A 72,089-nucleotide genomic window follows, 5' to 3' on the forward strand; every position below is an offset into this window, starting at 1 on the left:
AAAATTAGTCAAGTCGATCAAAATCTATAAAAATAAGTGTGTGGAAAATTATGTTATTTTGAAAAATAATAACATATTCTGACAGTACACGTCACCCCAATCCCATAAATATAAATGTTGTAAAAATCTGAATATATATGAAGGAGATATGAATTTTATAAAATGTAGAAATCAATTACGCACAAGGAATGTGTATCGTAAAAAGTTAAAGGAAAATTGGTTCAGTTTTATCCAAAACTGGATAAAAATATATAAGGAGAATCGAAGTACCCCTCGATATAAGACCGATGAGACAAAGAATATCAAAAACGGAGTCCTTTACGAGAGAGATGATTTTTGCAAAATCATTTAGGATTATAAAAATAAAGGCGAATAATAAAGTCAGAATTATACAATGCAACCTAAAAGAAAGTTGTAGTACACGTTGATAGATACACGTGGATATAAAGAACATCGAAAACATAGCCCGTATGAGGAAGATATGGATTTTACAAAATCAACATTTTGCGCTTAGCATACAGCGTGTGCGGCGAACACATCTTGTAGAAGGGCGATGTGAACCTACTAGAATCGGACATGTAGTAGACATACTCTGGAGAGACGTAGCATGCATGTCGCGCACACTAACTCTTTTTGTCCTATAAATTCAGCCTGATGCTCCGCTCATTTGGACTCAAGAACTCAACACTCTCGCTGACTTCTTCCTTCTTATTTCTTTAAGAAACTTTACTTTAAAATTTTATTTAATTATTTTCTCTCAAGCCTGATTAACCTGAGCACCGTCACCACTAGTCGCAGTCCCAAGTTCTAGTAAAGCACGCTACAAGGGTGAGTTCACGACCCCACTTTTAGGATTTTCAAAAGTTTTACCCGTGGGGGGGGGGATACATGTTAAATCAATATATTATTGATTTTGTAAAATATTATTATTTACATTATATTAGTAATTTATAAAATGCATGAGATGTTAGGAATAATATTATGCGTAGTCATTATACTGCACAAAGCCTTTGGATAATATTATACCTGGTAGACTATCTACCTAAACTTTATGATAATATTATACATAGTCGTTTTTCTGTCTTGTTCTCTAGGGTAACATACTACTTAGCCGTTATTCTTGCCAAATCTAAATGATAGCATTGTACCTAGTCGTTACTCTGTCAAATTCTCATAGATAATATTAGTATATTATGTCGTCGCTCTGCTTGTTTCCAATGGATAACTGTAATATATTATGTCATCACTCCACTCGAATAATGATTATGTATTATTTCACCACTCCACCAGATTTGGCTTTGCTAAAGATATCTATTTACTATAACTTTAAATTAGTTATAATTATACAATGAAACATTGAAACGCTTTTTACGTTAAGACTAGTCAAGGAATTTGTTAAAAGAGGAAATCACTCATCTTACCTAATTAATTTTTAGCTAAGACCCCGATATATAATCTTTAATATTAAATGAGTAGGAGAGTTATATATAGATCTATACGGGGTTGACATCCCTACCTACGGTTGCTAGCTATAACCTTGGCAGACATAACTCTCTAAACTTACGATGTACAGTGAAGCATCGTGCGGGGAAAATCTCAAGTAAAAAGCTCAATTATGGGAACTCATTTTAACCTTGATATTCACATCTTAAGTAAACATATTTATAGGTTAAGATTGGACGGTATCCAGGTAACCTACATTCAGTATGGGAGTTCGCTACCGATCATTATGTTCTTAAGAATATAAGTACTATTTCGCACCAGCATACTCCTGATATAAGAATACACTAATATTTCAGTAGTATATGAGATGAACAATGAGAGAAATATGAACGCTATAGTACCTATGAATAGTAGCATACTATTTTTAAATTAAATGTACCCTATCAATATAAATCAAAATAATTATACAACTTAACTAAGTTATGTACAAAAAGTATTTTCAAAGTATAATATACAAAACCTGTGAACTCACCAACATTATGTTTACATTTTCAAAACCACATGTATTCTTAGGAAACTGGGAGATGGAAGCTCACACTCCTTAAGCAGAAGTTTATTGATGGAACTACTGAAAGTTTGTTATCTTTTATAGTTATGCCTAACTGTAAAGGCACATTTTCTATTAGAAATTCTAGTGTATAAAACCATAATGGAAGTGATATTTATGCTATATATTGTTTTGTATTGTTCAATGCATGTTCAATATCTATGATCTAACATTCTAACGTCGCACAGCCCGACATTTTCACTTCCGTCCGGGGGTGTGACGCTATGTATGATAATTAAGGGGGGAAACCAAAATCAAATCTTGGATAAACATTATTAAATTAAAATATTACAAGAATAGTGAAAGAAAAGATAAGAAGGCTTATAGTTGAAAATGGAAAATGCTTTAAACAAAAGGATTAAGTAAGGGAAAAGTTTAAAATGTGGAAACATACTTGATAAAGTAGAAAGTATGGAAGTGGAAACATTCTTGAACTTAAACATATATGATATATCTGAAAATAAAACGAAAGACTAAGTGTCTTTTGATTTGATTATGAGGACATAATCGTTTTTAAGGGGTGGGTATTTGCAAAATCCAAAAAAATCAATTTCAAAATGTTATCATAATATGGGAAATGGTTTAGACTTGGTTAAGTAGTTATAAAAATCAAAGTCCTTAAAAAGTATCGAAATAAGGACACGTTGTGAATTATGCTACAAAATGTCCCAATAATACTTATGATTTAGTGAAGACGTGTTAGGAAAATTCATAAAGTGTTTATACATGAAACTTATATGATTATATACTAGCTTATGTAAGTGATAATGAGATATACATAGTACATTACTATCTTGCCTTGAAATGGGACAAAAAGAAAAACAAAGTAAAAGTAATGGCATTAGCCATGATTAGTATGATAGAAATATGAGAATGTTTTCTTTACATATCAAATATATATTTTAGTGTAATTGGTACAAGAATAAATATGGTAACAGAAAGATTTAACATATAACACTGGCACCGTTATGTTCAAAAGTATGACAAAAATGCAAAATTCACATAATTGATAGTAGGAGAAAAAGAACAATTTAGGTAATGTTCAATTAACCTTATGCAAGTATATCAAGTGCATTTGAAGTTTGAAGTTCCATAAGATATGATCAAAATATAGATATATGCATGAATCTTTAAAATAAAGCAAAATGATACAAAATATAAGAAATGGTGTCAACCATGTCCAATGTGCTATTATGGTAGAAATTGTATTTGAACATTTTATGATATTTATTATAATTAATATGGTAAAAAATATTATGTGTTTATACATAAGTACGAAGAAATAAAAAAATAGATTGTTATAATAAAAAACAAAAGATAAAGTAGGTTGTTGTTGTGTAAAATAGTTGCTCAAAAAATTGTATGAATGTAACACATCTGGGGGTGATATTTATTACATGAAAATAATTAGGAAACGTTTCCCAAGTATGATGTAATGCATGAGAAATCATGGAAAACCTAAAGAAAAAGTACTAGTTCCTACGTGTGGTTTCAAAGTATACTATTTGGTCTTTATGTAAATATCATGACTCGGTTCAGGTTATCAGTAATTTTGTTGATTACAAGGTATGACCAAGGTAAAAAAGAGAATATAGAAAACGGGATAAAATAATTTGGAGATTTAATGATAAGGTTATAGACAAAGCAAGTTTAAACATGTGTATGTTCAGTTCACACAAGTTTAGCCTAGCTAAGAGCTCGATCCAAGCATGAAGTTGGTAGGTTCTAGACTAAAACACATGGCATGCACATCATAATGACTGAGGGATATTTGGTATATAAAAATATATTTGACCAATATTGACTGGGGTTTAAGACCCCATTAATCTCTTTTTAGTTTCTAAACTCCTAAACTTGCGTGTATATGTCAAGGTGCAATTAGTGTGTATTCCTACTACATGAGTGCTCAAATCTCGCTCCTTAGATAAGCTATAGCTCCCTATTTCTCGGTCAACCAAAAGATAAATAAAAAGGATTAACAAGACATATACATTAGATTAAAGGCATTCATTCCCGGTCTTCCATTTTGTTCTTTATTGAAGTGATTTGAAAAATGCTCTCAAAATGTGACTTGGATTATAGGTTTGCATGGTAAGTTAAACTTAGATAACGGAAGTTTAAATAAAAATAACATGTTACTATGTTGACTTAGTATGTTTTGAAAACTTTGATTATTAAATTCTCACATAATGGGATTATGAACCCTAATTGATGTTTCAATGGACGAACATTAAAACTTATGACAAGTAGTTACGAAATGAGTCGTATCAATGCTTTGAGTTAATATTGAGTGAATATAAATTGTTATTATTGGATGGTATCTTTGTTTAGCTAATGAGAGTTTGACTAAAGAAAATCAAACTAGAAGTAATTATGTATATAAATAATACTCAATGCGGTAAACTGAATGTGTGAATCACATTAATCACAAGTAAATTGTAGGTTTACAATAAAAGGGTAAAAACTTGGAAAAGTATTGAACTAAATTAGCATATTAATATAAATATATGTTAATATATTTTGTTTGACATTGAATGTGAACCAAAGAATAAGATCAGAGAAGATTATGGGGCAAGAGCAAAGTCAAGAATAAGGCCAAATGTAGAAGTTAGTTAACCTAATTTCCAAGGTGTGTACATAAGGACTTTTCCAACTATTAGGTATATGGAAAATTAAATTACTTATGTCTATGAACTCTTGGTAATGTATAAAAGTATGTATCAACTAAATTAAATGGCTATTAATTATGGTAAAATATTTTTTCAAATAGTTAAAATGTTTATTGATTATAAGCTCTTTCAAGAGTAGCAATTTATGTTTTCAAATGAGTTAAATGATTGTTGATTATGAACTTTTTCTAGAGTAGTAATTCATGTTTTCACATAAGTTTAATGATTATTAACTATGAGCTCTTTTTAGAGTAGTAAAGTATATGAGGTTTTATATATTTTGTTAGAATTATGGAAGATATTTTTGTCACACCTCCCCCGGTCGTTGGCAGAAATGCCGAGTGGTGACGGTATGTACATAGATTACCCAAATCAAAAAGCGCAAACCATAACTATCTATTAAACAAAAAATCATCTATCTTCGAGTTGATAGCCCTTCCTTGTCTTGATCCTTACTTCATCCTAGGAGCACATGTGATTTTTGGAAATGTCAACTTGATGTTGGTGAGTTCACAGGTTTTGAGATAAACATATGATAAACTTTCTTTGAAAACTTTCTAGAAATTTTTTTATAATGATTATAATCATTTTTCTTAAATTCCTGATTTCCTATGCTTTGTTATCTTATCTCTTATCTTATTATCTTTTTTAGGACATTCTGCTAATCCTATCTTATTATCTTTATAGGATGCTTTACCAGTCCTATCTTACTATCTTTGTAGGATTTTTACCGATCCTATCTTATTATCTTTTAGGATATTTTATTAATCCTAACGTGTTTTATCTACCACTCTAAAGCGTCCCTTTTGGTAGTTGGATCTCTAAGGTGTATGTAATGTATTACCATGAGCCCCCAAAATCGACGTTGTTTGACTAGTGATTTCCCCGCACGACGCTTCATCGGACGTCGAATAGTGAGAAATAAGAAATTGATCATGTCGGGATTGTAGCTAGCAATCACATGTGGGGGTGTCAAACCCCGTATTGATCTATACATATCTTTCTGGATCTTGCAAGATATTCGACTACAGGTTCGCGGTAGCCAAATTTAATCAGGCTAAGGATGAATAATAACAGCTTAATAACACATTAACCTTAGGTATTTTATATTTTATCTTTCTTTCTTAGTCATTTCCAATAACTATCACAATATAAACCCTTTTACTTTTATATTTGATAAGTATACCTTTTAGCTCTCATAATTATCTGGTATATATATATATATATATATATATATATATATATATTATTTTCCATACATATATACCCGAATTTTGGTTAATTTGAAAACTAAATATTTGGGCAGAGTAACGATTGGGTACATTGGATATCCTTATATTTGACCAACGCTACTTCTAGGTACTATGTTATCCTAGGAAATTGGTCATTATAACATCTAGGTAATATATATTCCTAGCCTATTGGACATCACAACTCTTAGGCATTGTATCATAACTTACAACTAGGTATGGTATCTATAGCTACATTATTCTAAGGTTCATGCTTTATATAACGATTGATATTTATAGATATAAATATATTTTAGTAAAGTAGTTTGATAATAATGTATCCCCCCTCCCCCCTTAAAACTTTTAAAATAGTAAAATGGGGCTGTGAACTCACTCCAGTAGCGTAATCTAAAGCATCCATGCTACTGCACCCGAATCTTTGCGCCATTCGGAGGACTTCCAAAATAGTTCGAGAGATAGAGAGAAAGAGTTTTGGGTGTGAAGAAATCAGAAAGTGAGCACCTCTATTTCTAGTGCTTGTGCATGCGGCGCACTTGTAACGATCGTTTCAGGTATCAATTTCTTTTCAAAATTTTAGGGTTTTAGACTAGAACTCGACGAGTTGGGGAACTCCAACTCGTCGAGTAGAGATCATTTGTGGGACACGGGATTTAGGACCTACTCGACGAGTTGGAAGGCCCAACTCGACGAGTAGGCGTTGTAAAGGAAAACCCTAAATTTTAGGGTTTGCACCCTATATACTCTCCTTAAAACCTTAAGGCTGACCTTTCATCAGCCACCAAACCCTAAAAACGCAAGTGATAAACCCTAATCTCCATTTTCTCTCATATTGTGAGCTAGATTGACTTTTGGAGGTTAAGAAGAAGAAGATAGTGAGAAGAAGGAGAAGATCCAACAAACAAAGCCCTTACTCTTGAGCTTGACCATCTTTTGGATTATTGTAAGCATTCAAGATTCAATTTTTATCTTAGAGTATGACTAGATCTTGATTTTACTCTTCATTTCCTATCATTCTTGTCGATTGCATGCATGGGATTCATAAAGTTTGCAACTTTATGAATCTCCAGGGCAAAATGGTCCCATGGTAGGCAAGATCTAGCTTTTGGTCAAGAATGGATGCCATGCATGGATTTTAGGGTATATTTTCCCTCTTTGGCCATTTTGACTTCAAGACATGCATCGGACATGCATGTCCATAAAGCCTCCATCTTTGGAACTTTTTGAGGATTAGGATCTCTTCTGGAAAAGAGGGATTCCAGATCCCTAGAGTCTTGAACCACATGGATAAGCTTTTGAGCTTTCCAACCTTTATTAAGGGCTTTAGAGCATTCGGAGTAGTTCTAGAGGATAAAGTTGGAAATTTTATCCTTCTAGACACCTTTAGGTTTCAGATGTATGACCTGGAGTCCCTGCAATCAACATATCATTGGAATAAGCAAACAGGGGGAAACGTTGACGAGTTAGATCGGGTTTCCCCGTCCACTGGATATTGAGTGAACTCATCGAGTTGATGAGACAACTCGGCGAGTTGGCTAGGGTTTGTCTCGGTTTTCTGGACTCTGAATGAACTCGACGAGTTGCTAGATGCACTCGACGAGTTTGGGTCAACATGGACTGTTGACCTTGACCGTTGACTTGGACTTTGACCAGGGTTGACCAAGTTTGACTTTTAGAGCATTTATGGTATTTCAGGATTTTGACAAGTTAATCACATGATGGTTATAGGAAGTTGAGTTGGAGCTGCGCGTTGGGACTTATCTGATCCTATCTTATCAGTCCAACAATCTTGAGAGGTGAGTCTCCTCACCATACCAATGGGTCGAAGGCACCAAGGCCGACCCATTTTATGATATGTGGTACACTAGTTGAAGTAGTTGTTGGGTTTTTGAGCATTCTAACACTCCTAAGTGTACATGCAACCCTAAATACCTTGGATCTATGTTTTCTCTATTATATATGCAAATATGAATATTCCAAGGTATTACCCTATCTAGCATACAATCCTTGATACTTGGGTAATATAACAAGTTAGAATACATACCTTTTAATGAAGCTTGAAGTCTTGAACTTTAAGAGCTTAGCCCCAATAATGTGGAAGCCTCAAGTGGAATCACAAATCACCAAAACACCTTGGAAGAACTTGAGAGAATATGTATGCACATTAAAATCGGCCCACTCTTATTTTCACACACTTGTGTCAATTTTGTGAGCCAAAGACCCCTTTATATATTATGGAGGATTAGGGTTACATCCATGTAAACCCTAATACCCATGACCTTTCATTTACATAGGATCAATGGGTTAAAATCTCCATGGACCATCCATGAAAGCTTAGCCCAACCTAAATGAACTTGGCCCATTCCATATATATAAGAGTCCATATTTAATTAGTTCTTTTTGATCACTTAATTAATTCTAAATTAATTCTTGATCAATACTAATTAAATAATATGATTCCATATTAATATATTAGAACTTATAATATATTAATATAAATCATAAATATACTATTCTCAAAAGACTATCCATATAAATTGTGTCGGTGAAGTGCAACCCAAATGGACCATGCCGGGTCGGGTCAAGTACATACCAAATATAGTTATGGACTTAGACATTAATCCAACAGTAGTGTTATGTGGAATGCTAGTTGGTTATGTGCTTGGAGGTACGCTAGTTGTATATGTGGTATGCTTTTATGGAAGACCATGGGAGAGCCCATGACACTTGGATGTAAGACCATGTGGAGAGCCCATGGCTTTCCTATTAAAGACCATGGGAGAGCCCATGTCACTTGGATGTAAGACCATGTGGAGAGCCAATGGTTTTCCTATTAAAGACCATGGGGCAGCCCATAGAACCTAGGTGTAAGACCATGTGGGGAGCCCATGGCATCCTGGAGTAAGACCCTAGGGGGAGCCCACGACATCCCTATATGTTGTATGCATGGCTTATATGGTTTATGTAGCTTTTATAGCTAATATGGATTATGTGATTATGTGGATTGTGTGGGGTATGCTCTGGGGAACTCACTAAGCATTAGCTTACAGTTTGTTGATTTGTTTCAGGTACTTTTGAGCCCAAGGGCAAGGGCAAGGCTTGATGGCGCATCATGCACTCTCCGGCATTTGATTTGATGGGTCACTCTGATGTTTGAAATAAAATGTTAACGTTATGAATTTTGAAAACAATGGTCAATTTTACTTCATATTTTATGGGAATGTTTGGTTAATTAAAAATGAAAATTTCATTTGAAAATTTGGGTCATTATAAGTTGGTATCATAGCTTTGGTTTGAGGGATTCGGGCACACGCTCGGGTGTGTCAGGACTCAAACAAAGGAAATGGTAAAATTGTTTTCAAAAATAAAAGTTAAAAACTTCTTAAAATGGAAAAGAGGAGAGTGCAAATGCGCGTGATGGGCCGAGCCAAGTAACTAGTTCCCCAATATGTTAGCCATGTTATATTGATATTTGAGTTGTGATAATCGCATGAATCTTGCTATGTGTATGCTTTCAAAATTGTATACGGTTAGGGTCTTATAGCCTCAGAATGATTGATTTGGCCTCACTTCCTGTTCCTTGTCTGGTTGTGGTCTTAGGGTAGAGTTTGTTATTCGAAAGTCTATTTGATCATGTACTGTGTATAATTTGCATGCATAAGGCAACCTGTTATGATTGAGTTCTAGTTTGTTATGGATGAGGCAAATCTTAGGATAGCATAAGATTTGAGCTATATGGTAGCCTGCAAGATATGTTTTGTTCTACGATGAATTAGGGTCATCAGGTAGAGCCTTGGGGAAGGTATAGGTAGGGGTGGAAGATAGTATTGGGCCCGTACTACTAAAAACACAGGACCTGTACCCAAACCAATGTTAGATCTGGAGGCTCTAAGGAGAACCGGTGTGGGAGGATCCCCTTTTTGGACATCCTGATCATTATGTTTTATGATATTGCAGTTCAGTATGGTGGTGACACGATTTGGAGCAGGGGGATCAGGATCAGGATTTGGATCTGGGTCGGGTGACGGCAACGAGCCCATTGATGAGAGGCTGCGCGAGCTCATTGCAGCCGAGGTTACTAGGGGCATCCTTGACGCTACCCCAATGATTTTTGAAACGGTCAAGGAAGGGATGATGGAGATTTTAGAGGAGAGGCTCAGGTCATTCAGGGGATGAGATTTTTGCGGGCCAGTTCGGGGCCCGAACTCCCTCGTTCTGGGAGTTCAAGGCGTGCGGGGCGCCGGAGTTCTTTGAGGTCAGGGATCCCATAGTTAGCTGACATTGGTTGGCGGACATAGAAAACGCCCAGCGCACGAATTCTTTCCCTGATACGGCAAATGTGGGGTTTACTTCATGTATGATGAGGGATCGAGCCCGGGATTGGTGGGGAGAGGTGACTAGCCATGTGGGAGCAGCCGGTGTGGCTGAGATGACGTGGGCAGAGTTTGTCAGGAGATACGATTTGGAGTTTGCACCACCTATCGAGGTGCAACGGCTAGTGAGGGAGTTTCATGAGCTCCAACAGACCACCGAGACTATCGCGGAGATCACCGCCAAGTTTCGGGAATGAGCACTGTTGATCCCATAGTATGCTACTGACAAGGATATGAGGAGGACGAGGTATCATTCCATGCTGAGGGATGATATCTGAGAGTTTGTAAGCTTTACAGGGTTCAAAACCATGAATGAGATAGTGGAGAAGGCCCGTGAGCGGGAGATGGTGTTGGACTTGTTGGGTTTTGAGCATTCTAACACTCCTAAGGTGTACATGCAACCCTAAATACCTTGGATCTATGTTTTCTCTATTATACATGCAAATATCAATTTTCAAGGTATTACCCTAACTAGCATACAATCATATGTAATACGATCACCAAACTAGATAGAATACATACCTCTTTGTTGTAGCTTGATTCCATGAAGCTTAAGAGCCTAGTGCCCCAAGTGTGACACCTCAAATGGTTCACACAACATCATGAACATCTTGGAATAACCATGAGAGAGGATACTTGACTCATAAAAATCAACTTGCCCTCTTGTGTATTCACTAGTGCCAATTTCACCAACTAATGGGGTCTTTATATAGTGTGCACATTAGGGTTACACCATGTAACCCATGACTTTACCCATTCCTTATGCTCCATGGGTTTTAAACTCCATGGAGTATCCATGAGTCACCACATGGGTTAAATCCAACATAAGGAATCATGGATCGTAAGCCCACATATATAAGAATGAATGATTTACACAATCAATGCTCATATATTTAATTAGTCTCTTTCGATCACTAAATTAATTCCAAATTAATTCTTGATTAATACTAATTAAATAATATGATTTCATATTAATATATTAGAACTTATAATATATTAATATGTCACAAATATCCTCTTCTCACAAAAGGTCTATCCAAATGTCCCGATGCCATGCAACCCAAATAGACCATGCCGGTTCGGGTCAAGTATATACCAATTATAGTTATGGGCTTAGACACTAATCCAACAGTTTCCCACTTGGATAAGTCAAATAACTATTATTGCAAGTATGATTCCAACCTGACCAGCAATCGTAGCTCTTAAAAGCTGTTGTCGAACTCTGAACAAATCACTGACGCGTCCATTAGATAAGTGATCATATATTCCTCCATTCTAGATATCATATGGACTGAGACATGGATTATAATCATTCTCTCTGTCCATTTGTTGTTTCCCAATTTCTGATTTATGACGACCGACTAATTGAACAAATCAAATCAGTCCAGGCTTGGCCAAGCACTTTGGGTGTCATCACTAAATCATCGAGGGGCCCACATATATCGCTTTCATCCCTTTAAGGGTAAAAGGAATGGATAAACTTTGACTCATATGCTTGTACTAACTACTTGTTGAATCATACACAAAGGCACGTTTTATAACATCGAGTTACCAATGCGTTTTTGTGCAATCAATGTATAACCAACTCATAGTCAACAACTCATATCTCTAGGTTTGATGAATATAAGATATTATCATCTTATGATTCACTCGTGATAAAATCCATGAAGTGATTCAAATGAGCATGGGTTTAATCTAATACTCAGAACTTATGAGCACTCATGAATGTTGCAGCAACTCTTGCTATGCCCACTACCTTGGACATCTACAAACCAGCTTCATGACAATCTTGATTCATATCTACTTCCAACATATGACCGACTGTGGATGGTTTGAATAACTTAGTCATTCGGGAAGAATGAACTAGTTATTCTGGAAGTCAAAACATGCAAAGTGAAATACAAGAATAATACTAATCCTATATGGCCCCAACACTTTAAGTGTAAATAAAAACACATTTTATCTAAGCACCATATTGATTACTCATTATTCATTGTATAATGTTTCGATTTATCAACTTAATACTTGAATAAAAACAATAGTCATGCCATGCTCCAAGCATGCACACTATGTTTGTCTAAACAATAGCTATGCCATACTCCAAGTATGCACACTATGTTTGTCTTGTGATCCTTGCTTTGTGAAACAGGTCAATTGACAATATTTCAATGATGCTCATTTCACAATCCCAATCCTTATTGTAAATGTAAGAATACCAAACTCTTGCCATTTACTATAATCTATTAGATTCTAAACTTATATGCAATGATCCCCTTGCAATGAATATGCACACAAGTCACAAAGACTTGGCAACAGACATTACAAAGTATTCCAATGGAGAGCAATTCCATGGAAACGAAATCTCACATTCAAAGTACATTCCTTTGAACACCCTTCTTGCATTAAGTTCTCTAATCTTACACAGATTCAAGGAATAACTTCCACCTATGGAGACAATTCCATATTCTCATTTTGACTATGACTTCTGAACAAGAGTTGCGTCCTTTCAGAATATGTCAATATGGTCCTATCTATATACTTCCAATTGTCCATGAGCAACCAATCTTTCGCAAACCTCAGATTGTCCTCGACAATTGCTTAATCATTTTAGTCAAATCCAGTTCTATTCCTTTTTCCCTCTTAATGTCCTAGGCATTTGGAAAATTTAGAATGGATAAATATTATAGCACATGTAATCGATCCTATACCCGAAGCATATGGGACCTGATTCATGCTATAATTTTTTTTTATTTTCCATGTTCTCAAAATTCGAACTATGAAGAGGGATTCCGTAATCATAATCGAATTTTGAGAATGCAACATATATAGAATTTCCTTATGTTGAACCATTCCAACTATTATTTTTATTATTATTATTATTATTATTTATTATTATTATTATTATTATTATTATTATTTTTATTTAATTTTAATTTTATTTTATAATTGTCAAAAATTTTAATTTTTAATTATTTTAATTTTTAAATTTTAGAAATTAGTTAATTTTATTTTTATTTTAATTTTAATTTTAATTTTAAATCCTCAAAAGATGTGGTTTTTAAAATTTTTGACAAATATTGGACTGTGTTGGATCTTGCCTTATACTGTGTGGTTATCAGGTAAATGAAAAGTAGGTATAAAAGGAGCTTACAGCCGGAATCCCCTTCATTTTTCTTATTCCGGCCGCAAACTCTCATCCTCTCTCTCCTCCGAAAAAAATTTCTTCGATTTTTGCGAAATTAATCTGATAGCTTTGAAGGTACTGCGTTTTCGACCAGGAATATGCATCTCATTCTGTGATTAACCGTGTTTTTGAGCCTGAAATCGACGAAAATGTGACCGACAGAGTTTTTAAAAGTCAAACGAGAAAGTCAAAGTTTAAAGTCAAAGGTCAAACTTTAAGGTCAAAGTCAAAATTTTAAGGAAAAAAAGTCAAAAATAAAAGTCAAAAATTAAAAACTATTATTTTTATTATTATTATTATTATTATTATTTTATTATTATTATTATTATTATTTTTATTTATTTATTTATTTATTTATTTTATTTTTTTATTTATAATTTTTTTATATTTTGGATGAAAAAGGAATTTAAAACTAAAAGAAATTTAATTTTGGGGTTAAAAGTGTCAAATTTCGAAATTAGGTGCGACAGGGAGTGTTTATCAATTAATATCGAAAGGCTTGTATCTAAAGGAAGCCTAGCTGAGTTGGAAGAAGCGTTGGTTTACTAGGGAAGAGACCTGGGTTCGAATCCCGGCACCTCTCAATTCCGTTTAAAGTTTTTTGAAGATGCGAAGGCAAGGCTTGTGAAGACAGCTACGAAGCGAGGACGAGGCTGCGAGGCGAGGCTGCTGCGAGGTGCGAACCGGAAACGAGCTAGACCGAGCCGCAAACTAAGTACCGCAAACCGAGGCCGTAAACTCCGAGCCGTAATCTCGGACCGTGAACTCCTGGGCCGTGAACTCCGAAACCCTAGCCGCCGCCGCCGAGAAACCCTAGCCGCAAACTGTTTGCGGCCGTAAACTCCGGCCGTAAACCCTTCAAAGGCCGTAAACCTTCAACAGATTCGCAAAAAAAACGACGTTTTTCACCCTATTTTGCTCCAAAACTCGATCAAAAACTCGTTTTTATGAAAAATGCAAAGAAGAAACCCCCTTTAATTTTCAGAGATCTATCCAAAAGCGCGAAAATATTTCGAAAATAAGATAAAATAAGCTCCAAATCTTACAAAATTGACTGATACAATCCTTGCTCTGATACCAATTGTAAGTCCCTAATCTGCTTGTGTATCAATCAGATCTGTTTGATGGTGCGGAATCCCAATCAAACGGATGATGTCAGATCAAATAGAAGAGAAGGAGAAGAATAATAATATGAATCTTGAATGATATGATTAGAATTAAGTTCCTTACACAAGATTCACACACACAAAATGCTCTCTTCTCTCTAGAATCTCTCTTCTCACGTTCATCAAATCTCTACTCCTCACCCCTAACACCTATATATATACAAGGGAATATGGGCTTGGTAATATGGGCCGTAAATGGGTTTACGGCCGTAAACCTGTTTACGGCCGTAAACACGTATACGGCCGTAAACATCAAACTGTTTACGGTCCAAGACACAAAAATACATTTTCCTAGAAAAGTAAAGTATAAATCATATTTTTGACCCAACACGCTCCACTAACGACATGAGAATGCAAATATCACAATTGATATCTACTTAAAATCTACTTAGTGAAAGCGTTTCCTCACCATCATTTTCATAAATCAGAGAGAAACCTTATGACACTTAGATTTTTTTATGGTGTATGTATTCCTATCCATGTGAATTTGTCAAAAACATAATCACAAGACAGGGTTAGTGACAAACCCAAACTCATATGGACTGAACTTGTTCAATCTTGATTTCTTGCCCCTTGGCAGCTCAAGGGCCTACCATTGCTTCCACATTGTTATGCAAACAATTGAGAACACATAGAACTCACAAGCATAGTCAACTTTAACCACAGAAATAAGAATATGTCAACACGATAGGTTACAAACCTCAAGTCGTGGGCTAGTGATTAACAATACTCTTGATTAGTTCTTGAAACCATCTCAAGATTTTTAAAGACTCCCACTGACCTCTTGACATATAAGATTCTCTTTTGTCAAGAATCATTTCTTGACAAAATAAATATTCAAGAGTTAGTGCGGATTCTTATCAAGTTAAACACTTCTCACAATTGGTCTTAGTTGGTCTTTGTCTTATCCAAAACATCACAACTTACCAATCTCGAATGTACAAGAGTAGAAAACATTTTACTCTACATTTGACAAGTGTTTTACAACTTTTTTAAGATTATGTCACTCAAGGCTCAATCTTGGAGTATGACTCTAAGATTTGATTTTGGAACGAAGTATGATTTATCTTTTGATTTAACCATTTCAATAAGTCACGATTCCTCTCCTTAGCCAAACAAATGCACTAAGGTGTCCTTAGAGGATCAATTGTGATATGGCTTCATAATCACCAAGATAACCATAAACCAAGATACTTAAGCACTCTCCCACCTTTTTCAGATTGGAGAAACTTTTATCTTTCTGCCTAATTTGATTCTTCTCATTCGTCCTGCCATACATTGAAACTTTTCCATTGTTTCAGAATTACTCTTAAACTTGTAAGTATAACCATATTTACTAAACTTTAGTAAATCATGACGAATAATCTTATCGACCTTTATGGTGTACCTGACCAACGCACAACCTAGTGTACCCAATCCTTCAGTCCTTCACTTGACTCACACATACATGTGAACAAGGAATTAGTCTTAATTTCCCAAAAATGAAAATTCTCACTCATCATACAATACAACTTGCATGATTCCAAGTTTCTATCCAACTGAAACTTGAGTGATGAGAATCTTTCCTTATTTGGTAAATTATGACACTACCACAAATGAAAGAATCAAATCCATTTTCCAATATTGTTTATCAATGGAAACACATAAACAACAATTTTTTCACAAATTCCATTGTAAGGATACTTAAAATAAATAAAATCAAAACCTTTTCTTTTATTTTAAACTTGCAAAAAATTCTTATCGTTACAATGCAAATACATATGAAAAACATGTTGTTGTCTATTCCTAAGCAATATATCATAACTCTTAAGTAGCAGCTCAAAATTCTGATCACCGAACCTTGCGATCGAAATCCATCTTCGCGATCAGAATCAACATACTCTTTCTTTAGGTTTCCTTTGATTCTTCAAAACATCAAAATGTAATTACATTACATCATGTATTAAGAATCTTCAAAACAGACTTCATAGAGTTATATAATGGACTTTAACCTGAAGCAAAGTCAAACCTTTTTTGACTTTTACCATCCTTATGAACTTTCAGGTAAATTCGGCAGCTTCGCAACCAATGCCCATTCCTTTGGAAAAAGAGACATATGGACCTTTTGGAAATGGTACACTTGATTGTCTCAGACTTAGCCTTTCTCTTTACCATTGGTCAAATGACTTGACCATGGTCAATCCCTTTCTATTGGGAAGAGAAAGCTTTTCTGAACTTCTAATGTTACCATTGTCAATGTCCATGGAAGTTTTCGGAAGCAGATCAATCAAATTTTCTTTACCAATGCTCCAAATCATTGCTGATTTAGCAGCATCAAGCAAATAGGTAAGATCACTAAGGGTTATGTCGTGATCTGTCATCAGGGAGTGACTGAAGAACCAAGTCAACAGCCAGCTACCTCGAGACTTCGACACCCGACTCTCCCGGCTTGCCAATATGTGACTTAACCTCGAAGATCTAAGCACATGTAGTCTTTGCTTTCCAATAGGGATTAAGTGACTTAGAACTTTTCAAGTCTTGAAACTTGTGGGATAGGAAGAATTATTGGAGGAGGTGGAGGAAGTGAAGCATGATTTCCAGTCCCATTAATGCACAACAAAGGGATTAATCTTCCACCTTGATTTCCATGTGGGATATCATCTTCATTAGGAAGGCTTGTTCCTAAAGATTTGGGAAGACCATAGTTGTCTGAAAATAGACATTTATGAGGGAGAAATTCAAGTTTAGTTGATTTAAGTCCTTAATATAACACCGAATATGAGATATTAAGGCTAGGACCCAACAAACTATTTATAACTGGAAGAGGGATGCCGTAATCCAAGTTATAAAATATTTGAAGGTAGGTAAATGACGATTTACCAATTTCCACCATGAAAAACAAAATAAATTATTAAGTTTTAATTGGATTGAAACTCCTAGATCTTTTGAGATTCATTGAACTTTCAATGGCATGTTTAAATCTCGATTGTGCCCTCTCAAGTTTGTGACTGGGATGCCGAGGATCACAAACAAGGTGTGAATAACCATGCAAATTTACTTGGTACCCTTAACTTAATCACCTAATTGATGTGCCGGTTAACCACACGCGCTCCACCAATCTATGATAAACATTAAGTTACCATTTGCCACACATTGTCAGTCCTACGTTAGTGTGCCGGTTAACCAAACACGCTCCACTAACGACCTAACAAAGGTGCAAAGTGCAATTTCATGGGTTAGCACCTTTTCACATTTTCCTAAGTAACTAAGATTAGGAATTTATAAGTGTTTAGTTACTTAGTATTTATCATTATACTTTTAATGAAGGGAGAATTATAGTCCTTATCCTACCCGTTCGGCTAATGACCCTCCACCAGTCAAGGAAGCGGTGGGTGAGAGTGGACACCCATTAAACTGCCATTTTATAGGCAGTAACCTTATACCCCTCTTATAGATCGGCTTCGTAAATGAGGCCTACTAACAGTAAGATTGACTTTATCTTATACATATCTATATAATTAAAATTATAATAATAGTATAAGGGTTGAATTTTAAACTTTTAAAATTCTAGGGTTTGATTTGGAATTAAAGTATACATAAGGGGTAAACTTTACAAATTCCAAAACTTGAGGGCAGGTATTGAAACTATTCAAAACTCTTGGATTTTCATAACTTATGAGTTTAATTAAAGTTTTTAAAAACTTTAATGAAGAGACTCTTGAACATTCATAACTTGAGGACAAGTTATGAAGTCCATAAAACTATTTATGAGAAAAAGACTCTTCATTCTGTAGCCTATGACACTTTTATGAGTTTTAAGATTCATAAATGTGACTTTTCATATAACTTGAGGACAAGTTACAAAAACACATTTTATGAACTACTTTTAGATCAATTTGGATTGAAAACAACTAACACATAATTTTTCCATTAATCTAAATTAACTCATAAAACAATGTGACACAAAAAACTTGGTAATCCATAACTTGAGGACACGTTATGGAGTCCATACAATGTCATTAAGATCAAGAATTACACTAACAAACAATTTGCACATAATTCCTATGATCTACCAAAACTCATAAGCATGAACAATCCATACCAACAATTTTCATGAATCATATAAACATATATAAAACTTGAAACTTTGATAACAACTTTGAAATTGGTTTACCATAATCATTACCACATAAAAATAGGTTTTATAAGTCCAAAACAGTTTAAGGTAATGATTCTAGACTAATTCCAGCCTTAAAAGTCGAAAATATGTTGTCAGGGGCTTCTACTCGTCGAGTGTATGAACCTACTCGACGAGTAGGATGAATTTCTTCATGGACTCGACGAGTCCATCAGTGGACTCGGTGAGTCCAGTGCCCAGGAAGCCAAAATTTTCGATTTTTAAGCTATTTCAACATGTATAACTTGAAAACAAGCCTAGACTCTCATACCACTGTTGGGTTTTGAGCATTCTAACACTCCTAAGGTGTACATGCAACCCTAAATACCTTGGATCTATGTTTCCTCTATTATACATGAAAATATCAATTTTCAAGGTATTACCCTAACTAGCATACAATCATATGTAATAGGATAACCAAACTAGATAGAATACATACCTCTTTGTGGTAGCTTGATTCCATGAAGCTTAAGAGCCTAGTGCCCCAAGTGTGACACCTCAAATGGTTCACACAACATCATGAACATCTTGGAATAACCATGAAAGAGGATACTTGACTCATAGAAATCGACTTGCCCTCTTGTGTATTCACTAGTGCCAATTTCACCAACTAATGGGGTCTTTATATAGTGTCCACATTAGTGTTACACCATGTAACCCGCGGCTTTAACCATTCCTTATGCTCCATGGGTTTTAAACTCCATGGAGTATCCATGAGTCACCACATGGGTTAAACCCAACATAAGGAATCATGGATCATAAGCCCACATATATAAGAATGAACGATTTACACAATCAATCCCCATATATTTAATTAGTCTCTTTTGATCACTAAATTAATTCCAAATTAATTCCTAATCAATACTAATTAAATAATATGATTTCATCTTAATATATTAGAACTTATAATATATTAATATGTCACAAATATCCTCTTCTCACAAAAGGTCTATCCAAATGTCCTGATGCCATGCAACTCAAATGGACCATGACGGGTCGGGTCAAGTATATATCGATTATAGTTATGGGCTTACACACTAATCCAACAGGAATTGCGCACCAAGCGGAAGCTTGAGCAGGCACATACAGCAGTAGGTCAGGCTAGAAAGCCTAAGACCTCGGATTCTTCCAGTAGTGGCCAGCAGGGCCATGGCCGGTGTGCCAAGTGCGGTAAACCGCATAGTGGGGCTTGTCGGACGGTAGGCTCGCGATGCTACGCATGTGGCCAGTCGGGCAACGTGATCAGGGATTGCCCTAAGAAGAGCTTAATTTGTTTTCACTGCAACCAAACCAGCCACAAACGGGTCGACTGTCCGAGGTTGCAGGGAGGGGGAGGAGCAGTGGCGGTGCCTGCACCCGCCACACTGAGGATCACTGATGGCCGCCCTGCTAAGGTGGATTCTACAGCGGTGAAGAGCCGTGCATTTCAGTTGATTACCGAGGAGGCTTGGGCAGTGCCAAAGGTCGTGGCTGGAACGTGTTTTATCTTTCCTGCTTGATATTGATTTGTATAGCTTATGTGTATATATTTTGCTCATGTATAGGGAACTTTTTTTTCAATGTTATGTCAGCTCATGTTCTGTTTGATTCAGGTGCTACCCGATCGTTTGTATCTCTTGCACTTAGCAAGAAGTTCTGGGATGCACCAGGGATTTTAGATTCCCCACTTGAGGTTGAGATTGCGGATGACCGCACTATGAGTGTTGCGAGGGTATATCGGGACTGTGTTCTGAATGTGCTTGGGGAGAGGTTTCTTGGTTATCTAGTCCTGATAACGTTACGAGGACTGAAGGTGATCGTCGGGATGGACTGGCTGGGGGCCAATTGGGCCATGATCGATTGCGAGCGCCAGTTGGTTAGAGTTCGAACCCCAAGTGGGGGAGAAGTAGTTATTCATGGAGAGAGGGCCTCGCAGGGGCCAACCCTCTGTTCAGCTACGAGGGCTAGGAGACTTCTTCAGTAGGGTTGTTCGGGATTTCTGGCATATATCTCGGATATGAGGGTTGAGACCACGACAGATTTGGGCAGCGTACCGGTTGTACAAGAGTTCCGGGATGTCTTTCCCGAGGAGTTACCTCGAGTGCCTCCGGAGAGGAAGGTGGAGTTTCGCATTGATGTAGTGTCGGGTGCCGCTCCGATAGCCAAGACACCGTACCAGCTAGCTCCTCCCGAGATGCAGGAGCTATCTACCCAGCTTCAGGAGCTGCTAGACCGAGGGTTTATCCGTCCGAGCAGTTCCTCGTGGGGAGCACCGATCCTGTTCGTGAAAAAGAAGGACGGGTCACACAGGATGTGTATTGATTATCGAGAGCTGAACAAAGTAACGGTGAAAAACCGTTATCCGCTACCGAGGATCGATGATTTATTCGATCAGCTGCAGGGTGCGTCTTGGTTTACCAAGATTGATCTTCGGTCGGGGTACCATCAGATGAGGATTCGGGATGAGGATATACCGACGACATCTTTCAGGACTCGGTACAGCCAGTATGAGTTTGTGGTGATGCCATTTGGGCTCACCAATGCCCCAGAAGCGTTCATGGATCTCATGAACAGGGTGTGTAGACCGATGCTGGATGTGACATCCCCAAATTCACGGCCAGAAAAGACCGGTTTAATTTATGCTTTTAAAATGATCTCAGAGTAATCTTTTCATTAAAAGAATTGCGGAATTTGTTCCCAAAACGAAATATGATAAAATAAGATTTACCAAGGCATTTCTTAAAGAAATGTTTTTTTATTATATATAAAAAAACTCGGGATGTCATGTTCCGATACAGACCAAAAGCATAAACGACACATTATAAGCCTTACAACAGTTATATACACTACATGCCTATAATCAAAATATCTTGATAAGTCATTCAAGTTATGCTCTCGCGCCACTACCTGTAATACAAAGAAAACTGAGTGGGTCAAGCTTGGGAGCCTGGTGAGCATATAGGGTTTTCAACCCACAATAAATAAATTTATTAATTTCATCAAACAACAATAACCCGATTACTCATTCCCGTTATCCTCACTTTACATCCCTAAAACAACTATCACAAGGGACCTAGTCTAAGGATTTTCATCGGGGCGACAACACTGCTTTGGGGGTTTCCCAGGAATTTATGTCAAATAAGGCAACCATGTGGGGGATGGAGTATAGCAAATGAGCACCCAAGCTCATTAACACCTACAGGTTGCGAGCCTGCCAGCGTTCCACTGGACTGTCTAGAAAAGTCTGTGGTCGTCATCCATACTCCGCTAGATGACTGGATCACAATAACATCGAGGCCTCTCATCATTTTATTTCATCACACATCAACTATCTACCCATGTTTTACCCAACATATTTGTAGATAAAAAAAATACATATACAGTTTAATTTATTTAAAAATCTGTATAATCATTCATTCATCATCCATCTCAAATAAATAAACAATATATAATCACATAGCATGTATTTTATATAACATACTTCATATCTATGTGTAAGATGAAAGTGACTATACACTCACTTGATTTAACGATAATCGGGCAGCACTTCGTTTCCTAAAACAATTGTTTCTAATAAAACCAGGAGTTTTATTAAGAAACCGGGCTCTGCGAGGGTTGGGCTTCAAAACCGAAAAGATAAAATTTTCCGGGTCTTCGGGTACTTCGGGGCGTGTGTTCGGGTGTTGGAAATGATCTCGGGGCTTCGGGGGAAGTCAAAATAGTGAAAATATGAGTTTAGGGGTAGAAAGTGGCAAAAATCCAAACATACCCGGAAAGTCTCGTAGCCCTCCCTTTTATAGGGTGCGAGCTTCGGATCTGAGGGCTGAGAAGCGAGCACGTGGCAGCAGATGCGAGGGGCTCCAGATGGCTCGCATGCGAGGGGGGCAGGTGGCGGGTGCGAGGCTCGGATGACAGGTGGCTCGGTTCGGATGGAGGCACGCGTCCGAGTTCGGAGGCTACAACGCATCGGTGACTAAGGTGCTTCGGACACGAGGCGACATGCGGCCTACTTTGGTTGGTCCTCCCTTCGGTCGAATCAAAATCCGACACGGGGTATGCATGCGAGAATCCGGGTGACGTGGCCGATCCAGATAAGGCTTATCCATGCGAGATTCCTCGGAATTTGTGCAAAAATCTTATAAAATCCATAACTTTCGCATATGAGCTCCGTTTTGACGTTCTTTATATGCACGCATAGGGAAAATTATGCTCTACAACTTTCGTTTAGACTTCGTCAGCTAATTTTGACTTTATTTTTAATATTATTATTTTTAACAGACCGGGATAGGAAAATCCGTTAAAAATTCATAACTTCTTCATCCGACGTCCGTTTTCGTCTGTATTTTTACCGTTGAACTACTATTGACGAGACCTTCGATTCTCGTTTAGATTGTGTCGGCTAAATATCACTCGATCTAAAATTCGAGTTTTTAGTTGTCTACTGCTAAGCTGAAACTTAGAAAAATCATAACTTCCTCACACGAAGTCAGATTTGGGCGTTCTTTTTATGCATATTCTCAATTTAATGAACACTACGACTTTGATTTAGATCACCAATGCTAAAAAGTAGTTTATCAAAAACTCACTTTTTACGTCATTCGGCGCCGTATCGGTTTTGTCGCGAAACTTCGACAGGTCATAACTTCTTCGTTATAACTCGGAATTCGATGACGTTCTCGCCTAAATGTTTCTAACGAGATTCTTTACAACTTTATCCTAAGATATCGGCTTTATCTAGTATTTATTTTCGACGCTTATTTTTATTCTTAATTCATTAATCATAATAATTAAGCAGATAAGCACATAATATTCACATAATTCCTCTTTATTACTTCAAAATGAGTTACAAAGGTTAACCTAGATTATTACGTCAATATTAATGTCTAGCCTAGAAACACGGGCGTTACACTGGATCGGTCGGTGATCGTTTTTATTGATGATATCCTGGTCTATTCCAAGACCAAGGAGCAGCATGAGCAGCATCTGAGGGAGGTATTGGAGACATTGAGAACGGAAAGGCTTTATGCCAAGTTCTCAAAGTGTGACTTCTGGCTGCGAGAGGTGCAGTTTTTGGGGCATATCATCAACCAGGAGGGTATTTCGGTGGATCCAACCAAGGTTGAGGCAGTGATGCGGTGGGAAGTACCAAAGAACGCATCTGAGATCCGTAGCTTCTTGGGTTTAGCGGGCTATTATCGGAGATTCATCCAGGATTTCTCCAAGATCGATGTGCCTTTGACCCTTTTGACCAAGAAAAATGTGACTTTCCAGTGGGGCCCAGACCAGCAGTCGACTTTCGAGACCCTGAGGCAGAAGTTATGTGAGGCCCCGATTCTAGTGCTACCGGAGGGGCTGGATGATTTGGTAGTGTATTGTGATGCATCGATCTTAGGGTTAGGGGCGATACTGATGTAAAGGGGGCATGTGATTGCTTACGCCTCGAGGAAGTTGAAGCCTCATGAGGCAAATTACACCACTCACGACCTAGAATTGGGGGCAGTGGTGTTTGCCCTCAAAATCTGGAGGCATTACTTGTATGGAGTACGGTGCACTATTTATACTGATCACAAGAGTTTGAAGTATTTTATGGATCAGCAGAACCTCAACATGCGATAGAGGAGGTGGGTGGATGTGCTGAATCATTATGACTATGAGATCTTATACCATCCAGGGAAGGCTAATGTGGTGGCCGATGATTTGAGCCACAAGACGGTGGGTTCCCCGATTGGGAACGTTTGCTTGAGGATGACAGTGATCTCTCCACTATTGGATATGATCAAGCAAGCTCAGGTCGAGGGTGTGAAGAAAGAGAATTAGAAGATAGAGAGGATTCAGGGTCAGTATCCCTTGTTTGTTAGGGATAGTCGATGTCTTCTGACATAGTGTAGTCGGGTGTGGGTACCGGTAACTGGGGGTGTGAGGCAGAAGATTTTGGAGGAGGCACACAAATTCAAGTTCTCTATTCACTCGGGGCCCACGAAGATGTATAGGGATCTGAGGTTGAGTTACTAGTGGCCATGCATGAAGCGGGAGATTACATGGTTCGTGGAGCGGTGCTTGACCTGCAGGAAGGTCAAGGCCAAGCATCAGAGACCTCACGGCAAGGTTCAGCCGTTAGCCATTCCTATGTGGAAATGGGAAGAGATCACTATGGACTTCATCACAAAGTTACCGAGGACAACGAGGGGTGTGGATGCCATATGGGTGACTGTGGATAGATTGACAAAGAGTGCCCACTTTATTCCGATTTCCGAGAGCAACTCCGCTGAGAAATTAGCGGATATTTATGTGCGAGAGGTGGTGATTAGGCATGGGGTGCCAGTTTCAGTAGTCTCCAACCGGTATGTTCGATTCACCTCTAGGTTCTAGAAGAAGTTCCAAGAGGAACTAGGCACTCAGTTGTATTTCAGCACAGTATACAACCCCCAGACAGATGGCCAGAGCGATAGGACGATCCAGACACTCGAGGATATGCTTTGGGCATGCGTGTTGGACTTTGGAGGGAGTTGGGATACATACCTCCCACTAGTAGAGTTTTCATACAACAATAGTTATCATGCTAGTATCGACCGACCACCGTTTGAGATGTTGTATGGTCGGAGGTGTAGGACCCCTGTTTGTTGGGGTGAGGTAGGGCACCGAGTCATGGGGAGCACCGAGGTGGTGCTCAAAACTACTAAGTTGATTCAGCAGGTGCGGGACCGGCTACGAGTTTCACAGAGCTGTCAGAAAAGCTATGTTGACCGGCGCCGATTGGATCTTGAGTTTCAAGTGGGGGATTTCGTCTTACTGAAAGTGTCACCATGGAAGGATGTCATTAGGTTTCATAAGAGGGGCAAGCTAGGGCCCCAATATATTGGACCGTTCAGGATTACTGCTCGGGTGGGCAAGGTGGCCTATCGTTTGGATCTATCGGATGAGCTTAGCCAGAAACACAACACCTTCCACGTGTCTCAGCTTCGGAAGTGTGTCACATACGAGGCCGTGGTTTTTTCTCTGGATGACATTCAGGTGGACGAGAGCCCGAACTACATTGAGAGGCCCATTTTGGTTTTGGATAAGAAGACCAAGGGTCTCCAAAATAAGGAGGTGAAGTTAGTAAAGGTGCAATGGCAGTACCGAAGAAGTCTAGTTCAAGTTTGGGGAGATTTGTAACGCTCGTTTAAGGTATCAATTTCTTTTTAGAAATTTAGGGTTTTAGACTGGAACTCGACGAGTTGGGGAGCTCCGACTGGTCGAGTAGAGATCATTTGTGGGACGCGGGATTTAGGACCTACTCGACGAGTTGGAAGGCCCAACTCGATGAGTAGGCGCTATAAAGGAAAACCCTAAATTTTAGGGTTTGCACCCTATATAATCTCCTTAAAACCTTGAGGCTGACCTTTCATCAGCCTCCAAACCCTAAAAACGCCAGTGATAAACCCTAATCTTCATTTTCTCTCATATTATGAGCTAGAGTGACTTTTAGAGCTTAAGAAGAAGAAGATAGTGAGAAGAAGGAGAAGATCCAGCAAACAAAGCCCTCACTCTTGAGCTTGACCATCTTGTGGATTATTGTAAGCATTCAAGATTCGATTTTTATCTTAGAGTATGACTAGATCTTGAGTTTACTCTTCATTTCCTATCATTCTTGTCGATTGCATGCATGTGATTCATAAAGTTTGCAACTTTATGAATCTCCAGGGCAAAATGGTCCCATGGTAGGCTAGATCTAGCTTTTGGTCAAACATGGATGCCATGCATGGATTTTAGGGTATATTTTCCCTCTTTGGCCATTTTGACTTCAAGACATGCATTGGACATGCATGTCCATAAAGCCTCCATCTTTGGAACGTTTTGAGGATTAAAATCTCTTCTGGAAAGGAGGGATTCCAGATCCCTAGAGTGTTGAACCACATGGCTAAGCTTTTGAGCTTTCCAACCTTTGTTAAGGGCTTTAGAGCATTCGGAGTAGTTCTAGAGGATAAAGTTGGAAACTTTATCCTTCTAGACACCTTTAGGTTTCAGATCTAAGCCCTAGAGTCCCTACAATCAACGTATCATCTGAATAAGCAAACAGGGGGAAAACTCGACGAGTTGCCCTAGCAACTCGACGAGTTGGATCGGGTTTCCCCGTCTACTGGATATTGAGTGAACTTGTCGAGTTGATGAGACAACTCGGCGATTTGGCTATGGTTTGTCCCGGTTTTCTGGACTCTGAATGAACTCGACGAGTTGTTAGATGCACTCGACGAGTTGGGGTCAACATTGACTGTTGACCTTGACCGTTGACTTGGACTTTGACTAGGGTTCACCAAGTTTGACTTTGAGAGCATTTATGGTATTTCGGGATTTTGACAAGTTAATCACATGATGGTTATAGGCAGTTGAGTTGGAGCTGCGCGTTGGGACTTATTTGATCCTATCTTATTAGTCCAGCATTCTTGAGAGATGAGTCCCCTCGCCATACCAATGGGTCGAAGGCACCAAGGCCGACCCATTTTATGATATGTGGTACACTAGTTGAAGTAGTGTTATGTGGCATATTACCTGGTTATGTGTTAGGAGGTACGCTAGTTGTATATGTGGTATGCTTGTATGGAAGACCATGGGAGAGCCCATGACACTTGGATGTAAGACCATGTGGAGAGCCCATGGCTTTCCTATTAAAGACCATGGGAGAGCCCATGTCACTTGGATGTAAGACCATGTGGAGAGCCCATGGCTTTCCTATTAAAGACCATGGGGGAGCCCATGACACTTAGGTGTAAGACCATGTGGGGAGCCCATGGCATCCTGGAGTAAGACCCTGGGGGAGCCCACGACATCCCTATACATTGTATGCATGGCTTATATGGTTTATGTATCTTTTATAGCTAATATGGATTATGTGATTATGTGGATTGTGTGGGGTATGCTTTGGGGAACTCACTAAGCATTAACTTACAGTTTGTTGATTTGTTTCAGGTACTTCTGAGCCAAAGGGCAAGGGAAAGGCTTGATGGTGTGGCATGCACTCTCCGACATTTGCTTTGATGAGACACTCTGATGTTTGAAATAAAATGTTAACGTTATGAATTTTGAAAACAATGGTCAATGTTACTTCATATTTTATGGGAATGTTTTGTTAATTAAAAATGAAAATTTTATTTGAAATTTGGGTCGTTACAGCACTTCACGCGCGACATGCACTCGACTTGTGCTCCATCCAGAGTTTGCCATGCGTCACACTTCTGATGGTCCACGTCTCTCTAATCTCGAAGAAGCTGGGTGTCAGATGTGCGCATCGAGCATGGAGCGCACTTGACATGCACCTCTAAATCTTTTATAAAAAAGCATATATTCCTTATATGAATCTTGATTCTTACCCTCTTTATATATTTGTGTAGTTCTCTACTAGTACTACAACTTTCTTTAAGGTTGCGTCGCCAAATTTTAACTTTTATTTTTAACTCGTATTTTATATTTTTCTAAAAATCGTATCTTATTGATACGAACTCCGTTTTTGATCTTTTTCTTTTTAAAGTTCTTATCTCTCAAAGTACTACGATTTTCCTTTTAATGACGTTAGCCAAAACTCAACCAATTTCTTTATACCATTTTGAAGTTAATAGCGTTATTAACACCGTTCATTTTTACTTTTTTACAAAATCATAACTCCTCCAATCGAAGTCATATTTTTACAAAGTTTATATCATTGGGATCAGTTTCTTGTGTACTTTCCTAGTACACGACCATTATTAAAAGTGGTGTAACTTTTTGTTCATTCATTTGACCATATTATTATTATTATTTAACTGATCATATTTTTAGTGATAGGTTTGGAGGGTAACCAATGTGTTTAAATTGATAAATAATCTATTACACAAATAAATAAAGGGATATCTCGAGAAAAGTCTCAATATTTTGGGTAAATTTTTAATAAAGTCCTAAATTTTATTTTTTGAATAAAAAAATCCTGACATTTTCAACTTTTGAATAAAAAAAACACAAGAAACCGGCTAATTTATTCACTTTAGCCCTTTTTGACCTGTTCAACAGGTCATGAGACCAAATTGTTAATTTTTCGAAAATAATGAGACTTTTTTTGCAGATTTCGTCAAAATTTGTATATAATGTATAAACATATTTTTTTACATATCTATATCTATTTTTACGTATTTTTATATTTTTTATGTTTTTATATGTATATATTTATGTATTTTTATGTATTTTAAATGTATAAACGTATTTTTTTACTTATTTATATGTATTTTTAACCATTTTACATATTTTTTTATGTATTTTTATGTGTTATTTTTTATGTATTATGTATTTTTATATATTTTTACGTATTTATGTATTTTTTTAAGCTTTTTATATAGATGTTTATGTATTTTAGGTGTATAAACGTATTTTTTTACGTATTTATATCTATTTTTAAGTATTTTATATATTTTTTATGTATTACGTATTTATGTATTTTTTAAAAGTTTTTGTATATTTATGTATTTTAAATGTATAAACGTATTTTTTACGTATTTATATGTATTTTTTAAGTATTTTACAAATTTTTTTGTGTGTTTTTTATGTATTATGTATTTATATATATATTTTTGCGTATTTATGTAATTTTTTAGTTTTCTTATATAGATGTTTATGTATTTTTTTATGTATATTAAATGTTTAATCACGTAAGAGTAATACAATTAATCATTTAATATACATAAAAATACATAAACATCTATATATGAAAACTAAAAAAATACATAACTACGTAAAAATACATATAAATACATAATACATAAAAAAACACATAAAAACACACAAAAAAATATGTAAAATATTTAAAAAATACATATAAATACGTAAAACAATACGTCTATACATTTAAAATACATAAGTATAGAAAAACATCTATATAAAACACTTAAAAAATACATAAATACGTAATACATATAAAATATGTAAAATACTTAAAATAGATATAAATACGTAAAAAATACGTTTATACATTTAAAATACATAAACATCTATATAAAAAGCTTTAAAAAGTACATAAATACGTAAAAATACATAGAATTACATATAAATACATAATATATAAAAAACACATAAAAATACATAAAAAAATATGTAAAATGGTTAAAAATACATATAAATAAGTAAAAAAAAATACGTTTATATATTTAAAATACATAAAATATATACATATAAAAACATAAAAAATACACAAATACGTAAAAATAGATATAGATATGTTAAAAATATGTTTATACATTATATAAAAATTCTAACGAAATCTGCAAAAAAGTCCCATTATTTTCGAAAAATTAACAATTTGGTCCCATGACCTGCTAGGCAGGTCAAAAAGGGCTAAAGTGAATAACTTAGCCGGTTTCTTGGGCTTTTTTATTCAAAATGTGAAAATGTCAGGACTTTTTTATTCAAAAAATAAAATTTAAGACTTTATTAAAAATTTGTCCAAAATATTGAGACTTTTCTGGAGATATCCCATAAATAAATCAATGAAAAATATTCAAGAACTAGTATCATTTATATTTGTCACAAATGAATAACACAATAAAATCACATTATAAGGACGGTCCAAGTGAAAGAAAAATTAATAAATAATATAGTATCATTTATATTTAGCTCATTTTGACATTTTATTTCTAATTAATTTTGTAATTTTCAAATATTAGCAATGTGAATTATATGTTTGTGAATTATATGTTTATTAGTTATTCTTCTAAACTAATTATATATTTATTTATTATTTATTCATTCTTAATAATATTTAATATTGGTCTTAATGAGATATTTTTGGTGATGTTATATAAATATTAAAAGACAATGTCACTTTCATCCACGTTTTTTACATTAAACTTTGTAAGACCATCAGTTATACCCACCACTAACCAATATTAGTAATGAGTGTCACGTCATCACCACACTCTCTGCCTCTAATCATGGGATACCTACCACTAAACGCACCACTTCACATCATTTTTTTAATTAAATTTAATTCAAAAATACATTTAAATCCTATTTTTTTTTTTAATATTAGTCTTTCATTAAATTAAAATACAACATTACATTAAAAAAACATAATAAAAAATATATATATTTTAAAAAAAATTACATTAATTTAAAACACACAACACAAAATTAAAAAAAAATTAAAAAAAAATGCAACCACAAACAACTTACACTAGTTTTTAAACTTTATTATTTTTAAGACTGAATTTTGGGAATTCTTTCAATTTTAGCCAAGCATTGACGAGTTTAAATGGTGTGTGTTTCGTGTCTTCATATTGGTGCACGACCACAACAAACGGTTTGCATTCATGTACGTTGTTTATACCAAAGTTATAAATTTCGTCGAACTCAAGGTATTTAACTTTCATATCGTGAAACTTCGAACATATTTCATCAAGACTACGACTTCGACAACCCATTAAATCATAGAAAACGTTTTCAACTTTTACGCAAAAATTAGGAGACATTATAACATTTGGGTCTTCTGAAGCCACCACCCATTATAGTTTTAAGTTCTATTCTTCATTTTCTGACCGATTCATCATTTTAGGAGCCATCCGTTTTGAATTATCAAGCAAAACAAGTGTTTGATTGTGAATAAAATGAGAGGAATTGTGTGAGTAAATGAAAAAAAAACTGTTGTATTTATAGAAGATGTTTAATGGTGTTCGAAAGGTAAAAAATAAAAAAATAATAAAAAAAATGAACGTTACGTGAGCCGTTACTCACAATCGATTTTCATTGGCCGTTTAGAATCGTGATGGCCACAACGAATCACCACGAAACGGAGCAACCACGACCGGACGGGCTGGTGTGCACGGCCGTAATCCGTTGTCACCTCAACCACGGACACGTTTGTGGGTTGTATACCGTATGGCCTAAAATAATAGTTTTTATCCTTATGTTGTTTAAAATAACGTGTATATTTTATATCTCTATATTTTTTTAAAATGATAGTTTGAAGTGACATAGTTTACCCCAAACACTATTAAATGGTTTGCAAATTGATAATTTCTATCCTTATATTTTCTAAAATGATAGTTTTCACCCCTTTATTTTTAAAATATTTGTAAAATGATATTTTCAATTTTCTACATTTTAAAATATCACTTTCACCCATTTCATTTTTTAAACATCCATTTTTATCGCTATAGTATATATGTATATTATCTTATTTTCCTTAATAATTTTCATTCGTTAACTAAAAAAAATTATTTTTGATGTGTTTAATTTAATGTATGTGCCGATATAAATTTAAGACTATCAACGTTTCGGCATAAATTTACCGCTTTCTTTTGTTAATTTAAAGAAAAAAACTTATTTGCTTTTTTTTTATGTACGTGTTGATATAAATTCAAGTTTGTCTACTTTTCGATGTTAATATGTTTTTATATTTTTATGCTTATTTTTATGTACTTTTCATACTTTTGATTCAGGTCATATATAATACAATTTCAGTTATTTAAACTTTTGTTCGTTACATTAAAAAAAATATTACTAATTTTTATGTGTGTGTTGGTATAAATTCGGATTTTTTTACACTTCGACGTAAATTTTATACTTTTTCTTGTTTATTTTTATGTATGCTTCCTACGTATTAGTTCAGTGACATATAATATGTTTTATCAATACAATAATACGTTTTATCAGTGATACCGCCCTTGTATATTTCTCTTTCAACAAATGCAACAATATTTTACGTGTGTGTATATATATATATATATATATATATATATATATATATATATATATATATATATATATATATATACACATACATATATATATATATATATATATATATATATATATACTTGTGCGTGTGTGTCGATATAAATTCGAGATATTCAATGTTTCGGCGTATATTTAGAACTTCCGTTCGTTAATTTATTTAAAAAAATTTACTTGTTTTTTTTATGTACGTGTCCGTATAAATTTTAGTTTATCTAATTTCAATGTAATTTTTTTTCGTTTTTGTGCTTATTTTTATATATGTTTCCTATGTTTATGTCATTTCACATATAATACGTTTTTTTTTTCTACAAATAATGTTTCGAAGCAGTTTTTATACTTTTTATTCTGTTCTTTTTTTCTAATTTTAATGTTAAATAATAAAAAAATGGATAATACAATTAGTGGCGACACATTTAGCAGCGACACATGTATATTAGTGACGGCAGTCCTTTAGCGACGATGCAGGGTATTAGCCGACAGTCCTTTAGCGACGATGCAGGGTATTAGCATCGACTGTCCATTAGCGGCGACGAAGACCAATAGTGGTGACCTTTAGAGCATTAGCGGCGAGGCAACATCGGCAACCTTTAAGCGGCGACACGTTACCTCTAAAGTTATTAGCGGCAACAACCTGAACTTTTAGCGGCGACGTGTGTCGTCACTTATACTCACTATTCTTGTAGTGTAACTTTAAAAAATCTTACTTATTTATTTTTATGCACGTTTTAGTATAAATTCGAGTTTCTTTATGTTTTGATGTAATTTTATGTACGTTTTCATGCTTATGTTTATGTATGTTTCATATATATGACTTTAGTCACATATAATACATTTTTATATGACGATATAAATTGAAGATAGTCCATGGTATCGACCTTATGTATTTATCTTAACCAACAAATGCAACAATATATAATTTTACCAATACTCCAAATTCAACTTACAAAACCGATCGATGCAGCAACATGCGACATACATGTTACTAGTTATTTATTAAAAGGTAACATAAATGACCCCATTTTTTAAAAGAGAATATGAGAATACACTATTCGAATTTATTTTGAAAACCGTAACTTCTTCTTTAGTAGAAGATGGAATAAAAGTTCGTTAACTCTTTCATTATTGAAGAAATAGGCAACATAATCCAAGTTACGTGTCAGAAAAAAGGGGAAAAAGTCAGATACCATTCAATTTAAACACTCATTGTAAACCGATAATAAAATAGAAATCACATGAAATGATGAAATGATACCAAGTGTAAGTTTCTCCTTCTCAAACACAACTTCTTCCTATTCAAACGCCCAAAAAATATGGAGATATTAATGGAAAACGAGCGTTTACATGCCATATATAAATCCCATTTCCCCTTTGTAGCTTTTCATAAAAACAATCCGTTTGTATTCAACACATTTCAATCGCACGAATCTCAAAACAAGAACCATGAACAACGCTCAGAGCGCAGAAATGAAAGCTGGCCAAGCCAAGGGCCAAGTCGAAGTGAGCAATCTCTCTGCTCTCATATAGATATCATTTACGTAGTATGCATGCACGCACACGTACATGTATGTATGTATGTATGTATGTAACATTCAAACTTTGTTTTGTGGTTTTCAGGAGAAGGGCAATCAGCTGATGGACAAGGCTGGCCAAGCTGCCCAGTCTGCTCAGGACTCCGTTCAGCAGGTCGCAAATTTCCAGTTTTACCACTTTGATTTGGAAATGTCAATAGTCATATATTTCGAATTCAAAATTCAAAATTCATATCAAATCAAAGCTTATAACATAAAATATACAATGAAGATTGTTTAATTTATTTAATGTATCTACATTTATCAATCTTTGTTTTATAATCACAACAGTCGTCATCTATTTTGACGCTGGAAAACCAATTTAATTGACTAAAAAGGTCAAATTTTTGCAGGCTGGACAGCAGGTGAAGGAAAGTGCACAAGGAGCTGCAGAAGCAGCAAAAGATGCAACTGGTATGAACAAATGAACCTCTAGGGATCATTTCATCAACCATCATAGCAACCTCTTCAATTAACCCCCCCCCCCCCCCCCCCCCCCCCCTTTTTTTTTTTTTTTTTTTTTTAATTTCATCATTTTTTATATTTTTTTATATATACCTACAATCTCGAATGAAAGAGAATCCCGGTGTACTCGAGCTCTTACGTTTGTTCTAATAAAATTTAAAAGTGATATCGAGGTGGTTCTTTATCACCCGTTATGGTAATTTCTTTATACATAATTATCTCGTTCATTAAAAGATGTAATGGTTTCAAACTTTCAATATCATATGCAAGTCGTAGTGAATATAGAAAAAGACATGACGTTTGGATATATGGATAGCTTGAGAAGGACATATCGATAAGCAAAACGCAAGGAATGTGACCAAGCATGTGTAAGGTTTCTTGTATTTGTAAAAAAATGTTAGGTGTGTGGGAATATGGACAAGAAACAAAAAGACAACAAATGTTATAACAAGTGACACGACAATAAATTAATCAACTTTTCATCATTATATTAACATAAAACATTGTACATGTTTTTTTTTCTTTTGACAATAACATTGAACATTAAGCTTTATGTGAAATTACAAATAAATAAAACATTTAGATTGATGTTTTTTTTATCTACATATCTCTACAAAAAGATTTGTATGTCTTCAAAAGATAATGAACCCAACCGGGCATAACTTGATAATAAAACTAACATATTTTTGGTTTTGGTGAAGAGTAAATTACACTAATGGTCCCTATGGTTTTGTGTAATTTGCGCGTTTGGTCCATGTCTTACCTAAAAAGACTATTTTGCCTTTGATATTTTTAATTTATTTAAATAAACATTCCCATAACCCCACCCCCTCCCCTTACCTTACCTACCCTACCAATTTTCCCTATTTAAATAATAGTCTTTTTAGGTAAGACAGAGACCAAACGCGTAACAAAAACAAACAGTAGAGACCAGGCGCGTAACAAAAGCAAATAGTAGGGACCTTCGGAGTTAAAAAAATAAGTTAGGGACCAAACACACAAATTACCTCAAACCATAGGGACCATTCGTGTAATTTACTAAACTTTGAACGTTATTTTGTATGAAATATTTGTATTTTAAGTGCTAAATTCCCATTGTCAGCCGAGAAAAATATACTTTGTAGAGGTTTTGCTTCTTAGATTGAAGGTCACGGATTCTAATCTGAGCAATGGTGAAATTTATTAAATTTGTGATATTAACTTCTAACTACTAATTAGTCGTTCAAACAAAAAAAAATGTGTGAGCAAAAACCTAAATATGGTAATAAATATAAAGCTTAAAACAAAATATTTAAATATTTGAAAAATGTCAAAATAAGTAATTTTATGACCAAATAGCAAAAATGGTCCCTATCGTTGTTAAAAATATGAAGTTTTGTCCAAAAGCGTTTGATGGTACATCATTGGTCCAATTTTGGATGTCTTGTGCGGTTTTAATGCCTATCACGTTAACATTAACAACTTGGCTGTTAACTTTTTAAAATAAAATATTTACTCTCGGGGATAATTGCTACAATTGTGTCTTTTTACTAAACTACAAGGACCATTTTTGCATCTCATTTTTTAATTTTATTGAATTATTATACATTAATTTTTTTTCTTAATTTCTTTTTATCGGATTAATTCTTTTTATTAGATTATTATATATTAATAAATAGTATTATTTTTAATATATAATATTCATATAATATTATTTTACTAGATTATTAACTTCTCTTAATTAATTTTATTTCTTTTTATTAGATTTCTTTTTATTGGATTATTATATATTAATAATTATTAATTTTAATATACGATTAATCGTATATAAGACATTATATTTTTTGTTTCTTTTTTCTGATTAAACATCAGATTTTTTTTCATGAAATAAGACCTTATATTTTTTTATTTTTCCGAAAAACCTTCAACTTTGTATTTTTTTTCCGTGAAAACCACCCTCTTAACCTTCTAAATTTGTCCAAATAAATCCTCAACTTTTTTAGTTTTTCCTAAAAAAAACTCTCATATTTTACAACTTTACTTTGGTGAAATATGACTAAAAGGGTCAAATCGAAAAAATAAAAAAATACAATGTTTTTTTCATGAAAAAAAAATAAAGTTGAGGTTTAATTCGGAAAAAAAAACACAAAATATAAGCATTTTTATGATATTAACCATTTAACATATAACATTTATATGTTAATAAATACAGTTTTATTGGATTATCACTTTCTTTATTATTTTTAACAAAAACCCAACAAAACTTCACATCCATCCCACCCCTACTAATTTATTTTAAATATTTGAAAGATAACATATTTTGGACAACACCACCACCATCCTAATTTATTTTAAAAAATATCAGTCACCCCACCATTATCAGATCGGGTGATGATGGTGGTGTTGTACAAAATATATTATCTTTCAAATATTTAAAATAAATTTAGAAAGGTATGGTGGGTGAGATTTAACTAAAAGAATTAATCAAATAAAATGAAATTAAAAAAACTAACTTAAAAAATTTAATAATAAAATAAAGTAATAATTATCAAATATATAAATATTATATATTAAAAATAATAATTATTAATATATAATAGTCCAATAAAATCTTAACCCAATGAAAATTTTTAAAAGAATTATTATAAAAAAATTATAAACCAATAAAATAATATTTAATAATATAGAAGTATTACATATTAAAAAAATATTTATTAATATTTAAAAATCAAATAAATAGATATGGTCGATTAAAAAGAAACTGAAAAAAAAAATAAAAAAATAACTAATGTATAATAATTCAATAAATATAAAAGACAAAACTACAAAAATGGTCATGTGTTCAGTTCAAAATTGTCACTTTTGTCCAAAAGTATTTGGATTAACACCACCGGTCCAAAAGTTTCGTTTTATTGCGAGTTTGGTTCAAAAATTTTGAAACTTTTTATGATGACAGATTTGCCCAGTATTATTTTATTTTTCATTTTTCTTTTTTGAAATCTAGTTTCATTTTGTTTCATTTTTCTTTTATTATATATATATATATATATATATATATATATATATATATATATATATATATATATATATATATATATATGTGTGTGTGTGTGTGTGGGTACGTGTGCGTCTTCTCTAAATTTAGTTTCTGGACCAATTGACTTATTACTCTATGATGTATAACTTTTCAAGGTTGACGGAGGATCCATAATCCATGTTAAAGTTAGATGGTCTCTAGTGTATCAAGATAACGAATTTTACATCAGTATACCTTTCACTTTCCCCTCATATGTTTTACTTCACAAAACCCATCTTCATTATGATTTTTTAGAAAAAGTGGAATATCACCACCCCCATCTGATGAAGATTTGAACAATATTCATTTACACAAACACTCTCTCTCTCTCTCTCTCTCTCTCTCTCTCTCTCTCTCTCTCTCTCTCTCACTCCTTGATTTATACACATACAGACGAGGATGAACGAGATGAAGATCTGGGAACCACATGAAGATGAAGATTTGAACTAGATTCAATACAAACACCGAAAAACATCAAATTATTTTTCCATATTCATTAAGATTTAACAGATAACACAAAAACCTTATATTTTTCATAGTTAATCTTGTGTTCGTCTCATAACTAATACACAAATGCTAGAAATCAGGTGAAAGAAATCGAATTCTTGCCTTCAAACACGAACAAACATATACACTCCAGATATCGATATCTTGCCTTCAAATCTCGCTTCCTCTTTGGATCTTGGTTGTGGAGACATATTTATATTAGGGTTAAAGATAGATCCGACAGCATCACTGTTTGAAACCCTAACGTTCGTCGGAATGGCAGCGGCGATTGATTGCTAGGGTTTTTGACTGGGGATCTAGAAACGAACAAATATGACTCAGTATAATCGTAAGTCGATGAAATCTATGCTAAGACCCACAAGAATGCATGTATTTTAAATCTAGAAACACACATGAAACATACAAAGGCAGATTCTTGTGGAACGTCATTTGTAGAAATCAGGAGAAAATGAAATGGTTTGAAACTGTTTCGTGAATAACTCAAGAAAGTTTCATAGGATAATAGAAATGAAAATTTACCCTTGTGCAAGCTTGAGGAACGATAAGAGTGGAGATGATATAGGTATAGAATCGATGTTGTAGAAATGAAGATATGTACCAGTCGTTGGTTACTGACACCGATAAGAGAGGGGGAGAGAGAGAGAAAGAGTATTTTCTTTTTCCTTTTTTTTTCTGTAATAAAAATTGAAAAAAGAAAATACAAAGGTCAAAATTATCATTTTAAAAAAAATTTAAAACAAATTGGATCAAACTCGCAACAAAATCAAAGTTTTGGACCATTGGTGCAAGTCCAAAACTTTTTGGACTAAGTGATAATTTTCAACATATCATAGGGACCATTTTTGTAGTTTTGTCAAAATAAAAAAGAAGAAATGTAGAAATGGTCTAATAGTTTGGTAAAAATAGACAATTGCAGAAATGACCCATAAGGTAAATTTGTCATTTAAAAAAAATAACAGTTAAGTTGTTAAAGTAAAAGATATATGGACCCAAACTACACATGATATCCAAAATTAGACCACTATTGCACCACCAAAAATATTTAGACCAAAACCATATATTTTTAACAACCACAATGACCATTTTTATAATTTCTTAAATAATTTTTATTGATATATAAATATTATATATTAAAAATAATATTTACTAATACATAATAATCCAATATATAGAAGTGATCGATTAAAACGAAATTAGAATAATAATTAATTAAAAAATGACAAAATTGCAAAAAGGGTTTAAATGGTTGTTAAAAATATATTGTGTTGGTAAATAAATAAATAAAACCGTTCGATGGTGCATTAATGGTCCAATTTTGGATACTTTGTATAGTTTTGATCCATATCTCATTAACTTTAATAACTTGGTTGTTACTTTTTTAAAAATATATTTTTACCCTTATCAAACCATAAGGACTATAAATATTAAAATTGAAAAAAAGAGTAAAATGAAAATTTGGTTCCGATGGTTTGTAAACAATATGGATGGGGTCCAAAATCTTTTATTGTTGCACCACTAATCCAAAATCAAAAACATTTTGTTGTTTTGGTCCCTGAAAAAAGTTGAAAGGACCATTTTGCCCTTTTTTTCATTTATATATATATATATATATATATATATATATATATATATATATATATATATATATATATATATATATATATATATATATATATATATATATATATATACTTTTAATTTAGAAATAACAAAATTGGTCCCACCCAACGCCCCCATCGAAACCCTTACCGCCTTCATATATATATATATATATATATATATATATATATATATATATATACTAAAAACCTACATTTTTTAAAAATGAAACACATATCCACTTTCCAATCTAAAAGAAACAACAAAAATGTCTTAGTGCATCAAGCATAAGATTCAACAAAATTGTAACTGTTCTGATATCAAACATATACACGAATTCTTTTATGATCAAACACATACACCACCTTGATATGTAAATCAAACAACCAATATAGCGAAATGAATCAACCACCTGATTCAATAAATCTATAAGATTTTAATATCAAATACTTACACCACCTTTTGAGATCAGATTCGCACATACACACCTCGGTGTTGAATCTAGGAATTCTACTATAAACTTCATTGAGAGAGGTGGAAGGAACAAAAGAATTTAATTGTGTCAAGACAAAGAGATCTCACCATTTTTGGGTAGCCTTTTCGCACCCCTGAAGATGTACAGGTTACATGTGTGGATTAATTGACATTAATATAGAGGTTGGTGATATGCGACTCCAATAACATCGTCGTTAAAAGGTAGTAGAGGAATTGGGATCTTTTTTGGTGGTATGAGATGACGAGTAACAATGGTGAGGAGAAAGAGAGACAGTATCTGGGAAGGTGGTTTGTTCAAGAAAATGTAGATCTTGATCAGCCAATTCATCCTAAAAACTGAATAACAACATTTTCAAGCAAGCTTGGTTTACCGACGTCCGTTGGGTGACAACAAAAACAAGTTAAGTACTTCATAAAAATATCAAACAAGCTTCGGTGAACTCGCAAAAAATTTATGAAAAACATAAATCAAAAGAACACAATATTTAACGTGGTTCGGTCAAAGTGACCTACTTCCACGTGCGAACGAGAGAGAGAGAGAGAGAGAGAGAGAGAGAGAGAGAGAGAGAGAGAGAGAGAGAGAGAGAGAGAGAGAGAGAGAGAGAGAGAGAGAGATAAATATGATTTTATTAACTTTTCGGAACTATTACAAGCACTCAAAATTGTATCTCACTTTGAGCTCTCACAGAAATCTAGTTATTTTATAATGATTGAGATATGAGCTTATTTATAGGCAATCATGAGAAATCCTAATTTCGATGCGTCAAGCTCATCCATAATTAGCCCATTTAGGGGATGCCCTAACTTCCAACCTATCACGGAGTGCCATGCAGATGCTTTTGAAACCTTCAATTTCATGAGCATCAATCAAACACATGATGGAGAACCATGAGCCATAATGGAGCCTCATGATCACTAGGGGCCCAACATTTATCACTTTGGCACAACATCCTTCACTTTGGCGCAACACCCTTCACTGTGGCGCAAAACCATTCACTTTGGCTCAACACCATTCACTTTGGCGCAACATCCTTCATGAGTGGCGCGAGATGTTGCTCCATTACACTCCAAGTGCTCCAAGTTGCTCCAAATACTCCAAGTTGCTCCAAGTTACTCCAAGTGGCTCCAAATACTCCAAGTTACTCCAATTTGGACCAAGTTGCTCTAAGTTGGACCAAGTTGAACCAAGTTTTTCCATGTTGCTCCAAGTTGGAAAAGATTTCATACCCCAACAATGACGAGTTCCATTAGGCATCCGTCGAGATTAACTCCAAATCAAATTGAGAGAAATAATAGGGCATGACACCAAATCGAGTAACAATCATGACTAACTCCAAAATGGTAATAGGTTCAAACGACGAAGCAACGAAGGAGTTCGATTTGCCACATAGATTTTTTATTTGCTTGATTTTCACAAATCGTAATAGGTTCCAAAATTGTAACATCATTAAAATCACAGTAGTCGCTCACTTTATCCTCCATGGGTAAAAGTTGTTATCAATCGGTTTCTCAAAATATTCATCTTCTAGGTTTTCAATTTGCTACGTCTGCATTCATCTTCTAGGTTTCCAAAAAATCTGGTTTATCACGAGGAAGGGTAAGGAGGGAGGGAGAGAGAGAGAGAGAGAGAGAAAGAAAGAAAGAAAGAAAGAAAGAAAGAAATAGAATGACGGGTTCCAGTGGGGCAAGGAAAGTATAGGATTTTTTTTTTCTTTTCCTTAATTCTAGAAATAACATTAGAAAATTAAGAACATAAATTAAAAGGTTATGACAGTCTTTTTATGTTTGACATGGACTATAACCACAAAAAGATTTGATTTTGTATCATCAATACAAGTTCAAAAGTTCGGAGATAGCTATGCGTGGATATAAAATCCGTCAAAAAAGGAGCTCGTATGAAGAAGATATGAATTTTCTAAAAAATCAGAAATTTTTTCGCACAGCCGCACGAACAGACAAGATGCACGACGCGCATCTGACACCCCACCCAAATTGCGATACATGTCACCACTCAGGAATCGCCACATCACCCGGTCCGACCAAATGCACGATGTGCAAATAAAATTTTTTCCCTATACATAGCCCTCTGTATATGCTCATCATATCTCACACCTACATCCGCTATCTCTCAGTTCTCTCTCATGTAGCCCATTTTCCTTAAGTTTTCTAGCATCCCGGCGAAGCCCTGCAATACCTAAAGTACCCGACTAGTAGTATCTATCTAGTAGTAGCAAAGCCCATTTTCTCTGTAAGTCAAGTTGCGCTTATTTATTTTAAGTGTAACTTTTAATTATAGTCATACTCGTTATTATAAACCTACAATTAAGATTTATCAGTGATTCCAAATCATTATATTGATTGATCTACTTACGGGAGTGATGTCTAGGCTAGATTTAGTGAGGTGTTCAAAGTGAGATTTCCAAACAGTATAATCTGTATACCAAACGGACCCCACCTCCAATATGATCCTACCTTTTTATTCCTTACTTGATAAATATTGATGAAGACATTGAGATTGTTGAGGAATCTAGATTATCAGTACATAGTCGCCAAAACTTTGAAACTAGACTAAGACTTAGTACTTTATACGTTTAGGTCTTTGAGAAGTGTTAAGGCAAAGCGGTGCTCTAACCCCTAGTCACCTAGTTTTGTCAGGTGAGGGCATAGTTACTTTCAATAGCATAATTTAATAAAAGTATTTATTAAATGCTAACTGTTTTATTTATACTATGTGCTACTTGTATACCTGTAATAATATTAAGTACTAGGAACTGTACTGGACATACTTTCCTTGGTCAAACTTCCCATTTGACTCTCTGTTACAAACGAATTGAAGAAGACAATGAATAGTTTCGAATTTCACCCCTGAAGTTTCTAAGAAATGGCAAATCATAACCAGATTCGACTTTGGAGTAAAAAATTATGAAGAAGGCAGAATTTCTATTTTTGCCCCTACAGTTTCGAAATGTTGGCAGAATTTACCCAACTTCGAAATTGGGCTAACAATGCTTTTCTCTTCTATAAATAGGAGTGGTTACTAGTGTCTTAGTAACGAAGTCTTTACAGAATATTCATTGTACTCTGTAAAATTTGCAAAAGCGTAATAGAGCCAAACAGATCATATTTACATCGGTGTTCAAATCTTTCAATTCTACTTTGAATTTACTCTCTAATTCGTTCAATACTTGATTCATTGTCTCATCAATTGGTATCAGAGCAGGAATCATATCTCTGATCTGATTTTCACTTTGTTCAAAAGGTTTTTAAGTCAACTTTTTGATTCAAAAGTTTCCGCACTTTTTGAAAGTGAAAAATTGTTTAGATCTAAGTATGTGATTCGATTCTGCACTTAATTCATTGAATCGGGTGTTCTAAGAGTGATTGTGATTTGAATAATACAGTTTGTAGTCAAATTCTCAAAGTTTCTTCAAAAATTATCAAGGATCTATTCCGTACAACAATGGCGTCATTCAATCTGAATTCCATGACTTCATTTTCTCATCTTCTAGGATCATCCACCAAAATTCCTATGCTCATCCCTGAGTATTACGATCAGTGGGCTGATCGTATGCAGGATTATCTCAATGGATTGGATGAAGAACTGTGGAATTGCATTTCTGGCAATCTCAATCCACCATCGAATGTTCAATCAATTGGTTCTTCCTCTGGAAACTTTGAAGTTGAAAATCAATCTGATCGTCTGAAAAAGCTAGAGAAAAGGTGTATAAGAGAGCTAAGAGGAGCTTTGCCTCCAGTTGTTTACAACTACGTGAGGAGTTGTACAACTGCAAAGGAAATCTGGAACAATCTCAAGGAAAAATTTTAGGGAAGTGAGAAAACGAAAGTTAATTCTGTGAAGCAATGTTTAGTGGAGTTGAAGGACTTCAGACAGAAAGATGGTGAAACAATTGAAGTTTATTACGATCGTCTTAATGAATTAATATATCGATGCAATCGATATGGTATCACTAGATCAGCCATGGAATTCAATCTGATATTTGTTATGGGACTTTGAAAGGAATGGCGTAGTGTGAGCATGATGGTGAAGAATCAACAGAGCTTTGATACGTCAACATTGAATGACTTGTACAACCAACTTAAGACTCATGAAAGCGAAGTGAACGAAATAGCTGAAGAATCGAAGGCTATGTTGGGAGGTCCACTAGCTTTGGTTTCGAAGATCTCTGAAAAAGATGCTGAGAAAGATGCTTCGGATGAAGATGAAGGGTTCATCATGAACTCAGATGATGAGGCAGTTGCCTTTTATTCAAACAATCGTGTGAAAAAGTTCTTCAAAAAGCCTTTCAATCCGAAGGCAAAGTCGTCTAAGACAAAAGGGAACTTTCTGAGTAAAAGTGATGGGGAAGAGAAAAAGAAAGATGAGATGAAAGATTCGAAGTCTGTTGAGGGAAAGTCTGAGAAGAAGCTAAAGGGAGATGCTGGGATTGATTGTCATTATTGCAATGGTGCTAATCACCTTGCTAATGACTGTATGCTTCGAAAGAAGAATGAGAGAAAGAATAAGGTCAAGGATGAGGCGTACTATGCTGAAAAGTTGGAGGAGGTTCGTGTGAAAGCCAAGAATTTGTCTCTGGTTGCAAAGGATGCGAATGAGGATGAAGATGGTACTTATCAAATCTGGTCATCTGGATCAGATGATGAGGAAATGCGAAATCCAACCCATGGAGCTATGTTTACAAAAATGGAGGAAGAATCAGAGGAGGAAACATACAAAGTTCATGGAAGATGCTTCGTATCAAAAGCTGCTGACAAATCACCAATGACCACAAAGGTACGAAACATTCTTGAATCTTTTAATATTCCAGTACATGCTTATAATTCTGAATTAGTATCTTTTGATGAAACTGTTACTTATTTTGATTCGATTGTGGTATCTGCTAGCAATGAGGCTAAGAAGCTGTCAATACAATTGCTAGAGACACAGAAGAAATTAGATTCGAAAATCACTAAGATAGATTGTCTAGAACTTCAAATAACGAATATCATGGTTGATAGGGACAATTTATCTAGTGATAATAAACTGTTGTTAGCACAAAGAAACATTTACTGTAATGCTGCTAAAAGATTATATGGGAAAATAACTGAACTTCATCATTCATGCGAAATCAGTAAAGAACAACATAGAAAATTGCTGCCATTTTTAGCTTATGAAAGAGCTAAGGTAGATAACATTTCGTATGACTGTGAAAAAGAAATAGCTGATTTTGACAAAGTTCCGAATGACAAGTATAGATATGGAATTGTCAAAGTTGATGAATGTCTTGATTTGAATGATTTAGTTAACATTGTAAATGATACTTTGACTAAAACTGAACAAATTCACATTTTGAAAAAGACTGAGAATTCATCATCTGATTCTCAATCTAATTTTGCTGATATTGAAGATAATTCTGACAATATTAGTGAAATTAGTGAGCTTGAAGATGTTGATTGTTCTCAGTTGTCTATTGTTAATGTTGCTTCGAATTCTAAAGGGAAAGAAAAAGTTAAGGATTTGATGGTTAAGAAAGAAACTGATATTCCCTCAACTTCGAAAGTTAGTGAAATGAACTTTGTGGATCTCAAAGATTACCAAACTGATGATAGTGATGATGAAGATGTAGAGAAAGTTTCGAAAGAAAAGAAATCTTCAAAGAAAGAAGTAATTCCACGAATAGTTGTTGATCAAGTGTATGGTGATACACAAAAGTTCGAAAAAGTGATGAATGAAAAAGGTGAACATTATCTTGAAACAAACACGGTGGTTTTTCCAAATTTCAAATGCACAGATGATGTCATTTTTCCAAATCAAGTTTTCGTAACTACCAGAAATGTTGAGAATATCAAACCAGAGTTCAAGAAGATGGTTGAGGAGGATAATTCAAAAACAACTGAGGAAGGTTTTTTCGCAAATCAAAACACAGTTGAAAACAACTTAACAAAGAATTCATATATTTTTCAACGACAAAAACCACAAAAACAATGGGTTGAAAAATCAAAAGTTGAAAAAGAGAAAGTAATTCGTGTTGAAAAGGAAAATGAAAAAGTTGTCAAATTAAACTCTAAGGAATTTAAAGATCAAATTGACAAATTTTCGAAGGAAAACAACATTTCAAAAAGACAAGCACGAAAGAAAATATTTTGGCAAAATATTGAGTCTCAAACGATGTCTGAATCACAATCCATCAAAAAGGTTTTCAAAGTTAAAAATTATTCTTTTTCAAAAATTCAACAATCATCTCAATCAAATCAAACAAGGTCTGAAGTACATAAGCAAACAAAGTTTTCGAAAGTTTCTGAAACTAACAAAACAAGAGATTTTTCAGAAAGATCCAATTCAAATCAAAAAGTTTTTCAACGTCAACATTTTAAATCAAAAATTGATACATCCTATGCTTACTCTTATGTTACCAAACCCAAAGTTGATTTTGTACCTCAAAAGCCAAATTTTCCTAATTACACAAAGAAAGAAACTATGAGGATGTCACAGGAAAAAGGAATGACTTCAAGGAAGAACATTGATCATTGGCTTGACGGAAGAGGAAAAATGTATCAGTCAAATAAATATTCAAAAGAGCAAATTCATGAAGCATACGAAAAGTATGTCAATACTTCTTCGAATGGCAGCTCATCATCTAAGGATTCGAATATCTCAGTCAAAACATGGAGACCTGTCACAAAAGTGAAGACTGTTCAATCACAAACTCAAGATGCGAAGGGAAAAGTCAGTGAACATTCGAAACTATCAAACACTTATGTTTCAGTTCCTTTAGATGATGAAGTGAACTTAATTAATAGTCTCAAAACCAAAGTTTGTGATTGGGTTAAAAGTTCTTCATTTCATTCGAAATTGAAATCTAATTTCCAAGGACCCAAAAAGCCTTGGGTACCTAAAATTTTTCATTGATTATAGGTATTGTGTGACGAGCAATATGATAACAAATGGTACATTGATAGTGGTTGCTCTCGTCACATGACTGGAAAGAAGGAGAATTTAAGAGATTTTCGAAGTCTCAAAAATGTTGGAGTAGTAAAGTTTGGGAACAATCAAAAGTGTCAAGTCATGGGATATGGAAAAATTACAAATGGACAATTCACAGTGAATCGTGTTGCATATGTTGAAGATCTTCAACATAACTTGATTAGTGTTTCTCAACTTGTTGTGGGCACTGGCAATCAAGTTCTTTTCAACGAAGAAGGAAGTGTTATTTCGAATGTTAACACAAACGAAATATTACTGAAATCTAAAAGGAAAGGTGACATGTTCACTTTGGACTTCAATCCAATTGTAGGCAAACCAGCAGTATGTCTTCTTTCGAAAGCTACATCTGATTTAAGCTGGTTATGGCATCGAAGACTTTCACATCTCAACTTTCGAAACATAAATAAACTTGTGGTACAAGATCTGGTAAGAGGTTTACCTATACTTAAATTTGACAATGATTATTTATGTGCAGCTTGTGAAGTTGGAAAGCAACATAAACAAGGTCATCCAATCACAATTGATTCGAAAATTGTTGCACCTCTTGAGTTGATAAATATTGATTTGTGTGGTCCTTCGACTGTTTCAACTCTCAACAATAAACGGTACATTTTAGTTATTGTTGACGATTTTTCCAGATTTACGTGGGTTTATTTTCTCAGGCTCAAATCTGAAGTTGCACAAATTATGATTGACTTTATCAAAAAGATAGAAACCACGTTGAAGAAGATTGTTAGAAAAATCAAGAGTGATCATGGAACTGAATTTAAGAACAAAGTTCTTGATTCATTTTTGGTGGACAAAGGAATTTCACATAATTTTTCATCACCATATACACCACAACAAAATGGTGTTGTAGAACGAAGGAATCGCTCATTATGCGAAGCAGCAAGAACCATGTTGGCATATGCGAATTTACCTCAATATCTATGGGCTGAAGCTGTTTCAACTGCATGTTTTACTCAAAACAGATCGTTCATTCATCGTCGATTTAATATTACACCATACGAAATTTTGAATAATCGTAAACCTAATGTGAAGTTTTTTCATGTTTTCGGATGTAGGTGTTTTATTATGAATCTCAAGGATCATCTTTCGAAGTTTCAAGCAAAAGCTGATGAAGGAATTTTTCTTGGATATTCGCACAATTCAGTGGCATATCGAGTGTTAAATAAGCGAACACGAAAAGTGGAAGAAACGTTCAATCTCACATTCGATGATTATTATGTTAAAACAAATGAGCATAAATTTACGAATCATCCAATTTTACAAGAAACACAAGTTGAAACTGAATCTATACAAATGGATGATATTGATTATGATTTGATTTTTGGAATTTCAGATCATGTAGTTGATGCTGAAGTTCATGCTCCTGATAATCACATACCAGAATTTTCAAAACTTACTGATGATTCACCATCGACTCCTTAAGAAGGCGAAACTATGAGTAATAGTCCACTGGAGGGGGAGCAATTGGATTCGAATACTTTAGATGATGAAGAGCATTCTTTCGAGGGGGAGAAAGAACAATTGAATGCTGAAATTGAGGGGGAGCATGCTGTTGAGGGGGAGCATAATGTTGATGATACTTGTTCGAATGCAAGCTCAGAAAATGATGAAATATACAAAGATGCCCCTTTGGAATTTGATCCAGCATATCCACCCATGGAAAAATGGACAAGAGACCATCCGAAGGATCAAGTTATTGGGAATCCACAAGAGGGAGTTCTGACAAGAGCTCAAATTCGTGCAAAGAATGAGGTATTGAATACTCATCAAGAATTTTGCATGTTTAATGTTTTCATCTCTAAAATTGAACCAAAAACAATTATGAATGCAATGGAACACTCAGATTGGGTTGTTGCAATGCAATCGGAGTTGTCTGAATTTGAACGAAACAAGGTTTGGAGATTAATTCCTAAACCTGAAAAGGTTTCGATTGTCGGGTTAAAATGGATTTTTAAAAATAAAACCGACAAAGATGGAAACATTATTCGAAATAAAGCCAGACTTGTTGTAAAAGGATATTCACAACAAGAAGGAATCGACTATGAAGAAACTTTTGCCCCTGTCGCAAGACTCGAGGCGGTTCGAATATTTTTGGCTTATGCAGCTCACAAAGATTTTGATGTTTATCAAATGGACGTGAAATGTGCATTTCTCAATGGAGAGCTTGAAGAAACAGTTTATGTGGAACAACCCCCAGGTTTTATTAACGAAGAATATCCTAATCATGTTTATATTTTAGATAAGGCAGTTTATGGTCTGAAACAAGCACCAAGAGCATGGTATGCAACACTTACATCATTTTTGAAACAATCTAAATTTAAACAAGGATCAGTTGATCCCACATTATTTCGAAAGAAAGTGGGGAATCATCTAATGCTTGTTCAAATTTATGTTGATGATATTATTTTTGGCTCGACTGACCCTGCTTTGTCTAGAGAATTCGAAGATTTGATGAAAAGCAAATTTGAAATGAGCATGATGGGAAAAATCAATAATTTCCTTGGATTGAATATTCGTCAAAACAGAGAAGGGATTTTCATTAATCAGGAAAAATATACGAAAAATCTGTTAGAAAAGTTTGGATTGACGAATAGCACAAAGCTTCGTGTACCAATGGCAACAGGCATAAAGCTTACACCATCGTTGGAAAAACCTGCTGTTGATATAACGTTGTATAGGAGCATGATTGGTTCATTACTTTATCTAACATCAAGTAGACCTGATATCATGTTTTCTATGTGTAATTGTGCTAGGTATCAGTCTAATCCACGCGAACCACATCTTACTGCAGTGAAGAATATTTTTCGTTACCTTAAAGGCACAATTTCATTAGGATTGTGGTATCCTTCGAAAACTGGATTCTTCGTTCAAGCATACTCAGATGCAGACTTGGGTGGTTGTAATCTTGATCGAAAAAGCACAAGTGGAGGATGTCAATTTCTTGATGGCAAATTAGTCAGCTGGCAGTCGAAAAAGCAAACGTGTGTGTCAATTTCCACAGCTGAAGCAGAATATGTGGCTGCTGCTGCTTGCACTTCGCAAATAATATGGATCCAAAGTCAGTTGCGTGATTATGCAATTAATATGAAAAAGATTCCATTATATTGTGATTCTCAAAGTGCAATAAGAATTTGTCATAATCCTGTGCAGCATTCAAAGACTAAACACATAGCTCTTCGTTATCATTTCATTAAAGATCACGTGGAGGATGGAAACATTGAAGTACATTTCGTGAAAACAACTGATCAGTTAGCTGATATATTCACGAAAGCTTTGGATGAAAAATCTCTAATGCGAATAATAGAAGGTCTTGGAATGATCGATGGCAATTCTGTTCCATGCGAAAAAGAAGAATGATAGGCGAAAAAGAATGAATCAGAGGCGCTGAATAAAAGATAACACAAAGTAATTCAGCATTCAGAGGTTACTGTTCATAGTCAACGCTTCGAACGCTTCGAATTCGCATGATTGTCACTTATTTTCAGCGTTGAGTTAATGGTTACTGTTCATAGTCAACGCTTCGAACGCTTCGAATTCGCATGATTGTCACTTATTCTCAGCGTTGAGTTAATGGTTACTGTTCATAGTCAACGCTTCGAATTCGTACATTTGTCACTCTTCAAGGAATGCCAAATATTCGTCTGTTTAAAAAAAAAAAAAATCAAAACAACAAAAATATTTTTATTTTTAGACTTTTGTTGCAGATTATGATGATGATTCAGAGGGGACAATGCAAGCAGTTTTAGGGTCAGGTAAAATTTTTCGTATGAATTAATATGTTTTTCATTATTCGAATTAGTTAGGTTGTCCCTAGAAGCATGCTGCTGCATGTCGTCCAAAGCCTCCATGACTCAATGTGTGTGTACGAAAGCCTTAATGAAATGTTTCGTACGAAAATTTCTTCCCAATCAGGCTTATATTCACATTAGTCTCTGAGCTACCTTACTCTTCTCACAATGAGTTAAGAGTTTTCTGTTTGGTCCAAAACATAACAGAGGTACTTTTCGTGTCTTACACCAATCTTTTTCATCCAAAACATTCTTACACGATCACACACAAAGACGTATATCCGAGAGGTCTCTGATCAAACCCATCGAGACTTAGATATATAAAAACTCTGTGTTTATGATCTGACATCATGAGTCCGTGATGGAAGTGAAACCCAAAAATCTTACAAATTAAGGAATTGACGGGGAACATTGTTCCAGATATATACGAAACTTTTGTTTCTATACCAATGTTCGAAACTCCAAATCATATTCATTTCGAATGAGTGGTCTTGATCAAGCATTCGAAACCCACGATGTTTGTTACCCAACAAGATCCAGTATACAAATTTTTTATGAATATGATTTCCGTGTGAGTTTCATTCGAATGTCTTAGTCATGTTAAAAATTTTCAAAGCCGACTTGTCACTGACTACACTGGTCATACAAGTAATTTCTGTTACACTTTATCACCTTATGTTTAGGTTGACATGTAACGAAATATTGAACCTACCCACGAAGCATTCTTAAAAGAAGCCCTTTGATACTTATCAAAAAGTATTCGATTGTAATTCACGGGAACATACACAAGCTGTTGATCATCTCTCTTGATGATTAACGAAGCAACCTTTGCCCGGGGTTTAACTGCCTTTGTGTCAAATTAAATTTTTGACATCACAAAATTTAAAAAAAATAAAAAAAATAAAAAAAATAAAAAAAAATTGTTTCTTGTCTAAACTTTCTTTGGCACACTACACACACGAAATCCTTGAGGTTCTGAGTAATACCAACTCAGGCTGATGATTTCGAACATCTGGCAAATGACTTCGCTTTTTATCCCAAAAGTGAAAGAGCCTTGCCTCCATTCGAAGGGTTCTAACAGTTACAATTCTATTAAGGGGATAATGACAGGCTGTGTATACGTGACGTATGGTATTTTGCCCGGTTTTCCAGGTGATGTGACAGACACTTTTTGACGCATGGCTACCTTTCCGCTGTACAGGTCCGATTTTCAAGGTGCCACGTCGGATCTCATTAAATGCATCCCGCTTCAAATTCAAATCATTTAGGGTTACATATAAAAGGGGGTTCAAGAGTACTTTATACGTTTATGCGATCAAAACTCAAAACTTCCCAAATTCTCTGTTCTTCATCTTTTTCAAACCCTAACAATGGCGACTACTGCTCATGTCGATCCTTCTACTGAAGATACTTCTTCTGTACCAGTTATGAAGATTCAATCTACCAATTATTATGTGGATGGTGAACTTTCTCAATGTCCAGAAGAATTCAAGATGCTTATTGTTTCTTTAAAACACTCTGTTTTATCCAAAGCAATGTTCAATTTCTTTTCTGTTCCGGTATCCTGGCTTTCTCAAGCAGGATCTACTGCCACATACAACAAAGCCTCTGATTCGATTACTTTTCACCTAATCAATGACAAAAAGGTTAGGCTTTCCAAGAAACTGTTTTGTCAGATTCTTGACATTCCAAATACACCTCCTTTTGTTGAATTTCAATTCTCCCAAATAATTCATATGTTTAATGAAATGGGATATCAGCCCCCATTGTCAAAGATAAGTGACTTTAAGAAGTCTGGTCTTCCAAAATTATGGAATTTTTTGTTTGGGATATTTTTGCGTTGTTTAACCGGAAGAACAGTTGGATTAGATAAAGGAAGGATGGAGGTTTATGCCATGGTGGCTGGTTTATACTATGATCTTCCAGCAGACTACTCTACACAGCTATGGAAGGAATTCCAAAAAGGAGTAGAACATACGAATGTTATTCATGACATTTCTTGTGCTAGGTACTGGAGTCTAATTCTGCAACATTTTTACAACAAGGAAGGCATCTTGGTTTCAAATGAAGATGAGAAGGTTACTTTTCAATCTTATCACTTTCCGAAGGAAGTTGTTGACAATGATGATGAATTTCCAAACGTTGCTCGGATTCCAGACGCGATGCTTAAAAGGGTGGATCCTACAAATCCTGTTTTGATTGCATATTTGAAAACATTCGATTCTTCTATTCCTACGGGAATTTTGTTGCCACGCGACGAAAAGAAGATCAAAAAGTCGAAGAAAGCTGATCCTGCTTCACCTGAAAAGAAAACGAAGGGTTCAACATCCTCTAAATCTTCAAAGAAGAAGACAGAAAATGTTGCAGTGACAGTTGAAGCAACACAAGTGATTGAGCCAATAGTGGAAGAGACTCAAGAGAACGTGATTATTCCTTCGAAAACAGGGATGTTTCGAAGAATCAAGATGAAATCCATCCACAAACGAAAGTCACCTTCACAGAAGTTGATTCGCAAGCCTCAAATTACTCACCAAGGAGTTTTAATTCGTGAGGTACCTGTTCCTGTTTCTCCCGGATCCAAGAAAAGAGCAGCAGAAGATATGGCAAAACACTTGTCACAACCGAAAAAGAAGAAGACGAAGAAGACTCGAAAGATTGTTTTATCTACTGAGTCTACAGAAGAGGATGAACGAATACCAGAAACTCCAGAGTTCACTTATATTATTACAAGTTCCATTCTTGAGAAGACTGTTATCATACCACCCGAAGTTTCGATTACCAAGTCAATTTTTGAGGAGGTTCGAACTTCAGGCATCCCTGCACACGTATCTGATACGGATGCAAATGTCAACATGGGTGAAGGTGGTTCGAAAGATGCAGATCAAGGTCCAATTATCTCTACTCCTTTCGAATCATTGGTTTCTGTTACACCAACATCTACTATTCCTCTCACATCAACCACTGTTTCACCAACCTTTGAACATATCATCAATCAACCAATTACTTCCATTTTTTCCTCTCAATCCACTGATACACCCAAACCATCTTCACCCACTGAAACTGATAATGAAGGGCTTGGTGGAACATTGGAAGACCTAGAGTTTCATGATGAAGAAGAAGAATTTCCTGATCATATGTTAATGACAATGAAGCAATACAAAATTCTTAATCAAAAGTTGAACTCCATCATTCAATCTCAAGCTGATCTTGGCGGAGGTTCATCTATTTCAAGTTTGGAGGTTGATTCTATGCTCAAGATGTTTGAATCAAGAGTAATCAACAAAGTTTCTGGAATGATAAAAGCCTCTGAGTCTGTTATTTTAGAAAAGGTTGATTATACAGATCAGAATTCTGAGCTTCGTGTTAAAACTCTCAGATCTGATTTTATGGGAGAAGTTAAGGATCTGCGAAGCATAACAAAAGAACGACATGTTCTTTTTGTTCAGGAAGTCAAGAAAGTGAGGGAGGATGTTAACTCCCAAATTCACGAACTTCGTGAAGACATGAAAAAGGAAATTTTATCTGTTCAACATGATTATGCGTCCTTGAATCAGAAGGTCGATATCATTTGTGATGCTGTCACTCGATTTGTCAAGCTATACGAAGGTTTGAGTCCTCAAATAACTCAAATCTCCAAGTCTGAAAGTGAAAATTTTGAAGGTGTGATCAAGTTGTTAAAGGAGTTGAAGGAGATCTCAACGAAACCGGTTTCGTCACCGTTGATTACTCCAGAATTTTTGTCCCAGAAGTTTGTGCAGTTCGAAGCCATACTTAACAAGCAACTTGCTCCACTATTTCGCATATCTAGTCTTCTTCCCACAACTACTGCCCCTCCTGTTTTCACAGGGGTGCAAGGGGGAGAAAGGAAGTCAACAGAAGAAGAAGCAAAAGTGGTGGGCAAGGTATTTCCATCTAGCATCCCTTAAACAAAACCAGTAATTGTGTCTGCTCAACCAGTGACCTTAACAATCGTAACAACATTACCAATTACAAGAACAATTTCGAAAGGAATTGTAATTGGTAAACCTTTGGAATCTGGTGGAAGTGGTTCGAAACTAAAAGACATAACTGAAAAATCTTCTTCGAAAGACAAAGGAAAATCAATTCTGGTTGAAAAATCTAAAGAAGAAAAGAAGGCTGAAGCTAAATCTGAACTCGAGAAAATGAGGCTTATTCAAAGCATCATGACTCAGAGGGCTGGTGATCCGAAGGGCATGAATAAAGGTGATCCAGCAAAACATTACAACTATGAAACAATCGAAGCCTTGGTTGCTTTTAATCACATGTACTCATTTGATAAGAAGCCAAAACAGAGTTATGTGGTTACAAACACTGATGCATGCCAGTTGGATTTCCCTATAAATGAGATGATGTTCATCATGCCTCAGTTCAAAGCTGAAGGGAATTTCAAAGAAAAAGATGAAGGGACTCATATGAAAATTCGTTTTCATGCAGTACTTGGCAAAGCCCCTGAGGATGTATGGTCACTGATCAAGATCAAGAAGGTGATAAGCATGAAAAAGGATATGGTCTTTGACAACATTGTTCAAAATGTTAAATATGTTGTGGCCAGGGCAAATGGAAAAACATGCGAATTCACTATTGCAGATTTTCCTCTGATGAACTTGTATGACCTTATACAAGTGGCATTGCTTCTGAAAGACAAATCCTTTTCTTTTCTGCAAAATACAGATCCAGAGGAATTCAAACTTGGAGTTGCTCACATCAAAATCTTCATTGAGAATTATTATGAGTGCCTAGCACTGACTGATGTGGAGTTGGCTACTGCAAAAGGAATGGAAGTAAAAGTTCCAATGGCTCCTTCGTTGACTCAGACTGAGTTAAAGAAATATGCTGATGGAGAAATATGTTTAAAGCCATTTGGAATAGTTTTTGCTGGAAAGGATAAAGCTGGAAAAGCGAAGCGGTTTTTGTTCCAAGCTAGCGAAGTGGAGAGATATTCTACATCTCAATATACGAACTTGATTGTTCGTATGAACCACTGCAAAAGGAACAATGAAGGAGACAAGAAGGAATTGAAGAAAATTATTTCTTGGTATACTGAGGTTCGAAGAGTTTTGCTGCACTCCATTACTCTACTTACAAACTGAAGACTTCGACTTTGATTACAAAGGGGGAGATTGTTAGGGTCGAAATGTTGTAATAGTCGAAGTTTGTATTTAGGGTCTTCGAATATTTATATAATGTATTTTACTAGGGCATAATATTCGAAGCTTCATGTTTAGTCCTTAGTATATTTTTTGTACGCTTTTCTCTTCTATAAATAGGAGTGGTTACTAGTGTCTTAGTAACAAAGTCTTTACAGAATATTCATTGTACTCTGTAAAATTTGCAAAAGCGTAATAGAGCCAAACAGATCATATTTACATTGGTGTTCAAATCTTTCAATTCTACTTTGAATTTACTCTCTAATTCGTTCAATACTTGATTCATTGTCTCATCAGTCCCTGCAGAATTCTGAAAATGATAGTTTTACCCGGATTTTGGAAATTCTTGCAACTCTTACCCAAAAGTCGAAAATTTTCACAAAAATTAGAAATTTTTCAAGACTTTTTCCGTGATTGTTTTTCCATGCAAGTTTTTCGAGGTTTCATTTTTGGAACACATCAAGTGGGAGTTATGTGAAGATTATTCCTTGGGCGCTTCTCACCCTTAATGGGTTTTATAATCATTTTTTTGATTATAAAAAGGGGGGAAATGAAGAGTGGGTATTCGAAGCTTCGGGTATTCATTTGCGGATTTGAAGACTGGTATCATTTTGAGGGGGAGTGTGGTCTTGATCGTGCGAGCTTGTTGGATATTGAATCCGGGATATCCAATAACTTTGAGGGGGAGAATGTTAGGGTGCAAAGTCACGCTTGGTTGTGGAGTGTTAGTGCTTACCCTCTTGTATGTGTAAATAGGTTGAGTCTTTCCTATAAATAGGAAGTGAGTGACTCCCATTATGTAAGAACTTGTAATGATCATTTTGGAGTGTTAGTTTTAGAGAGAGATATTGCAAACCCATTTGTACTCTTTCTAACCAAACTAATGAGAGCTTGAAATAAGATTTATTTACTCCATGTGTTCAAGATTTTATGATGATTCATTAGATATTTCATATTCCACATTTTTCATCATAATCAACACCAATACAGTTGGGTTCATGGTAGCGTAGAAGTTTTGTAAGACTATGGGGTGGCCCGTAGCATTCACTAAATTGGTAGCCAGTTGTATAAGTGTTGTAAGACTGCGGGGTGTCCCCTAATATTCACTAGGTTGGTAAGAGGTTGTGGTAGTGTTGTAAGACTGTAGGGGTGACCTGTAGCATTTAATAAGTCGATGAGCAGTTATAGGAGTGTTGTGAGTCTGCGATTGGCTCGTAGCCTTCACTAGGTTGAGTTAGACCATTGTAGGAAGAGTTGTGAGACTGTGCGAGGGCCACAACATTCATAGGATTGAAAAAAGGTTGTAGGCCGACTTGGAGCCGGGTGTGATGTTAGACTATGGCTGGGGCGATAGCATTCATCTGGAGTTATATGGGCTAGCTAATGTTCATGTGATGGTTGATTATGTCGTCCTTGGTTCGATCAGGATGGATGTTGGGGTCGTGTTAGTGAACATCCTAGGATATCCTTGGTTAGTTAGACTCTTGGTAGGAGTATCGTGGTGTGACCGTATGCAGGGTTATTAGTTATAACAAAGGGTCAGGATTCGGTACTCTAGTTGATGGGTAGGTCAGCTTGGAATCAGAAGATCTTGGATATATCGAATATACAAATATTTAGTTATCAAGATGTGAGTTATGTATTGGTTGGGAACCAATGGTTGAGACTCACGTTGGGAGTCACGTTGTGTTCAAATGCGAGGTTTTGGCAGCAATGAATGGCTAGGGATTCTGTTTTCCGGTATCAGTGGGATAATTTAGGGTTGGATAGGTTTGTTGGTCTGGGTTGTGGAGTGGAGTCATAATGGTTGTGTTTTGGAACGATTATGTTTGTTTGGAGGTCAGACATGGTACTGGGTTTTTGGATTTCGGGTAGAGTAGTGATGGTTACTCTTCATTGGTTAAAGTTAGTGTGACAAGTTAGTTTCTTCGCCATAGTATGTGATTTCTACTAAGATTGGGTTTTGTTTGCAGTATTAAAAGGTATTCATCTGTATGAGATGAATTTTCAGTCATAATCGGGGTTCAGGAAGATTTGTCAGGGTCGTCTGATGTGGCAGTGAAGCTAGTAAGGAATGATTTTGAGGATGAAATCTAATTTAAGTGAGGGAGAGTTGTAAACCCGTTTTCTAGGATTGATCGATTTAGGGTTTAAGGGAGTCAAAAACTTGATTTTTGGAGAAAATCGAGTGTCACGATGTGACCATAGGGTGGTCACGACGTAACAAGTGAATATGAGAAGCATGTTTCGGAACTATTCTCACTACGTGACACATAGTTGGTCATGATGTGATGCCTACTACAGCCCAAACCCATGATCTTTTAGGGTTTCCTTCATATTTAAACCCATCTAAGCCGATTTTAGGGTTCATTATCAGTCTCCATCACCCTCAAACCTCAGAAAAACCCTAACCCTAATCCCCTTGGTGGTTCTTGGCCTTTTGGTGCATTTGGTAGTTTGAAGAAGAAGAAGAAGAAAAAGAAGAAGGAGAAGAAGGTGTTCTAGTTGTGGATCTATCAAGGCAACTTCACTATCATCATCTTGTGCTCATTCTGGAACTTTGAGGTGTTTCACACCCATTCATTGGCTAGGGGAAATCTGATAGCTATAGACGGCGTGGCATTGAGCTAAGTTATAGTCGACTTTTTGAGTCAGGTGAGTCTTCCCACTATACCACGTACGAAGACCATGGTGTAGCCCCCAGACAATTGTATGAAAGACCCGAAGGTGGCTCTCGGCATTCGTTTGCTAGACTGGGGTCTGGACCATGGCATTTATATGTAGGATGCTAGTTGTCTTTATGATACTTGCATGGAAGACTAGGAGGTGGCTCTTGGAACTTGTTTGTAAGACCTGGGTTTTGGCCCCCAGCATGGCAAGGAAAGACCATGATGTGGCTCATGGCATGATAGTGATTGTAAGATTATGGATGGCACATAGCATTCCCTTTTCTATGTATGGTATGTGGTATTTTGGGGAACTCGCTAATCTTTGTGCTTACGGTTTGTGGTTTAACATGTTTCAGGTACTTCCAGTTCGAGAGGGAAAGGTTAGGTTTGACTGCACTGCATCCCTCGATGGCTTTTTCCGCATCGATTACTTTTGATACACCCTGATGTTTGAAAATACAATTTATATTGATTGGATTTGGAACGAATATTTGTATGAGTCTATGTTTTAAAATGAAAATTTTTATTGTCATTTTTGGGACGTTACACACTAGGCCTACAACATAAGACTGGATTGCCCCCGAGCCCACATCATAAGACTAGATTACCCTCCCGTTCCTCAGCTTATGTCTGGATTGCTCCCAAGCCTACAACATAAGACTGATTGCCCTCCCAGCCCACAACTCATGTCTGGATTGCTCCCGAGTTTGTTGGCTTATAGCTCAAAGCAATATTGCATCAACCCAACCACACCATGTCGACATATGCAAACAATCATCAATAACCAGCAAGTACAAGTAATCATACAACTCTACCAATCTAACAGATCACTACAGCATAACAACATCCTATACATAAGGATACATAACACAATCTAGTGGGCCAGCATTGGTGCCTTCGGCCCACGAGTATAGTGAGAAAAACTCACCTCACAAAAAAGAAAATAGCAGCACTAAACATAGATCCAATAATCATCTCTACAAGTCACCTATACAACAAACATAGGCTAATTCTCAACTTACAGCCAAAAACCTGAAATTTGACCTAACGTCAAACTTGGTCAAAATCAACGGTCAAGGGTCAAGGTCAACTGTAACACCCAATTTTCAGGTATAATTCTTCATGTTTTAAAATTATGTAATTTGGAAAAAAATTGGCTCTACGTATGGCATAGCTAGCCAAGTTACGCAGGGCATAACTCATTACTTGGACACGGGGACTTAGTGCCCTATATTGGGCGTAACCCATGTTATACAGGGCGTACCCGCACAGGGTGCAGACCCTAATTTCGGGGTCTTGGACCCTATTTAAGGACCTTAATCTCATTGAGGCTCTTCTTACCACCATCATCCACCCTCTTGAGCATATAGAACGAAACCCTAATCCCTTAGAGCAATTTTTAAGCCTTTTGGGTGTGTTTTGGTGCATCTTGAAGAAGGATAAGGCTAAGCTTGAAGATTAGTTGGAGCCCAAGCTTGTAGATCCAGAACTTACATTGCATTTCTCAACCTCTGGAGGTATAAAGCTCAAATCATGCTCATCCATGTGTTAGATCTTATTAGATTCTTGTTTTACACCGTCTTTTGTCCTATGATCTTGGGTCTTGTGAGTAGAAGTTACTCCAAGCATTAGGGTTGCTAGTTTCTGTTGCTTTTAAGGTTGTGAAGACATAAAAATGGGATCTTGGTTTCTACCTTTCATCCATGTAATAGATTTTGGTCATTATGAGTGGTTACGAAGCTAGGGTTTGATTTTGAGTTCCATATAGCCATGCAAAGGCATAAAGTTATCAATTTTATCACTTTAGATGTTTATTTGGACCAAATCTGAGCATTTGATGATTTGTCTTTACAAATTAAGAGCTTGAAATGAGCATGGCTTAACAACCGAGTACGCGTTTTGGCCCGTTTTCTGGACTAAGACTATATGCCCTTCATAGAGTAAGATGTACGTAGCACATAAGTCAACAAAGGTTGACCTTTGACTTTTTGACTAGTTTGAGGACTTGGAAGGGCAAAATGGTCTTTTGCCCTAATAAGGGTTTATTGTGGTATTTGGGCTTGCTGAGTTGGGGATTTATCTTGATAGTTAATTAGGGTTTGTTTTTGGTTATGTTTAGTGGGAGAGACTTCATCACCACAAGCTTGTGTATGAGATCTATTCGTTGACTAATTGAGGTGAGTCGCTTCATTGTACTTGTGGGTCGAAGGCACCAATGATGATCCATTGGATTTTGTTTGTAGGATGCTAGTTGTCTTTGTGACTCTTGCATGTTTTTGTAAGTATGTTGGACGGGGCCCATTATGCGTGGTGGGTAGGACCCACTATGTATTACAGACGGGCCTGTTATCTAGGCGGGGCCTAATGAATGTCGGGCGATGTGACATCCCCATTTTTACGGCCAAAAAATACCGATTTGTTTATGCTTTGTTTGAAAATCAGAGTAACCTTTTAAAGAAAAGTGTTGCGGAATTTGTTCCCGGAAAAACATGATAAATATGTTATCAAAACATTTCAGAAGAAATGTATTTTATTCATTTTAAAACATTGGGATGTCATCGTCAATATAGAAACATAAGCATAAAGAGAACTTACATTCATTAACACTAGTGATTTACATCTCCTTAATCTCTCAGTGTAATGTAACTTCATATCGACACTTGTGATACAAATAAACTTGAGTGGGTCAGGTTGGGAAACCTGGTGAGTACATAGGGATTTCAATGCCACAATGTTATATCATATATATAATTTAGAACTCACAAAATATACAATTTCACCATATATATAAGCAACTCTTACCCTACCCCGTCGTTCCTCCCAACGACACTATCCATACTCTCAGACCTTAAACTTTACCTCTTTACTTAATCCATACTCTCGGATCTAATCCATGCTCTCAGATCAATAACCGTGCCCATTCCATACTCTCAGACTAGGGACAAATGTCTATGTCTAAATCCATGCTCCCGGATTAATAACAAATAACTATGTCCTATCCATACTCCCGGATTAAGGACAACTGACTATGTCTTAATCCATACTCCCGGATTAATGACAATTGGCTATGTCCAATCCATACTCTCGGACTAGGGACAATCACTATGTCTAATCCATGCTCCCGGATCAAAGACATATTTTAAAGTTCTATTCTCCGTGTATATCTCACTCATACTCATAAGAAGATACTACCCAATATTCCTCAAAATTAATTTAGGTTTACTATTTATCCTAAATCATCATATATTATCAGGTATGTTCTTTAACGCGTATCAGGCAACATCAAATAATTCGCACATAAACATATATTTAATACTTCAATCAATAATTGTATTAAAATCATGTTAATGAAAGGGACTATGCATTCACTTGTTAAGGTGGTGATTCCGAACTCAGACAGCGTTTCGCTTCTTAAAAATAATTTCCTTCGACGAAACCTAGTATTATTACCACTAGATTTTAGTCTAATATTTACCGTGACTAATTATTAGTCTTATTATTATTATTATTATTATTATTATTATTATTATTATTATTATTATTATTATATAAGCGTTTAAACAATATTTTCCAACCACTATGTACAGACAGGGGCCAGACATAAAATACCGGAGGGCAGGACTATTTTGGCATATAGCACTTCTGAAATCCAACAAACCTATGCGGCCCTTTAAACCAGATTCCCCGTACCGCGAGTAGTTAAAAAGATATTATAACGACACTTATATAAGTCATAATAATAACCCAAATATTTATTATAAGTTCATAATAACAATACTAATTTTAAATATAAGCTATATTAAAATAGGGTAAACATAACTTACTTACAAGGGGGTTTTAGCTAGGAGTCAGCTCTGCAGGGGCAGAACTTCGTCGCTGAATCTTTCTAAGAAAGATTCGTGCAGCGCTTCAGCGCTCACCTTACTATACTAAAACTACAGAAAGAGACGTCGAATCACGAGGGACCGAAACGCTCGGGGGATAAGAAGAGAAAGACTCTTGAATCAATAGAATGGTGCAAGAAATATGAGAGTCCAAGGCTCTTATTTACAGTAATTGAATTTTCAAAAGCTATCCTCATAGTTACTTAATGACCTTATAGTTATATAAACAACTAAACACCCCTTTATAATACTATTTTAAATAGATTTAACGATAATTTTACTAAACTAATGTCGAAACTATTCAACACTAGTCTGATAATGACCGCATCATTGATACCTTTTTAATGATATATACATATGTATATATATGTGTACGTATATATGATTTACACTTTATTTTAATACGTAAATATGTTATTATAATTTGTAACTTGTTCATACGAACTCTGTTTTTGACGCTCTTTATATCCACGCGTAGGTGGAGACGTACTCTACAACTTTCATTTAGACTCTGTTGGCTAATTTTGAATTTATTTTTAAAGTTATATTTTTAACAGGCCGGTACAGGAAAAGTCCGTTAAAAATTCATAACTTCTTCATCCGACGTCCGTTTTCATCTGTCTTTTTTACCGTTGCGCTACTATTAATGAGATCTTCAATTCTTATTTAGGTTGTGTTGACCAAAAATCGATCGATCTAAAATTCGAATTTCGGGCTGTGCACTGCTATGCCAAATCTTAGAAAAATCATAACTTCCTCATACGAAGTCAGATTTTGACGTTCTTTTTCTGCACACTCTTGGTTTAACGGATATTACAACTTTCATTTAGATATCTAAGGCTAAAAATTAGTTTATCAAAAATTCACTTTTTATGTTACGCGGTGTCGTGCCGGTATCGCCGTAAAACTTCGACGGGCCATAACTTCTTCGTTATAACTCGGATCTCGGCGTTCTTTATATGTACGGAACCCTTGTAACATATACTATAACTTGGTTAAGATTAATCCTTCTAAATAATCTTCTATCAAAAACTTATTTTTGATGCTCATTGTCTCTAAATTGACTAGCCCAGATCTGCAGGTGTTACAATTATCTCCCCCTTAGGATGATTACGTCCCGGAATCATCAACAAAACAGGGCTTGTATAATGACTCCATACGTTATCTCTTCATCCAAGGTAATAATCGTAACTTCTATATTCCTTCGAATCAGTATCTATCTCTTAGACTTATTGACTACAAGCAGTACTCGATCGTGCACCCACTCTCTATCTCACGTTAGTCTTCCAATCATGACCTTCGAATAACAATCTCGATTCCTTATTGGATACTCCTTCTTAACAAACTTAAGATAAGTTCTTTGATTACCACCATGGACCAATGGGTCATGTTCTAATGACCTCTCATCGTATGATGCGACGCTTAGACTCAGGTCCTTTAAATTCAAATTCCAGAACAGACTATACCTTCCTTCATGTTCTAATGTGATATAATCACATTCTAGCATATATCACTTCTAGCTACAATCTTCTTACTTTAACAACAATCGCGGTACTTCTACTGATCGCTTCGTCTATCCTTTATTTCAATCTTTTGTCTTAAGTCAGATGCGACATCGAACTTGGTTCTCTGAACCATTTAAGATACTCATCTTAGTCGGACTCGATTTGGTATAACCACTTGGGTCGGAACAACAATCATCTTTTTAGTCATTACCGAAACGATGGTAACGACATACATGAACAAAACGTAATCAATTACTAGCGCCTTGGTAACCTAGTGACTTTCTGTGACATCCCCATTTTCACGGCCAGAAAAGACCGATTTTGTTTATGCTTTATAAAAATAGAGTAACTCTTTTAATAAAAATGTTGCGGAATTTGTTCCCAGTAAAACATGATAAATATGTTATCAAAGCATTTCCGAAGAAAGTATTTTTATTCATTTTAAAACATTTGGGATGTCATCGTCAATACAGAAACATAAGCATAAACAGAACTTACATTTATTATCACTAGTGATTTATATCTTTTTAATCTCTCAGTGCAATGTGACTTCATATCAACACTTGTGATATAAATAAACTGAGTGGGTCAGGTTGGGAAACCTGGTGAGTACATAGGGTTTTCAACCCCCAATAATATAGTTAACTTGTTTCTTCACATAATACATGTTAAACAATTAACCCCATTACCCATCCCCATTATCTTCATTTGATATTCCCTAAAGTATTACCTTAAGGTTCATCTCCTACATCGTATTTACCTCTCATCTCTTTACATCGCATTTCCTTATATGTTCGTTCCTAAGGACTTTTCCTAAGGATCATCGCCTACATCATACAGGCAATAATGGTTCGGGGATTACTTCCTCAATACGCTCCTAGTAAGGATTGGAGTATCATCGCATGAATACGTAGTTACAACATCGCCTGAACTCGTAATTCATAGTAAGGGTTAGAGTATCATCACATGAATATGTAGTTACAACATCGCATGAACTCGTAATTCATCACCTACAGGTTATGAGCCTGCTGGTGTTTCCACGGGGTTGTCTATAATAGTCCGTGGTCGCCATCTATACTCTGGTAGATGACTACATCTCCAAATTGTCGGACAAGGTTATAGTATCCTTCATCCTACATCACCGATTCATCATCACCTATCTATCCTCACCTAATTATCATCACCTTCCTATCATCACCTTCCTATCATCACCTATTTCTCATCATTTTATTTCATCGCACGCCAACTATTTCATCTACCCATGTTTTATCCCAAAATATTTGTAGATATAAAATAAATATACAGTTTAAATCATTTAAAACATGTATAAAATCATTCATCCAGCATAGACAGCAAGTATTTAGATAATATGCACACATAGCACGTAATTTATATAAAATACTTCATATCTATGTGTAAGATGAAAGTAACTATGCACTCACCTGAGAAGGTGGTGAGTCGGCACTCGAACAACACTTCGTTACTCTCAACACAATTTTCCTCGGACAAAACCTAGTATCATTACCACTAGAGTTTAGTCTAATATTCTCCGAGACTAATTAATAGTCTGACTATTATTACTATTATATAAGAGTTTAAACAATACTTATATAACCCACAATAATAGCCCAAATACTCCTTATAAGCTCCTAATAACATTACTATATTGAAACATAAGCTATACTAAAGATAGGGTAGACATAGCTCACTTGCAGCGGGTTTTCTCGAAAACCGGGCTTCGCTGGAGCAGCGTTCCCGAGCCGAAAGGCTCTTCTTCTCGGAGTCTTCGGGCTCTCCGGGCTTCCGCCTCGTGCTAGGGGGTTCCCTAGGCTTTTTAGGGGGTTTAGGGGGTTAGAGAGAGGTTCTAGAGAGAGAAAGAAGGGTTTGAAGGTGTGAGGAATGAGCTTCACCCGACACCTTTATTTATAGGGGGCTGGAGGACATTTCACGTCGTGAAACATAAATTCACGTCGTGACCCACTGGAGACAGCCAGGCACAGCCTGGTGCTGACACGTGGCATCGCACACAGGGTAGAAATCAGCCGATTTTCAAAAATTCATAACTTTCACATACGAGCTCCGTTTTCAACGTTCTTTTTTTCCACGCGTAGGTAAAAACAAGATCTACAACTTTCATATAGACTCCGTCGTCTAATTTTCGACCGATCTTAAATCTAACAGTAGGAGGAGATTAGACTGTTAAATGACCGCGAAGAATTCGTAACTCCTTCATACGGACTCCGTTTTCGTCTGTATTTTTATCGTTGAGTTCCTATTAATGAGATCTTCAACTCTCATTTAGTTTGCGTAGGCCAAAAACCGCTCGAACTAAAATTCGAGTTTCGGGCCTTGCACTGCTATGCCAAATCTTAGAAAAATCATAACTTCCTCATACGAAGTCAGATTTGGGCGTTCTTTTTATGGACGCTCTCGGTTTAATGTATACTACGACTTTCGTTTAGATCGCTAAGGCTAAAAAGTCATCCATCGTAAACTCACTATTTACGTCTCCCGGTGTCGTGCCGGTTTTGCCGAAAAACTTCGACATGCCATAACTTCTTCGTTATAACTCGGATTTCGGCGTTCTTTATATGAACAGAACCCTTGAGACATATTATACAACTTGGTTAAGATTATTTATTCTAAATAATTATTTGTCGAAAAGTCGTTTTCGACCCTTATTATCTCTAAATTGACTAGCCCGGATCTACGGGCGTTACAATTATCTCCCCCTTAGGATGATTACGTCCCGGAATCATCAACGAAACATGGCTCACATGATGACTCCATACGTTATCTCTTCATCCTAGGTAATAATCGTAACTTCTTTGTTCCTTCGAATGAGTATCTAACTCTTGGACTCGTTGACTGCAGGCGGTGCTCAATCTTGCACTTGCTCCCTATCTCACGTTTAGACTCCAAATTATGACCTTCAAGTCAAAATCTTGATCCTCACTGGATACGAACTTAAGATAAGTTCTTTTATTACTACAATGGAACGATGTGTCATATTCTAATGACCTATCATCGTATGTTGCAACGCTTAGACTCAGGTCTCTTAGAGTCTTCCAGAACAGACTATACTTTCCTTCATGTTCTAATCTCATCTTAAAAGGTAGCATTTCTAGCTACAAGCAACCGTCGCGATACCTCTATTGATCGCTTTGATTAATTCTTCCGGCTTAAGTCAGGTGCTACATCGAACTTGGTTCCTGGAACCACGTAACATACTCATCGTAGTCAGACTCAATTTGGTATGACCACTAGGGTCGGAATAACAATCATCTTCTTAATCTTTACCGAAACAATGGTAACGACATACTTGAATAAAACGAAATCAATACTAGCTCCTTGGTAACCTTATGACTTTCCCTGATCCAAGTGCGAGTCCTGTGCTTTCGGTAGTATAGGCCTCTACTACCTTTCACACCTACTCATACTCGTCCCAAGTATTGTCTTGCAGTTTTCCAATTAACCATAAAAAAATCACATAACAACTTGACACATCAGATAACAAAACAAAGGTTTTATATTATTCCTTGAAACGATTACGTAGGTGTTCAAGTTCACCCTAGACTATGCCTCTAATAGGCTACATCATACGATACTATGGCTAGTGCATAACTCGATCTTCGGATACGAACTCCTCATCCTCGATTTCTTGCGTCGTTCTCTGCCTCGTCGAGGATCATGTGGAATGCCCTTGGCTTTGGCGGTGCATTTGGTCTTGCTACTTCATTTTTCTTTGGACAGTTCTTCGAAATATGCCCATCATTTCCACATTCGTAGCACTTCTTGTTGTCAAATGTACAATCTCTAGAATAGTGACCGGTCCTACCACACTTATAGCACGTCACTTCTCCATCGCATCTTCCGAAGTGCTTCTTCTTGCACTTCTCGCACCATCTTGCCTCACTTCCTCTTTCTCCTCCAGACTTCAGAGATTTGCTCTCCTTGTTGGACCTTGAAGATCCTTCAAACTTCCTCTTCTCTCCAACTTCAACCTTGTTGGCGGCTCTTCCCTTGATCATATCCTCAACAGACTTGGCAACCCAGATAGCTGCCTCTAGAGTAGGTGCCTGACGTACTGGCACCACATACTCCCAAGGAAGTCCCTTTGCGTATTTGTCGATTTTTGTCAGCTCGTCTGGGACAAGACACAAGGCAAACTCCATTTTCTCTGTGAAGTTGTTGGTGTATTCATCGACGGACATGCTTCCTTTCTTCAGAGTCAGGAATTGGTTCTCTAGCTCGAGCAGGTTTTGGGCTGAGCAGTACTTGCGCTTGAAATGCACCAAAAACTCTGCCCAAATCGGTTGCAGGGGCTCATTGGGGCTTAGAGTCTTCCCCAGGGTGTTCCACCAGCGAACATCGCCTCCTCTGAACTGACGTACTGCAAATGTGGTTTGTAGCTTGCCCTTGCAACCACATGTCACGAAGGCTAATTCCATCTCCAAGATCTAATCCATGACTCCGATCAGATCTTCCTTCCCAGTGAAAGTCGATGGCCTGGAAGTTAGAAAATCTTTGTACTTGCATCCATTCCTCTCGACTCCGTCATCTTCATTGTTCCTCCTAATCATTGGTGGATCAGCTTGACCAACGGTCCTGCTGTCGTTCCCTTCCTCAGACCGCCCGTCATTTAGCTCGGGCTGTTTAATAGGCATCGTAAGTTCCTCTCGATTTTGTTGAAGTAAACGCCTTGTTTACTCCATTTGATGATCCAACATCATCTGGATCAACGCTTGCACTCCGTCCATCGTGATTGGCTCAGGAGCGGCTACTACAACAGGTATTTGCTCAATCACCGGTGGTTGATTCCTGTTTCCATTCGCGTTCCAGGCTCCACTGCGGGTTCTTGCCATTTCGATCTATTCATCAATTTAAACGTTCGGTGTGTAGCGACGAGAATTTAGATAAGAAAGATTTTATTTACGATCGACGTGTAAATCTCCTTATTACTCCGAAAAGTTACATGCCAGTTCTAATACCGTAGTTAAACGTTTAGAAATCTGAACACATAAAGTTTCCAGATCCGGTCGACAACAGACCATAGATCCGATCATACATTTCGCATCATAAAGCATCATAAATCATTTAGCATATGAAAGCATGTTAGGAATTTTCCCTAAATAAGCTAGTGCTTGTGTCTATTCAGGTGTATTACCTAAATTTTATTAGACACACTCCTCACGATCATCGTTTAGCATTCTAAGTTTAAGTCTAGAAATAAATCCATATTCCTAGTTCGCTTAAACTAATGCTCTGATACCAACTGTGACATCCCCATTTTCACGGCCAGAAAAGACCGATTTTGTTTATGCTTTATAAAAATCAGAATACCTCTTTTAATAAAAATGTTGCGGAATTTGTTCCCAGTAAAACATGATAAATATGTTATCAAATCATTTCCGAAGAAAGTATTTTTATTCATTTTAAAACATTTGGGATGTCATCATCAATACAGAAACATAAGCATAAACAGAACTTACATTTCTTATCACTAGTGATTTATATCTCCTTAATCTCTCAGTGCAATGTGACTTCATATCAACACCTGTGATATAAATAAACTGAGTGGGTCAGGTTGGGAAACCTGGTGAGTACATAGGGTTTTCAACCCACAATAATATAGTTAACTTGTTTCTTCACATAATACATGTTAAACAATTAACCCCATTACCCATCCCCATTATCTTCATTTGATATTCCCTAAAGTATTACCTTAAGGTTCATCTCCTACATCGTATTTACCTCTCATCTCTTTACATCGCATTTCCTTATATGTTCGTTCCTAAGGACTTTTCCTAAGGATCATCGCCTACATCACACAGGCAATAATGGTTCGGGGATTACTTCCTCAATACACTCCTAGTAAGGATTGGAGTATCATCGCATGAATACGTAGTTACAACATCACCTGAACTCGTAATTCATAGTAAGGGTTAGAGTATCATCACATGAATATGTAGTTACAACATCGCATGAACTCGTAATTCATCACCTACAAGTTATGAGCCTGCTGGTGTTTCCACGGGGTTGTCTATAATAGTCCGTGGTCGCCATCTATACTCTGGTAGATGACTACATCTCCAAATTGCCAGACAAGGTTATAGTATCCTTCATCCTACATCACCGATTCATCATCACCTATCTATCCTCACCTAATTATCATCACCTTCCTATCATCACCTATTTCTCATCATTTTATTTCATCGCACGCCAACTATTTCATCTACCCATATTTTATCCCAAAATATTTGTAGATATAAAATAAATATACAGTTTAAATCATTTAAAACATGTATAAAATCATTCATCCAACATAGACAGCAAGTATTCAAATAATATGCACACATAGCACGTAAATTCACTATTTACGTCTCCTGGTGCCGTGCCGGTTTTGCCGAAAAACTTCGACATGCCATAATTTCTACATTATACCTCGAGGTTCGGTGTTCTTTATATGAACAGAACCCTTGAGACATATTCTACAACTTGGTTAAGATTATTTATTCTAAATAATTATTTGTCGAAAAGTCATTTTCGACCCCTATTATCTCTAAATTGACTATCCCGGATCTACGGGCGTTACACTTTCCCTGATCCAAGTGTGAGTCATGTGCTTCCGGTAGTATAGGCCTCTACTACCATTCACACCTACTCATACTTGTCCCAAGTATTGTCTCGCAGTTTTCCAAGTCACCATACAAGAAAATCGCACAACAACTTAACACATCAGATAGCAAAACGAAGGTTTTATATTATTCCTTGAAACGATTACATAAGTGTTCAAGTTCACCCTAGACTATGCCTCTAATAGGCTACATCATACGATAATATCCGTACGGCTACTTCATATCTTGATCTTTGGATATAAAATCTTTATTCATGATTCCTTGCATTGTTATCTTCTTCGTCAAGGATCATTTGAAATGCTCTTGCCTTTGGTTTTGGCAGCACATTTGGCTTTGCGGCTTCTTCTCTCCTTGGGCAATCTTGCTTGAAGTGTCCTTCTGCACCACACGTAAAGCATACTTCTCGCTTGGTTGTGCATTCGCTGGCATAATGACCAGTCTTTCCGCATTTGAAGCAAGTCATCTCTTTAGAGCATCTCCCAATGTGCTTCCTTCTGCACTTGTCACACCATTGTTCTCCTTCTCCAGACTTCAAGAATTTTCTGTTCTCGTCGGACCTTGTGGATCCTTCAAACTTTCTCTTATCGCCAACTTCAACCTTGTTGGCGGCTCTTCCCTTGAACATATCTTCAACAGACCTGGCAGCCCAGATAGCTGCCTCTAGAGTAGGTGCCTGACGTACCGGTACCGCATACACACAGGGAAGTACCTTTGCGTATTTGTCGATTTTTGTCAGCTCATCTGGGACAAGGCGCACAGCAAACTCCATTTTGTCCGTGAAGTTGTTGGTGTATTCATCGATGGACATGCTTCCTTTCTTCAAAGTCAGGAATTGGTTTTCTAGCTCGAGCAGATTTTGGGCTGAGCAGTACTTGCACTTGAATTGCACCAAAAACTCTGCCCAAGTCAGTTGCAGGGGCTCATTGGGGCTTAGAGTCTTCCCCAGGGTGTTCCACCAACAAACAGCGCCTCCTCTGAATTGACGTATTGCAAACATGGTTTGTAGCTTGCCTTTGCAACCACATGTCATGAAGGCTAATTCCATCTCCGAGATCCAATCCATGACTCGGATCGGATCTTCCTTCCCAGTGAAAGTCGATGGCCTGCAAGTTAGAAAATATGTGTACTTGCATCCATTCCTCTCGAGTCCGTCATCTTGGTTGTTCCTCCTAATCACCGGCGGATCAGCTTGACCAACG

General features: G+C 35.9%; 1 protein-coding gene and 1 long non-coding RNA gene across 2 annotated transcripts; one reads left to right on the forward strand and one right to left on the reverse strand.

Annotated features, from left to right (window-relative positions):
- Positions 1-33,919: 33,919 nt before the first annotated feature.
- On the forward strand, positions 33,920-34,607 carry LOC145162852 (uncharacterized). The gene is made up of 3 exons (XM_079081854.1): positions 33,920-34,055; positions 34,173-34,241; positions 34,480-34,607. Exons 1-3 carry the CDS (start codon positions 33,999-34,001, stop codon positions 34,552-34,554), a joined length of 201 nt encoding a protein of 66 aa, XP_078937980.1. The 5' UTR covers positions 33,920-33,998; the 3' UTR covers positions 34,555-34,607.
- Positions 34,608-38,076: 3,469 nt separating this feature from the next.
- Positions 38,077-38,804, reverse strand: LOC145162853 (uncharacterized). The gene is made up of 2 exons (XR_013739383.1): positions 38,673-38,804; positions 38,077-38,449 (listed from the first exon to the last, which is right to left on the reverse strand). It is a non-coding gene; the product is annotated as an uncharacterized LOC145162853 (long non-coding RNA).
- Positions 38,805-72,089: the final 33,285 nt, after the last annotated feature.

This window comes from Lactuca virosa, chromosome 3 (genome assembly GCF_052849685.1).
Source record: "Lactuca virosa cultivar CGN04683 chromosome 3, Lactuca_virosa_CGN04683_v6, whole genome shotgun sequence".
Taxonomy (NCBI): domain Eukaryota; kingdom Viridiplantae; phylum Streptophyta; class Magnoliopsida; order Asterales; family Asteraceae; genus Lactuca; species Lactuca virosa.

What these genes read in the sequence shown, in the direction of transcription:
- LOC145162852 (XM_079081854.1), top strand. Translation starts at nt 33,999, where the DNA reads ATGAACAACGCTCAGAGCGCAGAAATGAAAGCTGGCCAAGCCAAGGGC. An exon ending in AAGCCAAGGGCCAAGTCGAA is followed by an intron (nt 34,056 to 34,172) that starts GTGAGCAATCTC and finishes TGTGGTTTTCAG; the next exon opens with GAGAAGGGCAATCAGCTGAT. An exon ending in CTCAGGACTCCGTTCAGCAG is followed by an intron (nt 34,242 to 34,479) that starts GTCGCAAATTTC and finishes AAATTTTTGCAG; the next exon opens with GCTGGACAGCAGGTGAAGGA.